At 33.4% G+C, this 61,107-nt stretch overlaps 5 protein-coding genes and 2 long non-coding RNA genes across 13 annotated transcripts in view; all 7 read left to right on the top strand.

Moving 5' to 3' along the window:
* LOC18605349 (probable aquaporin TIP5-1) lies at positions 2,905–4,648 on the top strand. Its single transcript, XM_007038311.2, has 3 exons — positions 2,905–3,111; positions 3,186–3,436; positions 4,117–4,648. The coding sequence occupies exons 1-3, from the start codon at positions 2,967–2,969 to the stop codon at positions 4,501–4,503; spliced, it is 783 nt and encodes a 260-aa protein (XP_007038373.1). The 5' UTR covers positions 2,905–2,966; the 3' UTR covers positions 4,504–4,648.
* On the top strand, positions 4,917–10,689 carry LOC18605348 (NO-associated protein 1, chloroplastic/mitochondrial). Of its 7 annotated transcripts, none has more exons than XM_018116793.1 (14): positions 4,917–5,402; positions 5,682–5,867; positions 6,228–6,293; positions 6,435–6,521; positions 6,619–6,698; positions 6,868–6,949; positions 7,323–7,343; positions 7,741–7,786; positions 8,795–8,913; positions 9,093–9,206; positions 9,284–9,391; positions 9,494–9,583; positions 9,902–10,011; positions 10,222–10,689. In XM_018116793.1, the coding sequence occupies exons 1-14, from the start codon at positions 4,986–4,988 to the stop codon at positions 10,469–10,471; spliced, it is 1,776 nt and encodes a 591-aa protein (XP_017972282.1). In that variant the 5' UTR covers positions 4,917–4,985; the 3' UTR covers positions 10,472–10,689. The 7 variants fall into 7 exon arrangements, with proteins under 7 accessions (XP_017972282.1, XP_017972283.1, XP_017972281.1 ...); XM_018116794.1 differs by having other exon boundaries at positions 7,317–7,343; positions 9,293–9,391; XM_018116792.1 differs by having other exon boundaries at positions 7,317–7,343.
* LOC18605347 (structural maintenance of chromosomes protein 2-1) lies at positions 12,237–22,868 on the top strand. Its single transcript, XM_007038306.2, has 20 exons — positions 12,237–12,959; positions 13,122–13,802; positions 13,933–14,076; positions 14,181–14,471; positions 14,564–14,749; positions 14,825–14,989; positions 15,095–15,154; positions 15,386–15,448; positions 15,604–15,695; positions 15,938–16,034; positions 17,331–17,447; positions 17,580–17,798; positions 19,206–19,346; positions 19,417–19,584; positions 19,663–19,847; positions 20,002–20,095; positions 20,171–20,259; positions 20,423–20,648; positions 21,248–21,322; positions 22,349–22,868. Exons 1-20 carry the CDS (start codon positions 12,642–12,644, stop codon positions 22,466–22,468), a joined length of 3,531 nt encoding a protein of 1,176 aa, XP_007038368.2. The 5' UTR covers positions 12,237–12,641; the 3' UTR covers positions 22,469–22,868.
* Positions 27,102–27,744, top strand: LOC18605345. The gene is made up of 2 exons (XR_001926996.1): positions 27,102–27,245; positions 27,379–27,744. It is a non-coding gene; the product is annotated as an uncharacterized LOC18605345 (long non-coding RNA).
* Positions 30,820–34,120, top strand: LOC18605344 (MDIS1-interacting receptor like kinase 2). Its single transcript, XM_018117103.1, has 2 exons — positions 30,820–33,349; positions 33,744–34,120. The coding sequence occupies exons 1-2, from the start codon at positions 30,820–30,822 to the stop codon at positions 34,043–34,045; spliced, it is 2,832 nt and encodes a 943-aa protein (XP_017972592.1). The 3' UTR covers positions 34,046–34,120.
* On the top strand, positions 42,370–42,950 carry LOC108661243. Its single transcript, XR_001926992.1, has 2 exons — positions 42,370–42,465; positions 42,732–42,950. It is a non-coding gene; the product is annotated as an uncharacterized LOC108661243 (long non-coding RNA).
* LOC18605343 (CCR4-NOT transcription complex subunit 1) overlaps positions 47,106–61,107 on the top strand; it is a 20,870-nt gene continuing 6,868 nt past the window's right edge. The window contains exons 1-33 of the mRNA XM_018117102.1: positions 47,106–47,204; positions 48,476–48,776; positions 48,867–49,095; positions 49,218–49,557; positions 49,655–49,768; positions 49,854–49,982; positions 50,099–50,290; positions 50,389–50,580; positions 51,435–51,572; positions 51,675–51,797; positions 51,871–52,124; positions 52,864–52,967; positions 53,845–53,939; positions 54,023–54,256; positions 55,288–55,425; positions 55,549–55,630; positions 55,786–55,853; positions 56,230–56,375; positions 56,527–56,635; positions 56,720–56,866; positions 56,980–57,027; positions 57,111–57,239; positions 57,336–57,563; positions 57,915–57,997; positions 58,076–58,181; positions 58,277–58,372; positions 58,515–58,667; positions 59,477–59,659; positions 59,750–60,013; positions 60,094–60,216; positions 60,509–60,553; positions 60,664–60,741; positions 60,816–60,932. Of these exons, the coding sequence (XP_017972591.1) occupies positions 47,106–47,204; positions 48,476–48,776; positions 48,867–49,095; positions 49,218–49,557; positions 49,655–49,768; positions 49,854–49,982; positions 50,099–50,290; positions 50,389–50,580; positions 51,435–51,572; positions 51,675–51,797; positions 51,871–52,124; positions 52,864–52,967; positions 53,845–53,939; positions 54,023–54,256; positions 55,288–55,425; positions 55,549–55,630; positions 55,786–55,853; positions 56,230–56,375; positions 56,527–56,635; positions 56,720–56,866; positions 56,980–57,027; positions 57,111–57,239; positions 57,336–57,563; positions 57,915–57,997; positions 58,076–58,181; positions 58,277–58,372; positions 58,515–58,667; positions 59,477–59,659; positions 59,750–60,013; positions 60,094–60,216; positions 60,509–60,553; positions 60,664–60,741; positions 60,816–60,932 (4,887 nt within the window). The remainder of the gene's footprint in view (positions 47,205–48,475; positions 48,777–48,866; positions 49,096–49,217; positions 49,558–49,654; positions 49,769–49,853; positions 49,983–50,098; positions 50,291–50,388; positions 50,581–51,434; positions 51,573–51,674; positions 51,798–51,870; positions 52,125–52,863; positions 52,968–53,844; positions 53,940–54,022; positions 54,257–55,287; positions 55,426–55,548; positions 55,631–55,785; positions 55,854–56,229; positions 56,376–56,526; positions 56,636–56,719; positions 56,867–56,979; positions 57,028–57,110; positions 57,240–57,335; positions 57,564–57,914; positions 57,998–58,075; positions 58,182–58,276; positions 58,373–58,514; positions 58,668–59,476; positions 59,660–59,749; positions 60,014–60,093; positions 60,217–60,508; positions 60,554–60,663; positions 60,742–60,815; positions 60,933–61,107) is intronic.

Genomic DNA, 61,107 nt, shown 5'->3' with positions numbered 1-61,107 from the left:
TAAAACATTAATGATTAAATTATAAATAAAATATTAATATTTAAATTATCAATTATTAATATTTAATAATAAAAAATAAAAATTGATCATAGTAATATTTAAATAAAATAAAATATTAATATTTTAAAATATTCATGATTAAATTATAAATAAAATATCAATATTTAAATGATCAATTATTAATATTTTAATTGACTTATAAATTATTAATATTTTAAAAATTGATTAAAAAATAATCATATATATAATAAAAGATATTTTTATCTTTTTATTTTTTATTCATTTCTTATTCCAAAGTTGTTGTTACCAATCAAATATTGCAATAAATCATAACAATTATTCCTGTCGTATCTCATTCATCATATTAAATTATATAATAATTATTCTATTCTATTCCCACTTCATTCTATTTTCACATAATAACTATTTTATTTCATTTTTATCTATTCGGTCAACCAAACGTAACCTTAGAGTTTAGTTAGAGATAAATAATGCTAACATATACCATGATTGATACATTAATAACACAATTAAAAATAACTAATTCTTACTAAATATAAACCAACTTGCTGTCCAAATTACTATTAAAATGCTAATCAATTATAGAAAAAATTAAACTTGATTCGATTATACTTTCTTTTAAATAAAAAAAATGGCTAATTAAATAGAAACATGGTATGTAAATGCAACTTTTGCATCATCTAAATAATCTGAAAGATAAAAAGAGAATATTGAAAAGGTAATAGGAACAATTATCTCAAAGCATAGTTTGTTTCAATACCAACATTACAGTAGCTATTTTTTTTAATGTTCTTTTATATTTTTTTCAAATCACAAACTTATGATATTAAATGAAAATAAAATTCTGGAAGGCCTTTGTTCTTATTGGTATATTTTAGAAAATATAAGGGAAGAAAGGGAGTTAAAAACTTAATAACATTGGAAAACCAAACTTGGATTGTTTTCCCCTTTTTAACTATACTTCTTAGGCTTGAGAAAATTCAGAATTGGAGTATCAGACATATTCCAAAGTCAGCCAAGAAGAAGTTGATAAGCGTGCTAAGCAAGGGCTCAAAGGACAAGTTATTTGTCGTGGATTCTAGGAGGTAACCACTCTTAACGCATATATAACTAACGTTGAACTTGAGATTCAAGGTAATGATTGATGAATTCATTGTGATGTTGTTTGTATTCGGGAATTGTGTGATAATGATGGTAGCCATTGCTACTTGCTTACATGATTTTTTGGTTTATTTCTGTTTCCGAGTAACCACTGATAGTGCGGATGGTGGAATTGTGAGTGGTGAGTCAATTGTCGCTAATGTTGATGTTGAATGGTTCGAATGTCAAATGCCCACTAATGGTCAGCCTATTGATTTATTTTTGAAAAATTGATAATTACACTGTTTCTCTCGGGGAATATTTGTTTATAGGTGCCATGTGTGAGGAATGTATAGAGCATATCCTCCATTTTTTGTTTCGGTTTTGTACAAAGGAAGTAGAGAATATTGGGTGCCGGCAAGGAAAGTCATGTTGACCCCCTTTATTTTGCATAGGCAGCAAACTGGTTGGCTTTTTTGTATATGTATGGGTATCATATATAATGAAATTCATATGCTTTATCAAACAAAGAAAAAATTATACTTCTTAGGCATGTTGTGAGTCCACATTGTTTCTTTCATTGGTACTCCATGCGTACAGGTTATAAAAAGCAAAGTAAATATTTTATAAAAATAAAATCACTTCATTTAGATTGATTGATCAAGTTTACTATTCATATATTGAACAAGTGAAATTGTATGACTATATTTTTTTATTTGATTAAAAAAGTCAAAAATTAAAATATTTTATAAAATATTCATTTATTTTCTTAGAGAATATTCTTTTACTGATAACTTTCGATAACTTTTAAATCAAATAAAATGGTATAGTGATAAAATTACACTAATTCAAAAATAAATGATAAATTTGATTTATTATCTTAAAATAGAATAATAACTTTAAACCTTATTTTACTTTCAATTATGATGAAAATTGATTGAAATGGAGTTCACATTGTAATTTGTAAGAAACCATAGAGGACTTGCTTTTCCATCAATTTAACCTTAGAACTAAAAGACAAAGATTAGGAATAAAATTTGAGTTTTAGGTAAGAGTACAATAAGTTGAATGATAAGTTAGTATATATATCACATGGTTACTACTTTCTCCCTACTAATCCATTAAGGTATGCATGTCCACATTTATAAGCTAATAAGGTGTGAGATTGAAACACCGTACCTCTGACATTCTCTCCCATATAATCCGGTAACAAGACATTGTCATCGACCACCTTATTTGCATATTCTTTGAAAATGCTTGACGTAAAACAAATTTAAATCAAATAAAATTCTAATATCATTTTATCACGAGACTATTATTTTCTCTTCAAAAAAGATCTTTACCTATTTGACATAGAATTGAAACATTATATCTATTTTTTAAAAAATATTTGACGTGACAAAATATCTCATCCTATTTTGTATAGGATATGGAAAATTATCATAAAATCATATAATACTTTTAAAGATCTAGACAGCTATCACAAATTCACAAAGTCTATTTTCCAAATGAGTTGATATGAATTATTACAGTAGAAAAGCATAAATGAATCAAAAATAAGAAAGAAAAATGGCACTAATCCAATATAAAAAAGTACTAGTACAAAAGTGTCATTAAAAACTAAAATACAGCAGTTTACATGTTTCAGCAAATTAGATGGGCACAACGGTTTAAACCGCAAAACACCCAGAAATTCGCAACCCAGCCTCCACGTGGCTAGTGGGCGGTTAATTTTTGAACTTCAACGGAGCAAAACTTTTTGCTTGTTATAAACTTCCTTGCCCTTCAATCCATCATGTCCTCTCTGCGCAAACGATTTCAAGTCTCTCTTCTACTTACAAAACAACGATAAAAATTCCATTTTCATGCTTCTTGGTGAAATGGCTCCAGCATTATTGACTGCCCGTTTCCAGGAATCTGTTACTGCCAATGCTCTCAGAGCCTATCTTGCAGAGTTCATTTCCACATTCTTTTATGTTTTTGCGGTTATTGGTTCTGCCATGGCTTCACGTTAGTGCTTTTAATTGTCTCCTTTTTTTTCCTGCGGTTTTTCAAAATGCTTAAAAATGATTGCTGTTTGCCAGGGAAATTGATATCAGATGCGGCAACAGATCCGTCTAGCCTGGTGTTAGTTGCCATTGCAAACACCTTTGCTCTGTCGTCGTCTGTGTATATTGCTGCAAACGTCTCTGGTGGACATGTGAACCCCGCCGTCACCTTTGGCATGGCAGTTGGAGGCCATATCAGTGTCCCAACGGCTATGTTTTACTGGGTTTCTCAAATGTTGGCCTCTGTCATGGCCTGCCTTTTGTTGAAGGTCACTACTGTTGGCCAGGTAAGAAACGACTCTGTTTCATCTGAAAGATTGAAAAAAAAAAATTACTGCAAACATTTATGGGAATCAACTTTTATCATGATGTTAACTTCATTTACATGCACAGAATGTTCTCTAGTTCTGTTTTTCCTTTCCTTGAGTGGCAGACTTTGCACCTGACTGAGAAAACTGCAATCCAATTTTGTTTTATGTATTAAACACTATGTTTGATTGGAGGGAACAGAAAAGGAGTTGAAACAGAGAAAATTTATTTTAATGATAAACAAGATGAGAAAATGTAAGAAGGAAAGAAGTCAAGTTTAAAATAAACAATTACTAGTTTAAATACAATGACAGTTCTTTCCATTTTCCTCCAATTCAAGGAAATTATTGGGTTTTTTTGGGATATGGAGATGTGAAAAACTATTAATTTTCCTTTCTTCTTTTTGTTCTTTCATGCCAAACTGGTAATGGTATTTCTCCTCACCTTTCATCCCATATTTCCTTTCTGCTGCTTTTCCCATCCTACCAAAAACGATGTATGACATAAATCATACTAAAAAATGATAATGAAGCTTTCTTAAAGAAGCTTTATAAGAACAATCAAATTTAAAGGCTAGTGCTAGAGGTTTTTGGGAGGTCAGATACTTCTGACCATGAGAAAAAGAAAATTTATGTAATATTGTCTGTAATTTTTGCAGCATGTCCCAACTTTTACAATTGCAAATGAAATGACTGGATTTGGAGCATCCATGGTGGAAGGTGTGCTCGCATTCGCTTTGGTGTACACCGTTTATGCTGCTGGTGACCCTAGAACCGGTCCACTGGGGGTCATTGGACCCTTGGCAATAGGGTTGATGGCAGGAGCCATGGTCTTGGCTGCAGGGCCGTTCTCTGGAGGGTCAATCAACCCTGCATTGGCCTTTGGCTCTGCTGTCGTTGCCGGTCGCTTCAAGAACCAAGCCGTTTACTGGGTTGGACCCCTGATTGGAGCAGCAGTTGCGGGGCTTCTCTATGACAATGTTGTGTTCCCCGGTCAAGCAGCATCAGTTTCTGGGAGAGGGAATTCAGAGGGAATTGGGCTTTAACTGCTTTTCACGTGTACTTAATTTGCTTTCATATTGCTCTTTTAGGCCATGTGTAATTCTTTTAAGATTTAGCTGTAGGAAACTTAACATGACTTCTGAATTGGTACCAACTAATTAATTTAGTCTTATGTTGACAGTTCAACAGTTTTACCCTGCTGTGAATCAATGCTTATACTTCTAATTCCACATCTACTTTTATTATCTTTTGCACCAGCCAAATCATTTGTAGTACCTACTAGGAACCTTTTCTATTTATTTTCCTTAATCCTATTGAATGGTTATAGTTCAATAAAACAGAGTTACACCCCTAGTAGTCGGCCGCCATCCAACGGTTCTTGATCATTAAAGCCATCAACGTTACGTTACATACGCATACACCAAATACTACCACGTTCGTCATCTTTTAGTGTCTTCCCAAACTAAAACCCCCCCTTCCCGTTTCTTCCACTCTAAAAACCTCAACAAAAACAAAACGGTCACTAATGGCGCTCAAAACCATTTCCACATTCCTCTCTCCCCTTTCTCTTCCAAACCACCACAATTTCTCGAACTTCAACACGAAATCTCTCAATATTTACAGAAAACCCACTCTCGTTTGCTGCAAATCCACTCAGTCACAGACCCAAAACCGGTTCCCACTCTCGGAAACTCAATTGCTGTCTTCCGAACCTGACGGGACCGGTGCGGCTGCTCCGACCCGGGGAGACCGGTTCCTCGAAAGGCAACACGCTGACGAGGCTGCTAAGCTTGTAATAAAAGAGATAAAGAAAAGTAAAAAGAAGAAAAAGAAGGTTTTGAAGGTTAACACGGCGGTCGCGAGTTGTTATGGTTGTGGAGCTCCATTGCAGACTTCGGAGCTTGATGCTCCGGGTTATGTGGATACGGATACTTATGAATTGGTATCTGAACTTCAACTTTTACGAATTAAAATTTAAAAGTTATTTTTTGTGAATGATGAAATTGCATTTTATTTTCGTTTAAACGGAACAATTATGTGTGAATGCAAATTCCGTTTTAATATTTTATTACTATTAGCAAATTTTGAGGAAACAAAAAGCACTTAGTTGTTGGAAAATTGATTAAATGTTTCTTGCTTGATGGAGCTTGGTTTTGGTTGAATAAGTTGACGTTTGTGGTCAAATTAGATAGTTAAGCCAATGCTGGCTTTGTGATTGCAGAAGAAAAAACATCACCAGCTAAGAACGGTTCTTTGTGGGAGATGTAGGCTTTTATCTCATGGGCAAATGATAACTGCTGTTGGTGGGAATGGAGGTTATCCTGGGGGGAAGCAGTTTGTTTCGGCTGATGAGCTTCGTGAAAAGCTCTCTAGCTTGCGCCATGAGAAGGCTTTGATTGTTAAATTGGTGAGCTCCATGGTTTTACTTTCTAACTAAATTTATGAAGTGATTTGAGAAATTTTATCATTTACTTGTGGATTGTGGTGATAAATCCTATAATGTAATGAAGTATAATAAATGCACGAAACTTACAGTGTCCTTGGTAGTTGTGATGAAGTACCTTGTGTAGGTAGATACCTCCCATTTATCAAAGTTTAAAAATTGAGTACCTAAAAGTGAGAAACTTGCCTATTCTGCATATGGAAACACTGTCCAACTAGTGTGCCCTCCAAATGACCTTGATTTTTTTATGAGAGTTTTCACCTGATTATGCCTTAGTTAATTTTGTTTAGGACTGCTTTTCCTATTTCACTCGTTCTATAACAGAGAGAAATGATTTTGGTGATAATGATAAGTCAAGAAGTTCAACTTACTAATCGAGACTATCTTCAAGTAAGTGATTACATATTTTTTAATCTCTTTAAGCGTGGATTTCTTCAAAAGGATCTAATTATGTTCTCAACTTATTGATGAATCAATGTGTCACAAATGATCAGGATGTTTTTCTGATTCTTTTTGGCTAATTACTTCTAGGTTGATATTGTGGACTTCAATGGCAGCTTTGTATCTCGTGTGCGTGATCTTACTGGTGCAAATCCTATAATACTAGTCGTGACGAAGGTACTAATATGCACTTGGGCTGTTCTCCAATTTATAATATTATGTTTTATGCTTTTGCAATAAAGCTGATTATATTGTGTGTGCTTTTCTCTGTCAGGTTGATCTCCTTCCAAAAGGGACTGATTTTAATTGTGTGGGTGATTGGGTTGTGGAGGCCACTACAAAGAAGAAGCTTAAGTAAGATGTGATTTCACTGGAAATTATTCATAAAAATATAATTGATGATTTTGGCCCCATTTGGATTAAGGCTTTATCAAGATTTTGCTCCTGTCAATGTTTGATCACTATAATGTCACTTGAAAGCTTGGGTTAGCATGTTTCTGAGACAATGTGCTCTGCTTTGCAGTGTTTTGAGTGTGCATCTTACTAGCTCAAAGTCCTTAGTAGGGATTGCTGGAGTTGCATCAGAAATCCAAAAGGAGAAGAAGGTTAGTTACTTGTCCATACAGCCATACATATGTCATTGACAAGATTCACAGCAGTGTGCTGATATTTTATGCTTAAGATTATATGCTTGAGAAAATGTGTTCAAATGGGAGTCTGCTGAACCAAATATATGAAATAAATGTTGATGTGTATCTGTGATTAAGTCTTGAAGTTTTCTTATAGTGGTCACCACTGCACAATTGCCATTAGTGGAAGCAATTGGCTTACAGAACTTCTATTAGCTTCTAAATAGTGTATGTTCTGAGGACTTTTATCTAAACTTGTAACTGTAGAAATATGCTTAGCTGTTTTATAATCTTGTTTCCTTTAATGTTTTCCTTAGATTAACTATTTTTTTTGACTCTTGAGATGCAGGGGCGGGATGTATACATTCTGGTGAGTCCTGAACTGGAAGCTTTATGTAGATGTACAGAGAGGGGTTGAAAAAACTCACTTTATTTTGCTAAAATTACCTTGTCAAAATCCTTTCTCCTTTATAACATCTCATCCAATGTTGTTTCCTTACTGATGTTTTCTTGATTGCATTGTTCATATTGCAAAATGGATTTCTAATCCTTCTAGGTGCCATGCATGTATTCTGCTGCTAGTACACATCTTTCCCGGGGAAAATGAATTAATATCTTTGTTTTGTTTTCCATTTGTCTGGCCTGTGGTCCTTTATCCGTTTTAATTAAAGAGTTAGTTATTGTTCTGCTTTGATTTAGTCAAAATTTAAATTGTATCCATTATAAGTTGGTATATATATATAATATTCATTTGATCATTCTTACAGGGATCAGCAAATGTGGGAAAATCTGCATTCATAAGTGCTTTACTAAGTAAGTTCCTATCATTTATCGCGAGTTGACAAGTTGAATTAACTTTGAATTTCCAAGAAAAGGAAAAAGGAAAAGGTTAAGTCACTTAGGTTGCATTTCGTGTGTAAAAAACTTAGATAGGAACACAAGATTGATGAGTAAGTTGTCTTTGTTTTATCTTAATTTCAGTGCATGACTAAATGTTCTTTTAATTTACATTTTACTGTCCATGTAGGATTCCCCAGTCATACCCCTTTGCAGAGGATTTATAATCCCATCTGAACATGATTACAATTCTTGTTAACTTTCCTATCCTTCTTTTAAAGGGTTATAGTCAATCACAAAACTAACATTTAATGATAAGTTATCTTATCAAATCCTATCCTATGCTTTAAATGAGCCTTTACATCCTATGATACTGATGTTCTCTTCAAGCTCAGATGTAATTTTGAGGTTTTATTATTAAGGACAGTAATGATCAAATTATACTTCTGCTGACTTTTTATCAGTATGGGAATGGGAAACTGGTAGGAGAAAAATGCTATGGCAAGTGAAAATGTTTTGGATAGCTGTAGTTGTGGAGGCTGGGGGGTTGTTCATTCTCATATCAATGATCTTTGATTCATAAATTATTACGAACCAGCTGAACGGGATCATAAACCAGCTCTGTGGACTTGTTATAACTGCAATCTCGTGGGAATGTAATTTGCAAAGGAATAAACTCCCCATTTGTTGGGAACATTAAACATGCAAATTGGGTGGAAATGATTTGTTTTTTGCATTCTCTGCTCCATATCCAGATTCCAACCAGCTTTAATATTGTGGCTTTAGCTATGCTAAATGTTGGAAAATCCTTTTAACACAAAGTTTTAGCGAAATCTTTTACATGGAGAATATGCAAATTTTGTGTTTGAATTCATATCAGTCCCTTTTCCTCAATCTTATGTGATAATTTATATCCTTTATCAATTTTTCATCAATGATAATGGGGTACTAAAATGTCTTGCCATTTGGCCCATGAAATGTCAGAAATGATGGCACAAAGGGATCCAGCAGCTGCGGCAGCTCAAAAGTACAAACCAATACAGTCTGCTGTACCTGGAACTACCTTAGGTCCAATTCAGATTGATGCATTCCTTGGAGGAGGGGTATGCATTATCAGTTCATTGCCTGGATTTTATACTATCTCCTTGGCACCATGTTTGTATATTTTGAGTATTTTATTTGGCTTACACCTGATTAGTTCGATAAAATTAATGTTAGTAGTACTTGTCTATTAATTTTTTTATAGTAGCAATCAATCTTTCATGGTAATGTCATCTTGCAGAAATTGTTTGATACACCCGGGGTTCATCTTCACCATAGGCAAGCTGCCGTAGTTCACTCAGAAGATTTACCTGTCCTTGCTCCTCAAAGTCGGCTCAGAGGTCAATCATTCCCTGTATGTTTCATTTGAAAATTCGTTGATAATTAAACTGTTAATTGTCTATATGCTTTCTTCTTACTAAGTTCCCCAAGGATTGCCAGGTGGGCTCCAAAAATGGGATGGCAGAGAAATTCAACTCCATTGGATTAAAAGGGTTCTCAATATTTTGGGGTGGGCTTGTCAGAATCGATGTCTTGAAGGTCCTGATCATTTAGTTTCATGTATATTGAAGTGTCAGATTGATTGTGATTGATCTGCATTGTCTTCTGAATCTAATAAATGGTCATTCTTGATGCTTTCAGGTTCTGCCAGAAACGTGTTTAACATTTTATGGACCAAAGAGGTTGCAGATTCATGTTGTACCCACTGATGAAGCAGATGAATTTTACAGGGTAATCAAGATACTGCTTTACCATCATGAGTTCTGCCTAATGCTTTCATATGGTACATTTTCCACTTAGACAAATAGGCTACAGTTACAAGAAAGATTGCGGTAATCAATTTTGTTTCTTAGATAACTGCATTGAATGTTGTGAACACTAATTGAGGTTGCAAATTCTCTCATAAGCTATACCATGAAAATGGTCATCTTGAACCTGATTGTTGCATTAGGTTCATTCGAGGCATCTAGCTGATAAAGTTTCATCTGAGCCACTTTTTATGAGGCATCTGTTAAAGTTATTAATAGAGGATTTACCTTATTGCTGCAGAAAGAACTTGGGGTTAAATTGACACCGCCAACTGGAAAAGACAAAGCAGATGAATGGAGAGGACTGGAGACAATGCAGCAATTGCAAATTAAATTTGAAGATCCAGAAAGGTGCAATTCTAGTTTATATTTAATGTTTACATTGCTTGACAGTTTGAATTGAGCTGCTGTTAGAAGCTCTTTGTTATGCATACAAGAAATTATGCGGTTTCACCTGTTTCAGCATCCTTTTTTTAATTTATTTTTGGGAGGGCAGTGCTACTTTTATTTATGTTTAGTTACACTGTTATTTGAAATCTCTCAAATTTCTTGCTTGGACAGACCTGCTAGTGATGTGGCTATTTCAGGCCTGGGTTGGATCGCCATTGAACCGAAACGCAAGTCTCTTGGAATTTCTGATAATAATTTTGCAGAAACCATCAAAGAACTGCATTTGGCAGTCGGTGTACCCAGGCCAGTTGAGATTTTTGTTCGGCCTCCAATTCCAGTCGGTAAGGCTGGAGCAGAATGGTACCAATATCGTGAGTTAACAGAAAAGGAAGAGGAAGTAAGACCAAAGTGGTATTTTTGACGGCTTCTTGTTTCCTGATTCTGTGTTCCATGAATGTGCATGGTTGTAAAGTGAGGAAAACTGTATACATATATAGTGAATTAGAGAATTTGGACAGTAGAAGTGTAAAACTGAGGGAGCTTGTTGCAGAAATTTTGTATGTAGAGATAGCGACAGAAGTTAAGAAAGTTGGACTTAATTTGATTTTTTTAATGTTTAATCATAATTGTGATTAATTATGAAATTGAACTGACCCTAAGAATCAAACTCAAATTGAATCTAAAAAAGAAATAAAATCAGAACGAACTATATACTGATCTTCAGAATCAAACTCAAATTAAATTTAAAGAAAAAATAAAATCAGAAGTAATTACATATTATTTATAAAAAAAATTAAATACATATAAAGGTGAATTTAATCTAAATAAAAAAACTTCAATCTCTTCAAACTGTTTTTTTTATTTTGTTGTGATCAGATAAAAAAATCTCTCAAGTCTGACGAACAATCTTGAAAGTACTTTTAGGTGAATCAATAGCATCACTTCTTTAAAATGTTTATTGATGGAAGCAGGATCAGTTATAGAAACAGAAGAACAATATTTGATAAAGAGAATCGAATAAAGAATTTTAGTATCGTCCATTTTCATCTTTTTACAAATACTTAATATGGATGAAAACTTGTGAATCAGATAGACAATAATGTATTTCTGAACTACTTTTAATTTGGGTTCAAGTCAAGCGTTGCAAACCCTTGTTGGATAGTTTTGTTTATGTTTTTTAATTTGAAGTATTTTTCTACAATAATTTTGGTTTTTTCAACTGTAATTTTCATGAGCTGAGATTGACAGAGATTTTGAAGACGAAAATCAATCATGATAACTCAATTTTTTTTTAAAAAAAAAAATAATATATATATATATATATATATATATGAGATTTGAGATTTAAGAATTTGTGAGCTACGGTACAGGTTTTTATATTGTTGGGCAATGTGGCGTTTAAAAGAAGCTAATTTTGTTTGGTTGACGTAAAAAACAAGCTAATTTTCTATGGTTAAGGGGAAGTGATTAGGAGTTGTGGCTCGAGAATGAAAGGTCGAGAGAGAAACCCAGGAACCATCGTGGTAGAGAGAGAGAGGTGGTGCGGCAGGGTTAGAGTCTTAGAGAAACTTAATTCGGTGTTAATAGAATTAGAACATTTACCAACTTAATTGAATCAATAGTGGACAATGTTTTGCCTCTTTATTTGCTGTCAACTATTCATTAAACTGACTTACCTTTTAGCAAAGTTTATAAGATTTAAAATTTCGTGGAACCTCCCAAAAACTTATAAGATTTAAGATTTTGTTGAAATGCTAAAATTTTACTATGATTTTATAGCAATGTATTTTTTAAATGTTTTTAACAGTGATAATTATCTTAACTTAAAAAATTGAATGTTTTGTTTATTTTAATTACCAATTTACCATGTTTGTAAAATAATTTGTCTTGTTTAACAAACATTATTTGCTAATATTAGCAATTTAGTCACCGAGTAAAATAATTTTTATATATTAGTAATGAATTTATGTAAAGAGAAATTACGGCTGGTATAATTTAGCAAGAACATAATGCGTGGTAATTTAACTTGTAAGCCAGCCGGAACCAAAACCTAATAACTAGGCTCAGCGCTAAGGCCTTCTAGTTGGGCCATGGTTTGGGCTCAAGGGATTCATTATTATGTGTCGTCCGTAAAATTTCGAAAACAAATCGTACATATTAGTTTCCCGCTACTGGGTTTTTCGTTTTTTCATCACCGCCAAACGTTAGCGTCTCTCAAACGCTCAAATTTTCAGACTTTCAAAAAACCGAAAAACCTCCAAAGTCTTACATTTTCTGGCTTAACGGTTTCGATCTCCGACACCGTTTCCGTTATCCGATTCCGGCGTGTCCGAACTCTGAAAACCCTTCTTTTAACTCACTCGCTCGCTTTTCTTCTAAATTGATAGCTCCCAATCTCTCACTCAACGGCTCAAGAACTCCAAAAGAATTGTCTATTTGGCAACTAAAGTAAAGCTAATTGTACCCTCTGCAGTTACTTTATCTACATTTCTATACGGTTTGTCTCCATTCTTAGGGATTCCTTTGATTTTGTACGGTTCATTCTTTCAAATTCTAGGGTTTTCCTTCTTGAGTTCTGCAATTACGGCGCGATGTACATTAAGGAGATATGTTTGGAAGGGTTCAAATCCTACGCGACAAGGACGGTGGTCCCTGGTTTCGATCCTTTCTTCAATGCCATAACGGGTTTGAACGGGTCGGGCAAATCGAACATTCTGGACTCGATTTGCTTTGTTTTAGGAATCACAAATTTGCAGCAAGTTCGCGCTGCCAATCTTCAGGAGCTCGTTTACAAGCAAGGCCAAGCCGGAATTACCAAGGCCACGGTGTCCATTATCTTCGATAATTCGGATAGATCCCGGAGTCCACTCGGTTACGAGGATCACTCAGAGATCACTGTAACTCGACAAGTAGGTGATAAATAAATAATTATCTTTATTTTTTTATTTGAGTTATGACTTTGTTTCGATTTGAATTATTGTTGCAAAATGTCACTTTTCTTTAATTTTAATTTATATGCTTTCATGGAATTCTATCTTTTTAAATTGAAAATGTATTCGAAACCTCTGCAGATTGTGGTTGGTGGAAGGAACAAATATTTGATCAATGGAAAACTCGCGCAGCCAAGTCAAGTACAGAACCTTTTCCATTCAGTTCAACTTAATGTTAATAATCCACATTTTCTCATAATGCAAGGTCGGATCACCAAGGTTCTAAATATGAAACCTCCCGAGATTTTATCTATGCTTGAAGAGGCCGCTGGGACAAGAATGTATGAAACAAAGAAAGAGTTTGCGTTGAAAACACTTGAGAAGAAGCAGAGTAAGGTTGATGAGATTAATAAGCTTCTTGATCAGGAAATACTGCCTGCTTTGGAGAAGTTAAGAAAAGAACGAATGCAGTATATGCAATGGGCTAATGGGAATGCTGAGCTGGATAGACTTAAAAGGTTTTGTGTTGCTTTTGAGTATGTTCAAGCAGAGAGGATTAGAGACAGTGCTGTTGGTGAAGTGGAAAGAGTGAAGGCAAAGATTACTGAAATTGATAATGGTGCAGAAAGGACGAAGGTGGAAATTCAGGATATGGAGACAAACATATCGAAGTTGACAGCTGACAAGGAAGCTACTATGGGTGGGGAAGTTAAAACCTTGTCAGATGAAGTAGACTTGCTATCTAAAAATCTTGTGCAGGAAGTGTCTGTGTTGAATAGTAAAGAGGATACTCTCAAGGGTGAGAAAGAGAATGCTGAAAAGGTTGTTGATATTTCCCTAAGCTCCGCTGTTTCTCTTCAATTTCTTTCCTCTGTATCCTCCTCTGCTTTCTAGTGTTTTGTTCTCGCTATTTTCACTTAGATGATTTGGATTTCACATTTTGGTGTTCTAGCTTATTCAAAATATTGAAGATTTGAGGCAGTCTATAGAAGAGAAGGCCATTGCAGTGCAAAAGTGTGAAGAAGGAGCAGCTGATCTTAAAAAGAGAGTTGAGGATCTTTCCAAGAGTTTGGAAGAGCATGAAAAGGAATACCAGGTAAATACCTGCACATGCCATCTTTGTTAATCATAAACTTTATATTTCTTGGATTCATTTGCAAACCAAATGCTATGAGGAAGTTGCTGTGATTAACGTGGCAGGCTGTCCTAGCTGGCAAGAGTAGTGGCAATGAGGACAAATGCCTAGAGGATCAACTAGGTGATGCTAAGGTTGCTGTTGGGGCTGCTGAAACAGAATTGAAACAACTGAAAACAAAAATTAGCCATTGCGAAAAGGAGCTGGGGGAGAAAACATGTCAATTAATGTCAAAGCGTGAAGAAGCAGTTGATGTGGAGAATGAGCTTAATTCCAGGCGAAAAGATGTAGGAAAAATTAAAATTGAGTTGGAATCTCTTCCATACAAAGAAGGCCAGATGGAAGCTTTGCAAAAGGTTCTAGTGCTCTCCCTTCTATGTTTCTTGTCCAATGTGGACTGTCTAAACTTTTCTTTTGGCTAAATTGTTTAAACTGACAAATTTTGTAGGACCGTGCATCTGAGTTGGAGCTCATCCAGAAGCTGAAAGATGGAGTACGGGATCTTTCAGCCCAGCTAGCAAATGTTCAGTTCACTTATCGTGATCCTGTTAAAAATTTTGATAGGTCAAAGGTGAAAGGAGTGGTTGCAAAACTAATAAAAGTGAAGGATAGCTCGACAATGACAGCCTTAGAGGTTGGCAGCGTGTAATAGATATTATATGTAGCATACCATCAAATTTATATGGTAACCCTTTAAATTAATTTGTAGGTTACTGCAGGTGGAAAGTTATTTAATGTGGTTGTTGACACTGAAAATACTGGAAAACAACTGCTTCAGAATGGTGATCTACGAAGAAGAGTAACAATTATACCTTTAAATAAAATCCAACCTAATACTGTTCCCCCTAGGGTTCAGCAGGCTGCTATTGGATTGGTTAGTTGTTGCTTTTGCCTTTAGTATTTTTCTTTACTCTATTGTTTTTGTTATCTTCTAATCTCTTTCCATTTGTGTTTCTTGATTTCATCATGAAATTTGCAGGTTGGGAAGGAGAATGCAAAGCTGGCACTTTCATTGGTTGGTTATGATAAGGAATTGGAGGTATGCTCTCATGAGGCTACTTTATTATTTAAACCTCATGCTGCATGATGCCTATTGGCAATCTCTGATGTATGGCTATTGCTATTTGTTTGTGGTGCTTGTAGTCATAGAAATTAGTTGAGTTGAGCTACATTAACAATTGAACCCTCTTAGGTAGTCGGAATGCAAATATTAGTAACTACTATTTTATATGATGCTGTCTTTTGCTGAAAGATTTGAATGATATTGCAGAGTGCTATGGAATATGTATTTGGTGCTACTTTTGTTTGTAAAACTACTGATGCTGCAAAGGAGGTATGTCAACAATGTAAAACACTTGGCTGTTCTGTTCTTGTTTTGGCTGCAGCTCATGTCAAAATTTTCTCTTTATCTTTTATCTCCTGCAAACTGCATGTACTGTGAAGTCATGTATAGTTTCTTTTGTTTTCAACCCAACAAATATTTAATAGGTTGCATTTAATCGGGAAATTCGCACTCCAAGTGTCACCCTTGAAGGTGACATATTTCAACCTAGTGGTCTTTTGACTGGTGGTAGCCGCAGGTAAATCACTAGCGTGTTAGCATTCCATCGTTGTTCATTCTTGTAGAATGTATGTGTTATTCTTTTCCCTTTTTTTTTTTTTGAATTTGAAGTTTTATTTTGCTTTGGATGGGGTTGGTGAGAGCAATTATTTCTCTTGGATGCTTAAAAAATTTTAACAAAATGAAATTAGAGGTGTTGTTTATTAAGCTGTTTTTTTTGTAATGTTAGAGATGTTAGAAAATTGATACCTCTATGCACAGGGGTGGTGGTGATCTGCTACGGCAACTTCATGATTTGGCAGAGTCTGAATCAAAACTTTCAGTGCATCAGAAGAGGTTATCTGAAATTGAAGCGAAGGTAATGCTTTAGCATCCTCTTCTATTTCCCAAATATGATTGTAAGGGTTAAATTAGAAAAATTTGCTTATTGAATCAAATATTATTTTGTATTTGGTTTGTTAGTGGTGCATTTATGTGTATATTCTTGCTAATCAGATTCATGCAAGAATTATCTACTTATCTAAATTGTTGTTGACATATGAATATAGTCACTACTATCTCAGTTAAATCTGATTTTAATTTTAATAAGAAAATATTTCGTTTTTCATTTTGCATTTTTTTTGTGAACAGCCTGATTGAATCTAAGATATATAGTTAGTTTATGTTATGTAAGATACAAATGTATGTGTGATATTAGATATTTACTAGTTATATGTGAACTAAAATATTTCTATTTCTATTCTCAAAACAGTGAATCAGCTTGGTAACCTCTTTTTGTCATTCTATCTAATGGCATTTTTGGTGATATCTTCATATAACAATTTAGAGAAAGCATTATATGATATAGTTTCTTCACATCAGCAAATATCACTTCCGTTCAAATTTAGATGCATAATATTACTTTAGCACACCAGCTTATATCTTAAACATCGTTAATGGGTCCTCGCTAAAGCATATTTCACCATTTAATGACCCTACTAGTGATGTTGAAAAATTACTTGATTTGCTGAAAAAGACTTTGTGTCGGAATTTGGACAGGGAGTGATATTTGCTGATGTGGAATAACTGTTTTTACAGTTGTTTTTTTGTCTTGTATCAACTCCTATATCTTTTTTTTTTTATTCCTGTCTTTTCGGTTTCCAGGAAATAAAGAAACCACTACTTTGTACCCTTGCTTTTATAGATAAACTAAATTGTGAAGTCATTGTCAAAATTTGTATTTCACATTTTCATGGAGACTTGTTTTTATAAAGTTTTGTTGAGTTAATGATATATTAACTTAAACTAAGTAGTTTCTGTTGTTTGAATCCGTTCTTGGAAATATTGTTGCAGTGTCATTAACTACAGAGGCTGGAAATTTATGATTTCCTAGTGCATAATCAATCCTTTGGTATCTTGATTATCTAATTGGACCTATGATTTAGTTATTGATGTAAAGGGTTCAGCGTTTATATTATTCCAATTTTCAAATATATATTTTTCTAATAATTTCTGTTTTCTACTTGTTTTCAGGTTCCATTGTATTATGTTTTTCTTGAATTTAGACTTGCTATTTAAGTGCTTGTTCCTATCTTTGTGGCTTTTAGGCACATGCAATAAATTGACTTTCCACTGTTTGCAATTGTTTATTATCTTCCTTTTTCTGCTCTTGTAGATGGCGGACCTTCTGCCTCTTCAAAAAAAGTTCATGGACCTTAAAGCACAGTTAGAACTTAAAGTTCATGACCTTTCCTTATTTCAGAACAGGGCCGAGAAAAATGAGCATCATAAGGTTTTGCAGTTCTGTCTTTTTGGTTTTGCATTTGACTAAAGGGTTTAACTCATTTAAGTCATCATGCTGCCTCTTTTTGTACCAACAAGTTTTTGATAAATTTCTACTTTTTTGTATGTTTGATGCGACTAGCTTGCAGAAATGGTAAAGAGCATTGAGCAAGAACTTCAAGAAGCAAAATCAGCTGTTCAAGAAAAAGAGATTTTGTATGAAAAGCATGTTAGTACAGTTTTGGAACTTGAGAAATCAATTAGGGAGCATGATAATAATAGAGAGGGCAGACTTAAAGACTTGGAGAGAAAGATTAAGGCTACAAAAGCTCGAATGCAGTCAGCCTCAAAGGATCTGAAGGTATATTCTAATACTGTTTATGGTGATGCCTGTAGTGTCTTTTATGAGCTCAGAGATTTAGAGGAAGCAAAGAGATAAGTTGTTTGAACTTATTATGCAGCATTTTGTTTTCACTTGATATCTGAGATAGAAAGCAGTTGTGGTGAGTTTGTGTTTATAGATATTTTTGGATTTTAGTTAATGTGGTTACAGGTATTGACACCATAGTTATCAGAAACAGACCGATCAGACGGTCGAACCAATTGATCCTGTGACTCGGGACATCACTTTGGTTGGTTTTGTTTTTGGACCGTTTATGTAATTAACGCACAAAGCACTGATTTGACCCTGCAGGTCAATAGGAAAACTGGTGTCTTGGGTGGGTTTTGATGACCCGGACAAGTTGAATATAAACTTATTAAAATGACCTAAAGACCATAATCAATTTAGTTTTTAAATATAAATCATGGATAGTAAAAATAAGTTACAATTACAAACTAAAAAATCTAAAAACTAGTAAAAACTAAAAGAAAGTTAAACATAAACACAGTATGCTTTCAAGAAAAACCAAAAAAAAAAAAAAAGACATGAAAGTTTGCTAAGCCCTAGTTCTTCCTATGTCTCAACGTCCCTTTTTGGGTCTTTAAAGTTAAGGGTAATACTAAGCTTTTCATTTTCAATATAAGTTTTTCTTTCAATTTTTTCTTTTTTGATCTTTTGATAACTATCATGCATCATATGTCTTCTGTTGGGAACCTTGACACTGAGCCCTCAACTTGAAACAATGCACCAGTGCCACATAATGGCACCAATTGAAGTTCTATGAGAAGTCATTGGCCATCTATGGATATTGACTGAATTTGGTGTGATGTGAACTTTTAAAACTGAAAAATTTTATTGTTGTTTACTTTAGATTTTAAATTTTGAAATTTGCATTTATGATGTAACTTATTAATTATAACTTTATAACTTTAGTTTGGTTATTTAAATTAATATTGTTGGGTATTTGAGAATTACTATGTTGAATTTGAATTTGAAGTTGATTATAAAATGAGAATGATGGCTAATTACAAATTAGTTTTTGTAATTTATTTTGTAATTTTTTACTATATTATGCCATAAGTTTCAATTATGAAATTATCTAAGTTTTTGAGTTATTTTCACCTAATTTATGAATTTATTTAGAATATGAATTATTTTTATAACCTGATGATTGACCCAATTGACTTGACAGTTGAATTGGTGACTTGAAACTTGGCACTTTGAATGGGTCATTGTCCGGTCCAGTCCTAATAACTATTGTTTTTGTGATTGATAAATGTTTTTCCTCTCGAAAGCTTCACTATTTTGGTTTACTTTTGTGTCCAGATGTAGAACAAGTTTATTTTGGCTAATTCACTTCTTGGGACTGCTGTTGCATATTTTTAGGGGCATGAAAATGAAAGAGAGAGAATTGTTATGGAACGGGAAGCATTCATACAAGAACAAGCATCTTTAGAGAGTCAATTGGCCTCTTTGAGAACGCAAATTAACAATGTCAATTTGGAAGTAGAAGAACAAATGGCCAAGGTACTGGCAGATTTCCTGTCTTGTTTAACTCTGTGGTATAAACTTCATTTCTGCATGCTCTCTGGTGCAGGTTGGTTCTGTAAAAAAAAATCGTGATCAATTGCAATCTGAGTTGGATTCTATTCGTTTAAAGATGAAGGAGTGTGATTCTCAAATTAGCAGCATTCTTAAGGAGCAGCAAAAACTTCAGCAGAAGCTTAGTGAAATAAAGCTTGAGAGGAAAAAGTTGGAAAATGAGGTAAGTTTATTTATTCAGCTGCGTAGGTGTCCTATAACTTGAGGCAGCGAAATACAACTTTTAATTTTTTTCTTTTAGGTAAAGCAAATGGAGATGGAACAGAAAGATTGCTCTACGAAAGTAGACAAACTGATTGAGAAGCATGCCTGGATTGCTACTGAAAGGCAACTTTTTGGCAGAGGTGGGACGGATTATGATTTTGCATCCCGTGATCCTCATAAAGCCAGGGAAGAACTTGACAAACTTCAAGCTGAACAATCAGGGTATGCAGAGTTAAATAATTTTTGTTTGCAATATTTTCACATTCATATACTCAAGAACAATGCCATAATAATCATGTTCTACTAATATGAGAGGTGATTGCTCACTTTTCCTTTGTTTGATCTGAATATCTTTTTGGCTCCCCTTCTCATGAAGCCTTGAAAAAAGAGTGAACAAAAAAGTGATGGCAATGTTCGAGAAAGCAGAAGATGAGTATAATGATTTGATGTCCAAGAAAAACACTGTGGAGGTTGGCTACTCTCAATCTGTCTTAACATTTTATTTTTCATTTGACTCTTCCTTATCCTATATTGTCTATGCCTAGAATGACAAATCTAAAATTAAGAAGACAATTGAAGAGCTAGATGAGAAGAAGAAAGAAACACTAAAGGTCACTTGGGTCAAAGTTAACAAGTAAGGGTTGTTTTCTGTTACGTTCTTTGGTTTTTCTTCAATTTACTTAGTGTTTGAATCTCATTCTTTTAGATGATATGTTCCATCTCTCTGATGGTTCTTCTGGTTTTGGGGTTTCTGAAAGTTAATTTTGCTTTCTCTTTATAATTCCCTCTTTCTTCAGTGACTTTGGGTCCATCTTTTCTACCTTGTTGCCTGGAACCATGGCAAAGCTAGAACCACCAGAAGGAAGCAGCGTCTTAGATGGTCTTGAGGTCTGTGTTGCATTCGGAGGTGTTTGGAAACAGTCCTTGTCTGAACTGAGTGGAGGTCAAAGGTCTCTACTGGCACTTTCTCTAATCTTGGCTCTGCTGCTGTTTAAGCCAGCTCCACTTTACATACTTGATGAGGTATGCTTGGTTTTTTTTTTTTTCCCACTTGACTCTACTGTCCACTCAACCAACTGCACACATACCAAACCAATAGGGTTCATTGTTTGATTTTCTTTTTTGGCTGGTAAGGTTCATTTTTTGAAGAAATGATTCCATTGAAATACTTGAGTTTGATTGCTTCTAATATAGTTTAAAAGTTAGATATTTTTCTGTCCTCCTTTTAGTTGGTCTTGCTGATATGTTTAGTTAAGCCTGCTTTGGTTAGTTTTATTGTGATTTCCAAGTGGCATCTTCATAATTAACCCTCTGCAAGTCCATAGAAGGTTTTTGGAGTTATTATGCTATATTTTTTGAAAATTATAAAGACATTGTAACAACATGAAACTAGAAAATAGGCAGTTGTAGCCTGATATAGAAAGATGATTTAGACAAGCTGGACTTCAAAATACTTTCTGAATATTTTATGTTTGATCAATGTATTCTATTTTTAAGGTCTTTAGTTCCTGGAAAGTTGACTTCACAGTTACATTTTAATATTGTACTTTTATTGTTTTCGGTAAATTATTTTCATGAAATGACTGCCAAAGTGATTAATTTCTTTATGATGTATGCAACAGGTTGATGCAGCTCTTGATCTAAGCCACACTCAGAACATAGGGAGAATGATTAAAGCCCACTTTCCACACTCTCAGGTTTGATAATTCTTTGGCCCCTGCCATGCCTTTTTTTTCCTTCCTGAAATTCCCGCTTTCTGGAGTCATAGGTTTCGCCAAAAGAATATCAACATTTTCAAGGATTTGTCTCAGGCATATTGCAGATAATATTGTACATAACTATGCCATTTAGAACCTCAATGGAAATATTTAGTTGCGTAGGCATGGAATTAACACAGCTTGTCAACTCCTCCGCTGCCTTCAAATATAGCTGCAGTTGGGTCTGTTGGTATGAACTCTGAAAAGTTCAATAGTGAGAACATGGGATATATTTATCTTTTTTTTTTTTTTTGGAAGTTAGATAATTCATTAAAAGGAGTAACCAATGGTTAAACTACTTTGAAAAAACAAAAGAACTGTAATTTTAAGACCTATGCTCCATCCTAGAGATGGCATAACTCTGAAAATTACACGATGAACAGAACCAAAGCCCCTAACACCAAATTCCTAAACAAACATTCCCCATTCCAAACCTATAGGGGAAACAAACAGCTCAACTAGGTCATCAGATCAATTGATAATTAGTATATTTCATTGATAGGGGATATATTTATCTTTTAAAGTATATTTCATTGATAATTAGTTTTCTCTCGGGAATGCAATCATTTTTTGAGGTGTTGGCTGGTAATTACTCTGTTTTTCTGCTGGTAGATTACCGTGACTGAACCTACATAATAAATCTAGAAGCTGACAATGGTTAGTTTCTATTTATTATGAAATTATATCAACATTGGTGTCTGATGAAAGATGCTTAGAGGTTTTCATTAGGGACCACGGGATACATAAATGTGGTAAGTTATAGGTACTGCATGTAATCACAATGTCCTGTAATTGTCCAATGGTGATGCACAATGCTCTACAGTGCATGTAATGCTGGAAGAACATGCCTAGTTTCCATAAAGTAATAAGAGATGTTCAAAATATATAAATCTTACATAAAATTTAATCTATTATGGCCCAATTTGGTATAGGTCTCATGTTGAGCTTTGTTTTTGTGTCTTGCAGTTTATTGTTGTTTCACTGAAAGAGGGCATGTTTAATAATGCCAATGTTCTTTTCCGGACAAAATTTGTCGATGGTGTTTCCACTGTCCAGAGGACTGTTGCATCTAAGCCTAGCAGGTGATTGCCAGTGTGTCCAGCCACAAATGAAAAAACAAGTGAAACCACTTTCCAGGAGGTTGTGGTGAGCACATTGGAGTCAACTCATCTGTTAACCATGATTACTGAGGTTAACGATGAAAATTTTATGAACTGAATCCCTGTGTCATAGTGTTCTTTGTCTCATGCCTTAATTGTGTAAATTATTGTGCTAGTGATGGTCTAGAAATTGTTGACCAGGATAGTTTCTTAAACTTAAGGTACAATACTTTATATCTGTAATTACCTAGTGTAAGATCTAGCTTTGTAGACCACATGCTTCTAAATCACATTCGAGTGGAGCTGGATTGATATATTATTTGTATGGTAAATTGCTAATGCAGCTTCATAATGTGATCCGTAAAACTGATCATGTTTTAGTGTGATTCTGAAGTGAGCTCTTGGAGTGGGTGCCTTAATATTAAGAGCTTGGGACTCAGGGCCTAAGCATATAGTCAAGAACCGTTTCTGGTTTAAATTGCTTGCACTTAAGTGACTTGGCTTAGAATCGCGGTTAGTAGCCATATATTGGAACAACTATTGGGATATTGTTGCAGGATTATGTTTGGGAGATTGGTTGCGAACAGCGGGTTCTGGCTTCAGGCTCTGGATTCAATGCTCATATAACCCATAAATTTGTGCAAAATAATTTCAAGTTAGCCTGCAAAATGAAGTACATGCATACGTGTATATATATATATATATATATGTTTAATGTGAACACAAAATTGAAATAGGGTTTTGGTTGAAAAAAATTCCGAAGTGGAGACGCTAATTCATTCATGGCCATGGATTCTGAGAGGCACTAATAAATATGTTGTTTCCAAATTTATGGAAAAAATTGGAGTAATAGTGTATTGCTGTAATAGTCAGCGAGGGAAAATTCTTTTGAGACAATAGATAAAACTTTTTTAAAATTAATTGGTAGTGTTTTTATCTCTTCGTAATTGATCGGGAAAGCTACTAGGTAGTTTCTTTCTTAGCAAGTTTATTTTCCTTACTTTTTTGGATAAATTAAATTGCACATTTAAAATAAAAAAAACGTGATGTTCTTAATTTGAAGCAGTGTCTATCATCATTAACATATATTGATTATTGTGTTAAACAATTATGGTCAAATCGGTCATTATTGATGCAAAGGTTTTTGTGTGTCCTTGTTTTCATTGGAGCAAAAATCTTACAAGTTATTGAATTTGACTCTCAGAATCTTTTTATATATAAAACAAGACCTTAAATTAATTATGTTAATGATAATAAAGGAAAACTACAAGGTAGTTTCCATTTTAGTAGGTTTATTTCCCTTTTTTTTAATTTTTTTATAAAGTTGCAATTGATCATTTTTCAAAGAGAAAAAAAAGTGAGTTTCTTAATTTGAAGTGGTTGTTATGATCATTAACATATACTGGTTATTGCAGAAAATAGTTTATGCTCAATTGATCGTTATTGATGCAAAGTTCTTTATATTTCTCATTTTTCATAGGAACAAAAGTCTTACAAGTTATTGAATATTTGTTAAAGAACTCAAATTAATTGTGTTAAGAAAACGAAGGAAAACTACTAGGTAGTTCTTTTAGCATGTTTATTCTTCTTATTTGTTTGGATAAATTAAATTGTTTATTTTTTTAAAAAAAAATGTGATGTTTTTAATTTGAAGTAGTTTTTATTATCATTAAATGATATTGATTATCACATTAAACAGTTATGCTCAATTGGTCATTAGTGATGCAGAGGTCTTCGTGTTCCCTTTTTTTCTTGGAGCAAAATTTTTACAATTTATTAAATTTTTGCTCCCAAAATCTTCTCATCGAAAAAGACCTCAAATTAATTGTTTAGAAAATGAAGGAAAACTACTAGGTAATTAGGTCTATGTGTAGTATGATTTGGTGTAAACACAGTCTGTCTGAATCAAGAAAAATGGCTTCTAAGACGTGTTTATCACAATGGGAGGTTCTCTTCATTGTAATGCTCCTCCTCTTATCCTCGGCGATGGCATCAAGGGATATCGTCACAAGGTCTTCCAACCTTCTTTCATCTTGTAAGTGTAGTTGTCTTCTTGGTCTGTTGCTTTGGAGACTTCCAGTACTTACTCGGCAAACGTTATGATGAAGTCGTAAAAGTTTCCTGATTTTAAGACACTTGTTTTTGCTCTTGTTCTTACAGATGCAAAGGATGGGCGTCTCATGTCTGAATCTGACACAGCGGGTGGTCCCTGGGGACACAATTATTGTACACCTCCGAAAATTAGACCGATGTTCGTATAGGACACAACTATGCAAAAAATCAAACAAAGTTGCATGTAATCACTTCTAAATGATGGAAAATGTTGTGGTTAATATATGTAGTCTATGAAATTAAAATTACGTAGATTTTTCTGTTTTAATTTAAAAATTGATGACAATTTTTTATTTTGGTCAATAAATCAAGATCAATAAATAAATTGATTTTTTTTTTAAGTATTGATGTATAGTTAGAGCAACGTCTGTCTAGTAAGAATGTTTTTTGAGATTTTTTGTAAATTAGTTAACTTTGTATGAAGATTGATGCGTTTTAAAAAAATATTATTTTAAATTTTAATTATTCTTGTTGATAGATTATTAAATTTTAAATATATTCTGTTTGATTATATGTAATTTTTTATATTAAAAATATGTCTTAAATGTTTTTATTTTAATATTATCAAAATGAAATATCTTTTTATATACATCTATTAAATACTAAAATTTCATCAAATACTTTTCCAAAAAATTACTTATAGAAGCATAAGGCAAGTAGCATTTCAAATTAACGTGATCACTTCACTTCGGACTAAGTCAAGCTTCTTTTTTGGGAAGCTAGGCTGTCGAGGGTTTGCCATCTATCAGTAGGGGAGGAACGTAACTTTTTTGGACTGAGTCAAGCCGCTCTTTTGGAAGCTAGTATACATATCCTCTCAGGAACGTAATAGTGGCGTGCTGCCAAGAAAATTAAAAGTTAGAATATCTCAATAGTTTCTATTTGTATGAATTTTTTTATTTTAAATTATAATAATTTAATTTTTAATTTTAAAAATTATTTTAATTTAATCTTTTTAATATTTTTCTTTTAAAATTATTTTATATAAAGTTGATGTCATTATTGACGTCACGTTAACATGACATCACTTGCTGACATGACATACCAAGGAAGACACCACGTATCACATTCCCATCCATGTCATGCCACATGGTATGTTTAGAGAGTGACATGTGGCATGACAAGCTCTTTCTTGTTTCCTTTAAAAAAAATTAAGAATTATTTCAATTTAATTCTTTTAATATTTTTCTTTCAAAACTACTTTGTATAGAGCTGATGCCATTATTGACGTGATGCTGACATGGCACTACTTGCTGATGTGAAATGTGAGGTCAATTGAAAATGCTGATGTGATAATATCATATCAATTTGACATTGACATGATAAAAGAGTGACACGTGTTTTTTTCTTATTTTTTCTAAAAATGTTATGTGCTTGTTAAATTTCGAACCTAAAATTTCATATAAAAACAACAAACTATTTACCACATATTCTAAACCCTTAGTTTTATTGCTTTTGTTTTGTTTCTTCTTTTGTTTCTTTTTTTTTCTTCTTTTTTTCTTTCGCTCGCCTTTCACCTTCTCCCTTAAAGATTGGCCGCCAGTCATTGAATGTCACCGCTGGTGGTCAGTTGATGGTCACTAGTCACGGTCATGGCATGGTATGTGAGGTGATTGTCAACTGATGATCGATGTTCGGTAATTGATGACTAGTGACCGATGGCGGTGTTCAGTGATCGGCAGTTGATCCTTAAGGGAGAAGGTGAGAGGAGGGAGAAAGAAAAAAAAGAAAAAAGAGAAAGAAAGAAAAAAGAAGAAGAAAAGAAACAAAAGTAATATATAAACAAAGGTAAGGGTTTAGAGTAAATGTTCAAAAAGCTTATGGTCCTTACATGAGGTTTTGGATTTGAAACTTAACAAGCACATAATATTTTTAGAGAAAACAAGAATAAGAAAGAGATATATGGCACCCTCTTATCATGCCACGTCAGTAAACGGTGTCATATCAACGCCACTTCAGTAATGACATTCAGCTCTGTAAAGAATAATGTTGGAAGAAAAATATTAGAGGGATTAAATTAAAATAATTTTTAAAATTAAAAAATTAAATTATTACGATTTTGAGTTGAGAGATTAAAATAAAATAAATGCATGAATACAAAGATTGTTGAGATATTTTGACCAAAGTTAAAGCCAATTCCCTCCCTTCTTTTCTCATCCATTTGTTATTTGGTCTTTCTTCAACTGAGCTGAATTTTCAACTTTTGCTGCTCCGGTTCCCACTTTCCAACTTAAATTGCCAATCACTATGGGCATTACCTTGAAGAAACTATACTTATTGGAACGTAACCTTGTTAACCTTGAACAATTATGATCAACTGTTCATTTTTGATGGAAAAGTCTGTTGTGTTTCCTTTTTTTCTTTGAAGCAAAAGTCGCACAAGTTATTGAATTTTTACCATCAAAATCTTCTAATTGAAAAGACCTCAAATTAATAAAGAAAATAAAGGAAAACTTCTAGGTAATTAGGCCTATATATATATATATATATATTATGATTTGGTGTAAACATATCTGTGTGAATCAGAAAAATGGCTTCTAAGACGTGTTTATCACAATGGGCGGTTCTCTTCATTGTAATATTGCTCCTCTTATCTTCGGCGATGGCATCAAGGGATGTCGTCACAAGGTCTTCCACGCTTCATTCATCTTGTAAGTCTACCTGTCTTCTTGGTCTTTTACTTCGAAGAACTTCCATACGTATATATTCAGCAGATATATATTATGATGAAGTTGTAAAAGGTTATGGATTTTTTGACACTTGTTTTTACTCTTGTTCTTACAGATGAAAAGGGTAGGGGTCTCGCATCTAAACCTGCCAGAGATGATCCCTGGGACCACAATTATCGTTCAGGTCTGGGCAGTAGACGGATGTTCCTGTAGGACACAATTATGCCAAAAATAAACCAGGTTGCATGTAATCGCTTCTAAATGATGGAAAATGTTATTTTAGTGTATGAAATTAAAATTATGTAGTTACTTTGCTCTGGCAGTTCCTGTGTTTCAATGCTTAAGCCTTGAGGCCTTTTAGCTCAACATGTGGATGTTCGGGGCATTTGTTGCGACGTTCCGAAATCGAGATATAATACGATAATATTATCTTGATGTAATGTTTCAAAGTGATACGAAATTTTTCTATCTATTATTCATATAAAAGTTCTCTATTAAAGTTATATTGATAATTTTTTAAATCATATTCACCTATATAAACGATTATATTCCATTTACAATCTCCAACACATGAAATTAAATAAAATAAAAACTTAAATATCAATTGTACATAATAAGAGTCTCGACATAGTTAATAATGTCTTAATACTAAAATAATCTTTCCAATTTAATTTCCTATCTCCCAAAAATTTTAAAGTTTTTATTTCTAGTTATTGCAAAATATAAATAAGTATAATCACGCACATCTTGCCAAATCAAGTATTGGTTTTAATATATCATATAAATCATTGAAGAATAGTTAAATAAATTAATAATGCTTTCAAAACGGTTAAAGAATCATTATATTCAAACAAATAATTTTTTAAATTTATAAATTATTGACAAATAAATATTGTTCTTCAAATATTACATCAAGCAAATCACATATTCAATCTTTAAAATTCATAAAGTTTCATCATCTTTAACTACAATAACTACTGTAACTCGTGACAAGGACAATATTCTTTTAGTGATAGTTATTAGCTATTATAACTTGTTAATAAAGTCGTATGCTAACTATTACAACCTGTTTATAGGATTATATGTTAACTACTATGTATAACTCGTTAGTAGGATTGTAGAACTAATTTTAATAAAATTTATCCACTTTATAGAAATCACTTCATAGCTCTTAAAATATTCTTTAAAAAATAACAAAAAAATTTCATATCTTATTGATAACCAATATTGATCATATGAATAAATAAAAATCGAAAATAATCATCTACTTATTCTTATTTTCATATATAAAAAATAATGGAACAAAACATGTAATTCATTAAAGAAACATGCATATACGCTAATGTCAAAACAAGTAAAGTAAGTGAGGTTTTGTTTAGCTTCTTTCACTCTAACAACTTTCCTTTATCTCGAAACTAATTAAAAACTCAATTACAATTATTTAAACATATAAAAAAAAACAATCTCACTTTCTAAAGTCTATTTGTAACTTTGAAACTGTACAAAATAACTCAAAATCTCCTAAACAACAATTTGAACAACTTACAGACTACTCACCAAAATGCCTACATCTTAAACTATAAAAATCGAAATCTTAATCCGTTTCTTGCATTGAAAACTATAGTTGATAAACTTTCCATCCATACAAAGCCCAAGACTAAATCAGCAAGAAAAGTGTAGAAAATTTCTGAAATTGCCCCTGGCATTACTGCTAGACAACTTCTGCAATCTGTACAAAAAAAAAAAAAAAAAAATTCATAACTTTATTTAAGAAACTCGGAATCACTTCTATTTGATTTCTTAGAAAATATACTCATGTAATTTTCCAAACATATAAAATTCAAGAAATAAAACTTTGTAAACCAGTACAAAATTAAAACTAAAGTCATGGATACATGAGACTTGATTTTTACAAGACAGATTTTCCTACTAACCTATCCAATTTTTGAATCTTCTCCTATCAGCCACTAAACTAAGCATATACTTAGGCTTAAATCTTAAACGAAGGATAACAACAAAATGAAAACTAACTTAAGTACGGAATGGAAGTTTAATCATTGTTAAACGTTGCGCGGATTTTAAAGCATCGCTTTTGTGAGAGAAAAACACTGTTTAAGGAATAATGAATAATAGCTCCCCTAGCTGTTTGAATTTATGTGATTTTTTTAAGACAATCGTTCTAATTAGTTGCGGGGAACTTCAGGAAGCATTAGGCTGTCTTTGGTTTGTCATCTATGGGGCAGGAGACAAGCAAAACTTTTTTGGACTGAGTCAAGCCGCTTTTCAGGAAGCTCGTATGTATACCCTGTCCGGAACGTTATAATCACGTGTTGTGAAGAAACTCAACGAATAAAAATCTTCTACCCTAAAGTCTCTACCGTCTCTTTGCCCCACTAATAAAATGTTACGACGCAGCATAATTAAAGAAAAATAAACCTTTTACGTTTAACGGCAAGCTCTTCTTTCTTACCAGTAATCTTAGAAACAAGTTTGGCTTTGAGAACAATGAAAACAGGACCGCACTATTGGTCTATATGCCCTCCCCTTTTAATGAAACGTATCCCTCCAAAACTCTTTTTAAAATAACAAAAAAGAAAACCCTATCCCGGTCATTGAACAAAAGATGATGGAAAATAAAACTTGTATTCCCTACCCTTTCCATCAACTTAGATAAAAATAATCCAAAATATCTGTACATTGCCATACAAAATAGAACATGCACAAATCTATTTATGCACAACATGACAACAATCATCAACAAAACAAACCTACCGACTAACCATCAAACTCAACCAAAAATTGAGTTTCTCTCATCAAACCAAAAAAGCCAGCATCGGTTATCACGGCGAAAACAGAAAGATAAAATCATCCCAAAAATAACCTAAACACCAAATAGCTGCTGCAAACAAAAACAATGCAGCGATGCCGACTTCCGCATTAAAATTCAGTAAAAAAGAAGACAAATCAAGATAGTAGAAATCAACATGGCAATCGTAGGAGAACCAAAGAGGCAGAAAACAAGCAAGCAAACAAAAAATCAAAAGATCCAATCTGAAACTGTAAAAGTGCGGTAACTTCCCACCTGGATTTGAAGCAACCAAACTCTAAAAACACACCATCAACCAGACAAGAGAAGACAAAAAAATCAAGTATTGAGTTGGGAGAAATTTTCTAAGGGAAGGTTAACGTCAACGTTAATTATGCAACGTGGCAAAATCTAATATGCGGGGCTGAGAGAGGGGCACAAACTGGGGACAGAAGATGTCCATTCGAAGCAACCGATACCCTTCCTTCTTGTATCATTCATTTGTTTTTAGGCCTTTCTTCAACTGGGCTGGATTTTCAACTTTGGCTGTTCCTGTTCCCACTTTCCATCTTCAATTGTCAATCACTATGGGCATTACCTTGAAGAAGATATACGTATCGGAACGTAACTTTGTCAACGTGAAGGGTTGGTAAGAAGCCAAGAGTTAAAATGTTAATCCACTTATAAGCCATAAGCAAATCATGCCATTGAGTAGCAGCACCAGAGAAAAAAAAAAAACCCTCGTGAACTATGGCTAATTACCAAGAAAAGTATCTATCTCTTACTCTCTTCATAGCTTTGTTGGCATTGCCCTGCAATGCCATTTCAGTGCCGAATAGAGAAGCTGAGGCCCTTCTCAAATGGAAAGAAAGTCTCGGTAATCAATCTATTCTGCAGTCATGGGTCACTCCAGCTTCTGCCAATGCTTCTACTCAAAGTCCATGCAGATGGCGTGGAATAACCTGCAATAATGCAGGAAATGTTATTGCAATAAATCTAGCATACACAGGTTTGAAGGGTACCGTTGAAAACTTGGATTTTTCTTCCTTCCCAAACCTTCTTCGGCTTGATCTCAAGGTAAACCAGCTCTCCGGAAAAATACCGTCCAACATAGGCTTACTTTCGAAACTCCAGTTCCTTGATCTTTCCACAAATTCTTTAAACAGCGAGCTTCCGGTCTCTCTTGCCAATCTCACTCAAGTTTACGAGCTTGACATTTCACGAAACAACATAACGGGTGAACTAGACCCGCGTTTATTCCCGGATGGAACTAGTCGATCAAAAACTGGCCTCATTAGTCTCAAACGTTTTCTCCTTCAAGATACTCTGCTTAGTGGCAGAATTCCTGATGAGATAGGGAATTTGCAGCATCTGTCTCTACTAGCTTTGGATGGGAGTCATTTCTATGGGCCTATCCCTCCATCTTTGGGTAATTTGAGCAGTTTAACTGTTCTACGGCTTTCCAGTCTTCAACTTTCAGGTAACATTCCTGTTAGTTTTGGAACTTTAAGCAAGTTAACTGTCCTGTATTTGCACATAAACCACTTATCTGGTTTTGTACCGGAAGAGTTGGGAAATATTTCCTCATTAGTAGTTCTCCATCTGGCTGAGAACAACTTCAGTGGTCACTTGCCCCCAGAAGTTTGTGGAGGTGGAAAGCTTGTCAATTTCAGTGCATCCTTCAACAACTTCTCCGGTCCTATCCCAAAGAGCCTGAAGAATTGCAAGACCTTGTATAGAGTTCGGCTCGAATATAATCAACTTACAGGAAACATAGCCCAAGATTTTGGTGTGTACCCGAACCTCACATATATTGACTTAAGTTACAACAAACTGAGTGGTGAACTCTCGCCAAATTGGGGAGAATGTCTGAACTTGACACTGCTGAATGCTGCCGGAAATATGATACGTGGAAAGATCCCAGATGAGATTACTCAGTTGAACCAATTAATGGAGCTTGACCTTTCTTCCAACCAAATTTCAGGAATCATTCCTGCACAAGTTGGAAAATTATCGAAATTGTTGTCCTTAAGCCTGAAAGATAACAAGCTTTCCGGCCCGATACCTGCAGGAATTGGAGGACTGCCAAATTTACAGTCTCTAGACCTCTCAACGAATATGCTCAGAGGGCCCATTCCATATCAGTTGGGGGATTGCTTCAAGCTGCAGAATTTACGTTTGAACGAAAACCACTTGAATGGAACAATTCCATATCAAATTGGTAATCTTGTTGCCTTACAAGATATACTAGATTTCAGTTATAACTCACTCTCTGGAGAGATACCCTCACAACTTGGGAAGCTTACAACTTTGGAAAACTTAAACCTCTCCCACAACAATCTCACTGGTAAAATTCCTTCTTCACTGAGCAACTTGAGGAGCTTGGTGGCTGTTAATCTCTCATACAACAACTTGGAGGGTCCACTTCCCAACAGCAACATTTTTCGGTCAGCTCAACCAGAGGCTTTTAGCAAGAACAAAGATCTATGCGGTGAAAGAGAAGGTTTAAAACCTTGCAGTCCCACATCGACAGAGAAGAAAAGTGGAAATGATAAACAAAAGGTTGTTGTTATTGTTGTTGCTTCTTTGGCAAGTATATCAATCTTTTTAATTGTTTGCATATGGATTTTAGCATTTCGCCATCGGAGATCAGTAAATCAGTCCCAAATTGAGGGCAGAGAAAAGCGGGAAAATCTTTTCTCACGAGGGCATTTTAATGGGAAATTCACGTACAAAGACATTCTTGAAGCTACAAAGAACTTTGATGAGACGTGCTGCATTGGAGTGGGAGGATTTGGAAAAGTCTATAAAGCAGAAATGCCAGATGGTCAAGTATTTGCTGTTAAGAAGTTGAGTTCCCATGATGAGATGGAGATTGGGGAGGTGAAAAGTTTCAAGAATGAGGTTGCAGCTCTGACAGAGATAAGGCATCGAAACATCGTAAAGCTCTACGGGTTTTGTTCTGAAAAAAGACAATTTTTTTTGGTGTACGGGTTTATGGAAAGGGGAAGCTTGGCTAAGATCTTGAGCAATGATGTCGGAGCCAAGGAATTAGACTGGACGAAAAGGATTCGAGTTATTAAAGGGGTAGCTCATGCTCTATCTTATATGCATCATGATTGTGTTCCACCAATAATTCATCGAGACATATCGAGCAAGAATATCTTACTGAGCTCTGAATTTGAGGCCTGTGTATCGGATTTTGGCACTGCAAGGTTGTTGACTCATGATTCATCCAACTGGACAGCAGTTGCAGGAACGTATGGCTATGTTGCCCCAGGTAACCTGCATGCACTATCCCTTTCTCTTTTAGTCTCTCTGAATTTGACTATTGATGATCTAGGAATTCTGAGCCATGTACACTTAATCTCTACTGATTTGGGGAAACCCATTTTTAAAACTTCCATGCTCATAATAGCAGTATGTTTTCTAATAATTTTTAGTGGCATATTTATGTGGCAATGAACTGTTGTTAAAATTAAGGAGAAACTCTTGATCATTGTGTTTTGGCTTGGAAGGAAACTGCAAGCAGGCCTTAGCAGCAGCATCGTTATAACTTAGAGGATCATTTTCTATACCTATTGATGAATCTTGTTTTATTTACTAAATCTGTATTCAATGCAAAATATAATTGGAAATTCCCATCCTCATTCAAAGAATGTTTGTTGCTGCAGAGCTTGCTTACTCTATGGCAGTCACCGAAAAATGCGATGCATACAGCTTTGGTGTTTTGGCACTAGAAGTTCTGATGGGAAAGCATCCTGGGGAACTTATATCCTATCTACATTCATTCTCTGATCCAAGAATCGGCTTGGCAGATGTCTTAGATCCTCGTCTCTCTCCTCCTATAGGCCGAAAACTTGAAGATGAATTATCGTTCATGTTAAACCTTGCTATCTTATGTTCACATGCCAATCCCCAATCTCGACCAACCATGCGTAGTGTGTCTCAGCAGCTTGAAGCAGGCTGTTTCTAATAGAGATAGGAATTCCATTGCATGTATCTAAGCTACAAACAAGTGAATAACACTTCCTCATGTTTGGCTTTATTATTATTTTTGATTATTTGCACTCTTGCCTCCCAAGTGAATGGCAGCAGTAAAAAAATATTTTGGCTTTTAACTTGGCCCATCTTGCTATTTTTTGCTGCCCTCAAAGAGTTACATTGAAATCCTTGATTGTGTCAAGTATTTAACATAATTGGTTGGCACCTAGGTTATATACTTCGAAAGGGTCGGACTATTTGCTGTATTTCTAATCCCATAGATAGGAGAGAAGGAAAAAGGAAAAGAAGATGACAAAGGGAGCAGAAAATCCTTTCTTCTCATCAGCTGCTTTTTGATAGTGTTGAAAAAAGGTGGACGCGATCCCCCATTAATAATGAAGAATTATTTCCCTTCTATAGCTCTGTCTCCAATACAGAGACCTCGTCTCCTCCTTCGCACTATTTCAATAGCAGAAATTGCTTCCGAGAGTGGAAATGGTGGAGCAAAGCAATTTGAAATATTAGTTGTCTTGCAACTATTTTCAACTGGTATAAACAATCTCATAGAGTGAGCCTCTCTACTGAGTTGCCATGCACATGAAGCTTCATCCCATATTTCATTTTGCGGCAGGGAGAAATTAACATTGGTTCTGGTTGTTGACAACCCTCTTCCCTCCTTTAATTACCCCTTTATGTTCGACGGCCACCATAATTAATGAAATCATATGTCTGACTCTTAAGGCATCAGAACAAATACTAAGCTAAAATAAAGGTAAAAGGGAAGCCGTTGGTTTATCATTTTTTATTTCTTTTTCAGAGTTACAAAATCTTAGATGTGTATAATTTTGATTATGATCATTAAGGGAGGAGGCTGTCCTTTGACTGCATCGGGGTATCCTCACAGTTCATAACCTTTTTCTGCCATCACTGCATCAAATACTGATGAGGCTTACTGATAATCCCCTCTTACATTTTGAAGTTTAGGCTTATTGATTGTATAGTTCAATTCTGTTTGTTTGTTGCTGTACAGTATTCTTTTTCCCAGTTTTCCTTGGATAAATTAAATAGCTCATTTATCCAAAAAGAAAAGAAAAAAGGTGATGTTCTTAATTTGAAGTAGTTTGTTATCATCACTAACATATATTGATTATTCTTTTTAAACAGTTATGATCAATTGGTCATATATTGATGCGAAAGTCTTTATACGTCACCTCCGGTGGAGCAAAAGTCTTCCAATAGTCGTTGACTTTTGCTCTCAAAGTCTTCTCATCAAAAAAGACCTCGAAATAATTGCAGAGACAATGGAGGGAAACTACTAGTTAATTAGGCATATATGTGTGTGTGTGTGTGTGTGTGTGTGTGTATAGTGATGTATGCGTGAATCAAGAAAAATGGCTTCCAAGAGGTGTTTATTACAATGGGGAGGTTCTGTTGATTGTAATGCTCCTCCTATCTTCAGCAATGACCTCAAGGGATGTCGGCACAAGGTCTTCCAAGCTTCATTCATCTTGTAAGTCTACCTGTGTTCTTGGTCTTTTACTTTGAAAACTTGAACTACTTATTCATTCAGCTACTTTTGTTCTTGCAGATGATGAAAAGGGGAGGGAACTCATTTCTGAACCTGAAAAAGAGGATCTTCTTCAACAAAACAATTTTCAATCTCCAGGTCCTCCTCCAATACATAGCAAGGATGATCCTATAGGACACAATTATAAAAAAAAATAACGGGTTGCATGTAATCGCTTCTAAATGTAAGAACATGTTACGGTTAATTATATGTAGTGTTAATGATATTAAAATTGTGTAAGTTACTATCGTATGACTGTTCCTGTGGTTCAACGCTTGAGCCCTGTGGCCTTTTATCTCAACATATGCATTCCTGGAAGCTTATCAAAGACTGCAGAATTCAAGATTTCGATCTGAAGTTATATGGAAAACATGGATGCTTTTCATAGCTTATCATGTGTTCAATGTTGTAACATGCCACTCTCTCTCTCTCTCTCTCTATATATATATATATATATATATATATATATATGTATATGAATAAAAGCAGATTACTAGTGACATGATATATGTCGCAGCAGTCTGTTCATAAAACCTCTTTCTTTTTTTTTTCTCTCTCTCTCTTATTACTAGTATCATTCATTTATATAATTTTAGTGCCTCAATTGTTATCACTTGCTGACTAATTTCAACAACTTTTTTACTTGAGGTTATATATTATAACATGTCTGATAAAGAAATACTAATTAATGAAACGACTAGCTTTTCATGTTATATCAGTTGATCAAACCTATTTTCAAATTAATAAAAATGTATGTATCAATCAATAAAAGAGAAGCTTCACATATTTTGAGCTATGCATGAGACGGAGCAAGAGTAAACACAGTCGCACTTGCACCTCGGCAGTCCTTAATCTTCAAAATTGAAACCAATCAAAGAGTTTTATTTCAAAATAAAATAAAGCAAACATAAAGACAATATTCTTTTATAAAGTTTAAACCAATGACCCCTTCCGCTATTGAACTGAAGCTATTTTGTTTCTTTGACGTTCTTGATGTAACTAGAAAATGCTCGATTTATGGGTTCAAACCCGAATTTTTTATGGATTAAATTTTAAAATGTATTATATCTAATTACATTATTTATTAAATCATCACTTGTATTTTTATATATAATTTAGATTATATAATAAAAAATCATTCTTTTTCATTATGTAGAACGAGAAAAATTATGAGCCAATTACGTACCGCTACATGAACTTGATGTTGTCATAACAATATAATTAATTATAAAATAATTAATTTATTGATTAGATTATTTCAAAGACTTATAGTTGAACCAATTCACTTATGTATCATATATTTATCCATTGAGATAATTTGAAGAAAATATTTAATTTAGATCAATTAAAATTTAATTATTGATCATTCAATTTATCTTTAAATAAAGCAAGATAATTTAGAGATAATATTCAAATTTTTGACCAATCAAAATTTAATTATTAGTCATTTAATTTATTTATAATAATTATATTAATTTAGAGATAAAAGTCAAATTGGATTATTTAATTTATCTCTAAATAAATTAAAATAATTTAGAGATAACACCTAACTTTGGCCAATCAAAATTCAATGACTCAAAGTCTGGCCAATCAAAAAACTTTCAATGAATCATCATAATTTATCTCTAAATAAATTAAAATAATTTAGAGATAATTCAAAGAGACTACGTTCTCATCAAAACCTCCCATTTAGCATTATAAATAGGGGCCCCTCCAAGCCATTTTCATTCATTTGGAAGCATTCAAGGATTGGGAGGCATTCAAAGATTGAGAGCGTTTCAGAGATCAAGAAGAGTAGAAAATTTTTGAAGTGAAGATAAAGTGGCAGCAAAGTTCATGATCAAGATCGAGTTTTTTTGGAGATGCTGTTCCAGTTGTCATGACAACCATCATTCCAAAATTTACTTTTGACGAAGAACTTTACTGAGGAGATGATGAAACAGAGCTACTGCTTGAATAGCCATCTTGTTCCTTGAGTTGATTGGTACTTGATCCTTTAGAGGGATCAAGTTGTATGGAAGAAATTCTTCAGAACTTGGGGAGCAAGCATCATATAAAGGATTTTGGTTAAGGATTGGAAAAGTCTGGTTATACAATTTAGTAAGAGTTTCTGTCTTTCTCCGAGTACCATATGGATGTGTTGGAACATTCGTGCTTGATGATGAAGTTGGAAAAATTGCAGGACTCACTCGAGCAAGCTTGGCAGTCGGTTTGCTAGAGAGATTTTTCTTCGGAGACATTTCAATTTGGCGACATTTGGAGATGTGTTTGAAGAAAGGAGATGAGAGGCTGAGATGGTCCCACTGGGCGTGCCAAAAATTTGTGTGTACAAATTTCTCGTCAAAATTTCTTAACTTGAAAATTATGAGACAAATACGAATATTTGATATGAGTTATAATCTCTGAAAATTCCTCTGATTAATTTCTTCACTTCGTCTTCAAGAGTCACGAACTCGAACTTAGTCTTGATCGCAAACTTTGCTTGATCTTCGCTTCAAGGGTCTGCACGACTTAATCTTGATCACGAACACTTGATATCTTCTCTTCAAGGATCTTAATGACTTAATCTTGTTCATGAACACTTGATATCTTTGCTTTAAGGATTTTTACGACTTAATCTTGATTACGAACATTTGATATCTTCGTTTTAAGGGTCTTTACGACCTAATTTTGATCACGAACACATAATATCTTCGCTTCAAGTATTTGTGATTAAAATTAAATCGTAAAGACTGTGAAGATATTAAAAGTTCGTGATCAAGATTAAGTCATAAAGATCCTTGAAGCGAAAGTGGTCGTGATCAAGAAGCGAAGATATCAAGTGTTCGTGATCAAGATTAAGTCGTAAAGACCCTTGAAGCGAAGATATCAAGTGTTCTTGATCAAGATTAAGTCGTGTAGTTCAAGATCAAGCAAAGCTCGCGATCAAGACTATGTCCAAGTTTGTGACTCTTGAAGATAAAGTGAAGAAATTAATCAGAGGAATTTTCAAAGATTATAACTCACATCAAATACTTGAATTTGTCTCATAATTTTCAAGTCAAGAAATTTAGACAAGAAATTTGTGTGTACAAATTTCTATTGGTCCAATTTGAATTTTATCTTCAAATTATCTCAAAGGATAAATATATGACACATAATTGAATTTGTTCAACTATGTGTTTCTGAAATAATCCAACTAATAAATTAATTATTTCATAATTAATTACATGGTTATGACGTTATCAAGTCCATGTGGCGGCACGTAGTTAGCTCATAATTTTTCTCCTTCTACATCAAGCAAAGTTCGTGATTAAGACTAAGTCCGAGTTAGTGACTCTTGAAGACGATGTGAAGAAATTAATAAGAGAAATTTTTAGAAATTATCACTCACATCATCAAATATTTATATTTGTCTCATAATTTTCAAGTCAAGAAATTTTGACGAGAAATTTGTGTGTACACATACTTTTAAAGTTTATTATTCTTATCTCAAATTTTGAATTAAAAACTTTTAAGTAATTTTAAATTTTAATTACGAGAGTGATTCCTTAAGAATAGATTTTATTATTTATTTATTAAATGGTAACTTGTAAATGTAACGCGGTTTTCGTAGAATAAAAAGGTCAAATTCCATAGATGAGAATGTTAATTTGTTTAGTTGGGAGGGATAGAGACGTCTGCAAGTATACATAACCCCATCCTCTGTAACTGCGAAGTTATTTGGCTTTTATAAGTTTCCATGGCTTAGTCCCATCTATAGCTGCAAGGAAACTAGAGTCGCATGCAAATCAGACTTGGTTTATTAGGCAAAATTTGTTCTTCTCAATTGTAGCCTTAGTTTCTTCTTGGTTGATTTAACTGGAGAAAATTGTAAAAACCAACCAATCTCATATACTCATTTAAAAAAATGTTTAATATAAAGTTAATTATTTTTATCAACTTTTGTCACTCGACAAAAATCTCTTTTAAACCATTTAGTCCAATTAAATGTTGCCGATTTCTCTCTCGGCATCTAAGCAAATTAAATGTTGTTTGTCTTTTTCGTTATTTATCTATCTCTAATTTTACCACCATCGTAATCTGTGTCTATTTTTCGTCATCTCGTCATATTATCATCAATCTACAGATCAAAAAATAGAGATGACATCAATATATATTTTTGAATTTATTAATTTACATTCACAAAACTCTAAAATTGATAGATTGAAATTATAAATAAAATCTATAAATTAGAATAGTGTCCATAGTTGTTACATGAATCGTTACACGTCATGTTTGCATATAACAACTCTAATGCACTTGTTGTGTAACAAATATATTGAAAGTGTGTAATACTTTATTTTTTCAAAATGACGTGTAGTAAAAACATGTTGTGTAACAACAACAATTTTTTAACACGTACGTAACAAAAATTTTTTTTCAACATCACGGATAGCAAAATTTTTTTATATATGACATGTAACAATATGTTTTTTTTTCAAAATAACGTATAACGATAAAATTTTTTCAATATAGCATGTAATAATTTTTTTTCACTATAATGTGTAATAATTTTTTTTAAAATAACGTTTGATAATTTTTTTTTTCACGTGTACTTAAATATGAGAAGGTTTCAATAAGGATAATTTTATTCAAAAATTTTCTCTCTTAATTAAAAACAGTTAAAATTATAAAAAATTATTTTCAAAAAATCTTATTTTTTAAAACTATTTTAAAAACGTGCTATTTAATTATCTACCATTTCGCGTAGCTGTGAGGCTCTGACTTCCTGTTGGAATTTCATTTTTGTCGGTAAGGTATTGCAAGCTGAGCTTTGCTATCTAATAAAGGGATTGGAAGGTTCGATTGGATCCCATATTTATAGACGTACTCTATTTTCTGGGGTACAGAGTGACTTTTGCGGAAGTTGCCCACCTGCTGAATTTGGATTATGTGAATTTGGCAATTTTGCCAAAAGTTCAACTTGTTTGACCATCTGCAGTGAGTTAGTGGCCTTGATTTCTGATTTTTGTCAACGAGGGAGCAAAAGTCAGCAATTGAAGCTGATGTAGTGGACCAGAGAATCATGGCTCCCAGCGTCCCACTGACTTTTCCAAATAGCTAGCTAGTACAAGATGTTGATTTATTGTCATCTAATTGGGACGAAATCAGTCTGGTGGCAATGTGACAGTGTTATCTCCAATCTTTCGAGGTAATCGCATTACAAACATTAGAGTGGTGCACCGCTTTTCACGTGGGTGTTAAATTTTTTATTAAAAATAATTTAAAATTACATAATATTATAAATAATAATAATAATAATTAAAGAGAAATAATTTGAAATTTAAACATAATATAAATAATAGTTGTAATGATAATTTAAAGATAATTATTTAAAAAAAATTAAATATTTTCACTTCTCTTATTAAGCAAAATTTTTTATTTAAATAATTTTTTTTAAAACATTTGATTTTTTAGATCTTAATAAATGCTAATGTTGATATAATCATATTTTAGTAATTACATGATTCTAATAGTGAAATCAAATTCATACTAAGAAAATATAATATTTTAAAAGTAATTATTGATAAGCTACATAATTGTACAATAAAATTATTAAAATAAAATGAATATTTTTTGAAAGTCAAAATAAAATGAATGTTAATTATACTTATTAATTTTTTTTTTAGTTTTGATGATGAAATTTTCTAAATGATCTTCGATTTTAATTAAAACTTTTTAATTTGATGCATTTAAAATTATTTAAAATTAATCTACCTTATGATTCCTATCATGTTTCATTAAAAATTAAAATTTTGTTTCATGTCAAATTTGGATGAAATCCACAAATATCCACCAAAAAAATTTTATTTTTATATTATATTTTATAAAAAATATATATTCCTTAATACATGGAAGCATTGTTAGCTTCAATTTCCTATGAACCAATGTGAGAACCAAAACACCATCACTCAATGTGGAAAATCCTCTTCTGAAGCTAAAGAGAAAAAAATCTCTTATTTACAATCCTAATGCAACGGACCCTACAAAAATCATCTCAAAATTCTTTTTTAATTAACTATTTTAAATTAACCACATGTTGATAGTAAAAGCCACAAACATGATCAAGTGCGGAAGCCCCTTTGGGGCTTCTTTTTACTTATGTTATAGATGGGTTCAGTTAAGTCCACATATTGTACGTGATGAAGGGTTGTCTTCCGAGTCAAAAAAGATCTCGAGAACCCCATGGAATTAGGTTACAACAACTTGAGGATTGTAACCATGTATATTAGGAAATGCTTGCAATTTGAGCAAGTTGAGTATTAACTCAATTGTATATTTTGAAGATCCATTACAACCTGTGCACTTCGCAAGAATCGTCGGGAAGCAAAAGGTTAACTAGTATTATATTCTTTCAAAAAAAAAAATCACACCGCTTAAAATCATTATATAATATATATATATATATATTTTGTCTTTTCTTTTTCGATCTGGCAGATAATAACATAAACTCTCTTGAATAATAGATGCCAAATATACGAAAAAAAGGGAGTAGGGAGCAAGTTGATGATCATGATTATAACCCACACCAGCAAAGGCAATGAAAGTCACCTAAAAAGAACAATTTGGACTTGTAAATTGTCAAATTTAATTAGGTATCCATGTCTTCTTGTATGCCGGCCCCCTAAATTTGGTAGGAAAATGAGAGGAAACTTGGTCGGCATTGGGTGGGCCTATATATATACTGCGGTGCAAACATTCCCCCACTACCAAGAAAATGGCTCCTAAGAAGCTTTTATTTCTCTTCCAGGTTCTCTTGGTTATTTTTTTCCTTCTAGTCTCAGCCATGGCTGCAAGGAACGTGGAAAGGACTGCCAATACTTGTAAGCATATATGCTAGCCTTTTTCTTTAGTTCATTACTCGTCCTAACTAGATGGAGACTTAAAGAGTATAAAATGTTTAATTAATTGTGCTCACACGCATGAATCAGCTAGTTTTTCTTTATGTCCTAGTATTAATCAACCCAAAAGCATGCTCATTAATTCATGCTACCTATGAAATAAACAGGCAAACCTCTAAATCATATATGGAATTCTACAAGGTTATATGATTAATCGACAATTTTTAATCATCTTGCTGATCTTACAGATGAGAAAGCTGCAAGGGAGCTCATTTATAAACCTCAAAAGGAGGATGATCCTTGGGGGCATGGTTATATCCCTCCAGTTACTAAACCAGATCGAACATAATCTACTGCTAGCTAGTCAGCCTGCTGATCATACGTATTGATGTATCAAATAATGTCATTGTCTAGTACCGAGTGAATAAAACAAAAGCTAATGCTTCAGCATTTAGCTTCTTGGTCCAGTTTCGTCCTCCGGTATGTATAATACTAGTATTTTGCTAGATATTGTACTACATAGCCTGGACAATGTTAATATGTGTTAGATATTGTAAACCTGTCATTTCATGAATAAAAGTTATGTTAAATGCACAATTTAATTCTACACAAAACAAAACATGCATAAAATTATATACATGATAATATATGGCGAATCAGATGTATGTTTTTGTTGAAGCACTGTCTAATAAAGAAGAATCACCATGCCACATTAACTCAATTGTTTTACACTATCAATCTGAAATTTCTTATAATCTAATATAAATATATATAAAAAAAACAAAATTTCAGGTAAAAAAGGGAAGTTGTCCTAATTGGATGCCCTACTTCTTCGACATGTGGATGGCCTAAATTAAAACAATGTCTTCTCTAATTAATATGATTGCAATTTGCTTGATACAATTTTAATTTAAAGTATAATTTATTTTGATTAAAATAACTACGTTCACTTTCTTTTAAAAATCCAATATTTTTCCTTTTTATGAACAAATAATAGGAGTCTGTTTTGATGCATTAATTAATAAAATTATTCTTCGAAGATAACCAAAATTTTCTTTTATATATTTTCTTTCTGATATTAAAATATTACGTTAAATGGAGGCTTTTTTGTTCTGACACGCAACGAAAAAATTTTAAATACTTCCAATCTCATTAATTCATTAAAAAAAGAAAAAAACTATTACTCATTAACTATTTGGCTCTCAAACAATAGCTTTTAAAAATTTGAAAACTATATAATTATTAATATAATCAAAAATAATTTCAAAAGAAAATTTCAATAATTTCATTGCCTTATTTAAACAAATTTCACATAGCATTAAAGTATTACTGCTCTTGATTTCTTTTCTTGTCAACCGTTTATTTTTAAAATTAATAGTTAATGTGTGCAATCTATCATTTTATATCCTACCATAGCAATATATATATGGGCTACTAACACTATATCATCTTTTCTTATTCTACGATGTATTGTATTGGGGTTATAAAATAAAAGAATCCCTCTACACCAAGTTTACGAAACATAGTTTATGTCTATTGTAAACTTCTAACGATTAATGTAAGGAAATTTCGAAGTACCAAAGAAATAACATTACTAATTAAAAGTATATCTTAAATAGAGAAAGGAATTGACGATACAAGGAATCTTACTCGCCTGCTTGAGGGGACTGGCTAATAAGTCATATTTCCCCTCTATTCCTAGGTGACTAGCTATTATTCTTTTGTTTAGTTTGTTTTTATAGTATGAAATAGTCATTCTTAAGAATGGTTGTTTCTCAAAATTACAGAATAAGTATTATATATCGTCTTCTTTGCTATTAAGTATCTTGTCTCATATGGAATAGAGTCCAAAAAGTTTTAAATAAAAATACCTCAACTCACGTTAAGAAAGTTCAGTTTCCCTTCATTTTCCTCTTGTTCTTTTTCTCTCTCCGTGACTTGCCTTTCTCTTTCTTTTTCTAAATGTCCTCCGCCATTGAAGAAGGCGAGGTGGCACCTCTTTTATGGTCAGATCCGACAGAGGAAGCATGTTAGATCTCATTGTGAAACTATCATATTGACGTTTTATTACACCGGCCACATCTTCGGTGATTGACCAATCGAGAAAAAAGAAAAGAAAATAAAATCAAAAAGAATTGCGAATAAATAAGTTTAAAATTTAATAATAAATTATATTAAATTAATATTTTAAATTTAAAAATTAAATTAAAATGTTATTTATAAATTATTAATATTTTAAAAATAAAATAAAAAATATAATCATATTAAAGTTTTAAATAAAAATTTATTAATATTTTTAATAAATTATAAAAATAAATATTTTAAATTAAAAAACATATGTTATATTCCTAGTAAGAAAAAAAAATTATAATAATAGATATTTTTATCTTTTTAATACTTTTTTATATTCTAAAATTATTTTTACTAATCAAAAATTAGAATGGGTCATAATAACAATTCTTACTCTATTTATTTCATGAATCAAACAATATAATAAATAGGGTAAACTTCATATACACCTCTTGTAGTATGATATTTTCTCTTTTTTTACATAAAATTTTATGTTTTATTTTTATTTATAAAAGGAGTAACAGTGTTAAATTTTCATTTAGTTTTTTTGTAAAACGAAATAAAAACCTTTATTTTATTATCCTTTTATTTTTTATTTTTTAATTAAAGAAAAAAATTTAATTTTTTTTTTATTTTATGATTTTTATCTCACTTTCTCTCCTCACTCTTTTTTTTTTAACTTTTGGGTCGTTGCATGTGTATTAATATAGAAATCACTTAGAGAAGCATTTGCAGCAAGTGAACTGAGAGTAGTGTTTACATTTTGCCCATAAATTCTCCTGGTAGTGTGATTACCGGTGCTGTCTCCGAAGAAATACCTATCTTGATTAGCTACGGAGGCATAGATAGAATAGTAGATTATTACTTGCTTAATATCTAAGTTCAAAAGAGTCTATTTAATTGTCAATTTGTTATTGTTAAAATCGAACTTTGAGCCCAACTACTGTTATATGATGTAAAGAGCTTAAAAGCTCACTTTTAAGGCAAACACAAAGCATTACAATGAGAAGAAAATTGTTCCAAGAGTTGCTCTGATGTAACATGCCTCGTAAGAATTTTCTTTGCGAGCATATTTGCTGTAGTGCTCGTACTATCACCGAATTTGCACGGCTATTTTACAAAAAATGTTAGCATTAAAGCAAACTGTTTGTGCTTTAGACGATGATTTGGGCTAAAAGTCCAAAAAGTTACGAGCTTCACACAAACATTAAGCAGTATTCTACAGGGCATTAGATGTAGACTAAAGATTAAAGTTACAAATAAAAAAAAAACCTACATTAATATACATGCAATGACTTAAAAAAAATTTTGAGTGAAAAGAGAAAGTGAGATCAAAGTCATAAAAGAAACCAAAATACATTCGAATCTTTTTGTCAGATTAAACAAACAAAAATAAAAAAATTATAAAAGAAAGGTCCTTATCATCTTTGTATAAAAAATTAATTGAAAATTTAACTCCGTTAATTCTTTAGAAACAAAAGTAAAACATAATGTTTTATGTGAAAAAATAACAACCTCAGCATGATATGTGAGAAATGTCATATTACAAAGAGTTTATGTGAAATTTATCCTAATAAATATTCTTATTCTATTTCTACCTGAATTTATTATCACATAATATTTATTTCATTTTCTTTTACTCCATTTCGTGAAGCAAATATGCTGTAATGAATCAAATTGTAAGTTCTATATGAATTTTCTTATACATCTAAGGGTTAATTGATTGGATACGAGAAAGAAGGAAAAATATATAGAGTGCTTTTAATTGAGAGCAAAGCATAAATAGAAAAAAATATGAACAAATATAATTAAACTGTCACTGTGCTTGCTTGATAAAATAAATGTACATATAAACTAGAAACAATAGGCCAATTGACTAATAAAAATTATAAAATTTTAGAAATTGATTACTTAATCCTTAATTGACATGAATAAAATATCAATAGGGTGGTTGCAATCAAATTATTAGATTTTTTGAATATATAAAAATAAAATTTTAAAATTTATTGTAACACATAATTTTTAGATTATAAATTTTCTTAATGTCTTCTTTCGATTGAATTTGTAAAATGCTAAAATTAACTACAATTTGGTAACAAAGAAACATCATGAGGTACAGATTAAATATTTATTTTGATTCATCACTCTTTACTTTTTCATTTTAATGAACACCTTTTTTTTTGGGTTAATATCTAGTTAACACTCTTTACTCTTAAAAAAAAAAGGAAAATTTTGAAAAATATATACACAATAAATGAAATGAAGTATTCAGCGGTAAGCCGAAGTGACGTGAATACCAAGCTACCAAAAAAACCCGGTTGGGACTTCCGAGTCCAATAGAATATATGCCTCTCGTCTCTCGTCTCTCGTCTCTTCAGAGTCTTAACCAAGCACGACTCGGCGAAAACGCCACTCAGTTTCTACTACCTCCTGCAATTCTTCTGCTCCTAACACACTCTCACTTCCCATTTCCGAAAAAGAACCTAGAAATCTAACAAAAGAAAAACCCTAATTCTCGTGATTAATTATCACTGGAAACGATCCTTGAAGAAATGCTACCATTTTCGTCGCTGCTTTCTAGCCATATTCGGTTCTTGCTACAGAGTCTAGACGACTCCAATTTCAGTCAGGTTCTTCGCAAGCTCCGTCAGGTATGCCTCCACATCTCTCTCTATTTCTTTTCTTTTGTTCGCGTTTCTTCTAGAGCTATTCGTTATGGCTTGATACGAAAATGATCTCGTTCGATACGTAATAAGTTTGATCTATATGCTTGGTTTCCGTTTGTTTTTTTTTTTTTACGTATACATACGTGCTTATCGGCTTTGTTTGGTTGATTAGAAAATGGAAAAGAAGTGAGGAATAGAGTATGTTTCAATGTATTATACATATTATATTCCACGGAAAACCTAGTTTCCTCAAGATTACGTTCTTTTCCCCTATAATTTCATGTTTCTTTTGTTTTTCTTTTTCCCCCCCTTTTCTGCTTTTGTTTAGGGTTTGATACAATATAACGTGTCCATGTTGTAAAATCTTGATTTAATCATGACTTCCGCGGTTTTAGTTTGTTTACGTGCATGTGCATATTGTTGTTAATGGCTCTGTTTGGTTGTGGAGAAAATGAAAGAAGGCAAGAGCAATGCAACAAATTTAAATATCCGGATGGTTTTGTCTCAAATGCAACAATGTTGCTGGTTGGTGTGCGAGTCTTTTAAGTCATTGATCTGAATCTGAATCTGAATAGCTTTTATCTTTTTCTTTTTTCTCTATTTGAAATCTCTTACATATTGCCAAAAGGTTGACTAATTGTTAGTTGGTTGAAGGAGATTTCGAAAGCATAGAAAGTTAGAAACTGTAAGGACATTTGATCACATTTTAAGCGGATCTTTGGAATAATTAATTGTATCCTTGATTGGGCAAGAAAGGACAGAAAAGGATTGGCCATGAAATTTAAGATACTTATGTTGTGGTGTCATATATGTAGATCTTTATAAGTTTTCAAATGAAATCTATTAGAGGTCATTTTCATTTCAAAAAAAAGCTAATTGGTTTATGTAGTTTCTGGGAAATATTCAAGCATCCTACAAAAACAAATGAAAAGAGAAAAAATATTTGCATGCGCAATACAAGCTTTGCACCTCAAAAAAGAGGGAAAAACAATTACTTAATTTTCTATTTTTCTTAAGAGAGGGGGACTTGATGTGTCTACACTCTGCTACTTTAAGTTATTAATAACGGGGATTTATTTCTTATATTCATACAGTTGATTTTGTCAATTTATGTGATCCCTATGTTTAATTAGTAGAATGATGTAATTTTTTTTTTATCAATTTATGGTTGTTTATCTTTTTGAAATAAGGAACTTTGTTACTTGTTTATTGCATATCTTTATTGGTTACTTATGTGGCCTTTACGTTCTGGGAAGACTGTTGAATATGGGATCGAGGGAAGCATCTTGCTGGTACAGACATGCTTGGATCACATGAATCTTCTAGGGGAAGATATGCAAAAAAAGCAATATATGTTGGACCTATTTTCTGCAGTATTCAGTTGTCTATTAGACCAACCAAATTTTAGCACTGTGTTTTGTGAAGCATTCAGAAACTTGATTATCAGCAAAAAATTCCTTAGGGATTTTTGCAATGAATTGCAATTGTCAGTCTTTGAGAAAGTTGCCCTTGGTCTTGCTTTGGCAGACTCAGAGAATGCTGAGGTCAGAACTACTGGTAAGTTCATCCCTTCTCTAAGTATCCACTCCAAATATTCTTCCAAGAATGCTGCTTTTAGTATGTGATTCATTTATTTTTTTTTTTCAGGTCAGGACTTTAGCATTGGATTGATAGAGGAGTTATGCGGAAATCCTGCCTCTGTTGATTCTGTTGAGGAGATTCAGAATGTAAGTCTGTTCTTGTATCAGTCAGAGGGCCTAATCAAGTATGTGGACTCCCTTATGCAAATGGTGGCTCTGAAGTATCCAAAAGAGAGGACCCCTCTTATATTAGTTCCGTGGCTCAAAGATGATGTAAAGGAGGATAGGCTTCCAAGGTATTCATAACTCCTTGAGTCTTGGTTTAGTTTTTATTCGGTAACTGATCATGTGCCTGCTATGCTAAAATTATGGAGTCAATTTCCTTGTCCCACGTTCATTTTTTGTTTTTGCTTTGAAGGAATTTGGATATGTTTCAAAGTTGCAATGAAAATGACTTTGATTTCCTTCTGGTGGAGATGGAGAGTGAGACTAGCATGGCTGATATAATGAGAGAAGTTGGATATAGATGTACAACTGATTCTACACATTGCAAAGAGGTTTTGTCAAATTTCTTACCTTTGAATGAAGTTACTCTCTCTAGAATACTTAGCACTGTTGCCCGTACGTATACTGGCCTTAAGGACAGTCAACTTTCACATTCAATTTTCTGCTCTGCAATTGGTAGCAGTGCTGCATTTGATAAATCATGCCCAGGCTCTTGGAATGTGGACGTTTTGGTGGATTCAATTAAGCAACTTGTAAGTCCCGTTCAATCTTGATTTATCTTTGTTACCTTGTTCCACTATTGATTAAAAGTGAAACTATTGATTTGAAGAGTGTTATTTTGAGTTGCAGGCTCCTGGAACCAACTGGAATAGTGTCATGGAACATCTGGATCATGAGGGATTTTACATTCCTAACAGCCAAGCATTTTCAATTTTCATGTCAATTTATGCATGTGCATGTCAGGTACCATAGTTTAGCATAGTTGTTCAGTTTAAATTTATATAATGTTCTGTGCAGTTATATTGAATTATTGCAAATAAACATGCAGGATCCTTTCCCTCTTCATGCTGTATGCGGCTCTGCCTGGAAGAATGTTGATGGTCAATTATCTTTTCTAAGATATGCTGTATCAGCCCCACTTGAGATTTTTACCTTTGAACATTCTGTCAGGAAGCTAGTATGGCACATTGCTCATAAATGTCTGATCTGTTTTCTTTCCATTTCCCCTCTTACTTCATTTTTTTTTTATTTTTGTTTTCTGTTTGGCTTAAATGTATATTCGCTTACCTGAAGGCATATGTTGAAGCGTGTGATCACCATAAGCTTCAAGCCATACAAGGAAACCATGCATGGTTATCCCTTGACCTGTTTGACGTGTTGTGTCAATTAGCTGAGAGGGGCTGTGCCAATTCCGTTCAAGCAATTATTGAGTACCCTCTCAAACACTGCCCTGAAGTATTACTCCTTGGAATTGCTCAAATTAATGTATGGTGCTTGTACTTATCTAACTAAAGTTACACATATTTTGCAATGTAGCAATTTTTGACCTTAGTGCTGATGATATAATTATGTTATTCTTGCAGACTGCTTACAACCTCCTCCAGCATGATGTTTCTTCCACCATTTTCCCCATAGTTGTTGAAAAATCTATGGGTAGCTTGATTCTTCATCTTTGGCATTCTAATTCCAAGTTTGTGGCACGTGGTTTCATGGACATGATTAAAGCTGATGAAAGCATCATAATTGGAATGTTGGCCATTTGCCATGAACAGAAGGTAATAAAAACTCAATCTGAAGAAGGATCAATTGCTGTTAGTAATGCAACTATTGCTGTATTTTTTTTTTCATCTATGGTTAGGATTATGTTTATGTTTCTTGTCTTTTATGGAACTTTTACTATCTTCTTCATTGTTTCCTCTTTCTAGTCTATCTAGTACTTTACCTTTGTTTTCTCTTAATATCATTTCTCTTTTGTGAATCGTTTTGATTGCTGTTTTATTAAAATCCATGGGGTAGCCATGCAATAAGTCAATGCATGGCACAAAGTGGTATGCATCAAAGGATTTTTGCTATCTCTTGAAAGGAGCCTTTCTTCATTGTGGTCTGCGGTAACTTATTAAAGAAAAGAGAAGGGACAAATCATCTAATCCATGGGGATATGAAGGGCATTGAAGTCTCAGAGAAAAAAAATAAAAACTATGAGTTCTTTGTAATAGGTTCAGCCAAGGATAAGAAAAAGAAAGTCCAAAAGGAGAGATTAAAAAGTGGTTTTATTTAAGCTTTCAGATTAATTTTTAGTTGTTGCAGCAATTTTTACTTCCCATATACCTCATAAAAGATGCAAGGACTCATCATCTCAAACAGAGGATTAGTTTTATATAGGTTTTCATTTAGTTTCTCCTTTTCATTTTAAGCATATTAATCGTTTTTAGCTAAGTTGCTAACACAAGAGAAGTTTAACAGCTTTGAAAGAATCCATGACTTATCTGTATGATTTCAGGATGTGAAATCTTATTTTCATTATGATCAGAAGTATGGTTGTATTTCTTCTTTTTGGTATTGGCTCTTCTTCTACTTTGCTATAATATGGTTTATCTATTTCTGGTGAATTTGCTGTTATGCAATGCAGATTTTATCAACTTTCTTGGAGCAAATTCCATTTTCTTTCAGTATTCGACTGGCTGCGTTTGCTTCCCAAAAAGAATACTTGTGTCTGGAGAAGTGGTTGAATGATAATCTGATTGCTAATAAAGACATTTTTGTTGAGGTTGGTCTTCTTTGTGGCGATGACAAAAGTGAAAACCATTTCTGCTGATTCAATTGAAATGCGAAGAACATAACACTCCTATTTTCGTACTGCTAATTTCAGGAATGCCTAAAGTTTTGGAAGGAGATTTCTTTAGATGCAGCAGAAGATATGTCCCCTGATTTGTTTCATTATCCTAGCACTGTTGAGAATATATATTCCAAGACAAGTTCAACCTTTCTAAAGGTTCTACAGCCTCAAAATTATATTCCTCTGTTATCTTTGGTTAATTCAACTTGTAGTGTTCTATGTGTTGCAGGTTTTTCAAGCTAATATTGAACAGATCACTTCTGACCACCTTGCTAAAGAATTGAAAAGATTGAATAGAGCTTCTATGCATTTCAAGCCTCAACTTCAGAATGTTGGAACTTCTGATTCATCAATTTCTTGTGGATATGCTAATGATATAGAGGCTGAAGCAGGTTCTTATTTGTATCAGATGTTTTCTGGTCAGATGCCTATCACTGTTATGATTCAAATGCTTTCACAATTCAAGAAATCTTCAAAGAAAAGGTTCATTATTAATTTAAGCACTAGAAACTTAATGATATTATGTCATATTGAGTATATATTAGCCTCTAGTATACTTGTTGTCAGTGCTGATAGCGTACATTGGCTTTAGTGGTGGTTTATAACTTATCATGATGTGTTTGCAAGGGTTTGTTTATTATCTTTTTCCTTTTCCTTATAAGTGGATAGGTGTTTTAGCTTTATTTTGCATAATGTTATTGTTCAGCTCTCTTTTCAATGTTTAGAATCTGTTTTGTCTCATAATGGCTGGATTCTTTTGAAATGGTTTTGACAATTTGCTTTGTCATTTGTTTGTGTTTAAAGCTGCTTGTTGATGGATTAATTCCAGTTTATTGGATTTTTTCAGTCTAATTCGAGGTTGACTAATACTTCTTTCGATCTGCTTGATACTGGTTACCCCAGCTAATTTGAACTAATGAAAATATATACTTTTAAAACTTATGCTTTTGCCTCGCTGATTGAAACATGTTTCAAGAACTGACTGAAAGTTTTGCTTGTTGGAATTATGCTAGTCTGAGTTGTTTTCCATATTAGTACTAGGTGTGCCTAATTTGGCATGATAGTAGAGGAAATTTCATAGAGTAAGTTATATTATTGCACACTTCATACACCTGAATAGGAAAGATAATGACTTTTGTTATTCATGGTGCATTTTGCATTACTTTAACATAACTTTTTAATTTGGAAAAATATTCAAAATAGCTCTTGCTTCAATTGACAGGGAACAATTGATTTTTGAGCATGTGATACAAAATTTGTTGGATGAGTACAGGTTCTTCCCTAGGTATCCAGAAAAGCAGCTTAATATTGTCGCTATCCTTTTTGGTAAGCCTACTTTTGTTCTCATTTATATTTTACAGTCATTGTGGTTATAAGCCAACCTATTACATCTGCTAAACTAGCCTGTCTTTGTTGGCTTAGGATATTTGTGCCAATTTCCTTAAAAGGGTATCTAATGCCATTGCCTTTTGGTTTCCATGTGAAAGGCTGTGTGCTTATCAAGCGCAATTTGATTATTTGATAATAATTGAACTTCATAGTGTAGTCTCGCGTGTAGCCTGAGCTGTTGTAAAAAAGGCCTGATATCTAGTTTGTTTAGTGTAGCTTTGCTAGCAATTTCTGATATTAAAACAAATTGTAAATGCCCTATTTTATCTGAAGGTATCTTTTTTGTCATGTGTTGAGCATACAATGAGGTCTTTTTTCCTTTTTAGAAAATTTACATTGGCAGGGAAGGAGTTGGTTATCAGTAAAGTCAGTTCTTTTTTCTATTAGACATAGTGCACCTCTTGGAAAAAGCTTAGGCACTTCCATAGACTTAGTGGTAGGAGTTGTAAGAGGCATTGCTGTTCTGAATAACGTAGCAGAATAGGTGAAATATGCCTCATGCATTTACTTCAGCTTCATTATTGCAGGCACTGGGAAATAACACATTTTCATGTGAAGAGACAGTCTTAGAACATGTCAGTTGGTTAGAATTTATGAAATTGTTATTCACATGAAATTATTCTATGGGATTCTCCTGCTGATCGGCACACTGCAGCGTGCTTTAATTCTGACAAATTTGTGCCCCCGCTCCTTTATCACTTTGTGTTTTTATGCAGATTCTTGAACATCATCTTATGGCTGGCATTGTTTAGTTTGTTCACGAATGCTTGTAATTTCATTTCCATATATTGAATGCTTATATCCTCTGTTGCAGGTTCTTTAATAAAACATCGGCTTGTAACTAAACTCAGACTTGTTGTTGGTTTGAATAGTGTGCTAGATGCATTGTGTAAGCCCACAGACTCAAAGGTTAGTAGTACACTTTGCTATTCTGTTTCATCCGCAATGATTCTTTTTTTTTGTTTGACATTATAATTGGTTTTTTCTTGTAGATATTTTTGTTTGGAACCAAAGCTTTAGAGCAGTTTCTGGACCGTTTGGTTGAGTTGCCACAGTATTGCAGTCATATTTTGCAAATATCTCATTTGCATGGAACTCATCCGGAGCTTGTTGATTTTGTTGAACTTGCACTTGCTAGGATTTCGTCAAGTTCCTTGGGAAAAGATGAAGAGAACACTTACGTTCCCCATGATGGTTTTACTGCAGCTACTTCAGAAAGTTCAGAGGTGAATTCGGTTAAATTTTTTCCTTTAGTAATTCCTTGTCTTTCAGTTTTGTCAAACACCAGCTGCCCTTCTAGACTGTTTACATTAAACAATGTGTGATTGCCAAATTAACACAGAAAGTATTGTCTTTGCTTGTGTGTTTTATTTTCCCCTTTTTTGGGGCCGATTTACTTCAATGCACCCTAAAACTAAACCTTATACCAGATCCAATCAAATATAGGAATAATATGAATTACAGATTCTATGTTGAATGGCATGAGGATGTTAGAATACATTTTGCATCTTTCAGGGAACCAGTTTGTACTTAATTCTTTATTTTGTTCTTTCTGTAACCCAAAATTTTGGGTTGTTGGGTTAATTTATTAGCGAGGTTAACAGTTACCATCATCCCTGCCTCCTTTCTCCGTGTTATCAAGAGGGTTGGTTACTAGTGCAAACTTGAAGTTGTAAATTGAACCTCCCTCCTTAAATTATCCTTTTTTTAGTATACCTTTCCAAAAAGTTACATAGCACCACTGTTTCCTGATATTTAACTTTTGAAAGAGGCTGGGCTTTCTTTCTAGTTATCTTCTGGAACAGGGTATCCTCATGCATTTTGGTAACAGTGATTATATTAATCTCTTGATTGTGTATTGTTAAGTATCCAACCTAAAACCAATTGGAATTAGGTGGAGAAATGCCAATTGGCTATAGGTAGAGGCTAGAGAGGCCTAACTTGTGAATGTAAGGACATAACAAACCCCAAAGATAGTTGATGTTAACGCATATGAATTTAGATAAATAAGCAACACTAATATCTACCTATCCTGATATCTTTTTATCATGTTATACCTCTCCTTGTGCCTCATAATATTTTAATTTTTTCTTGAAATTGCTTAACAGTGATGTGTTTCTGTAGCCTTTCAATGAAAACATGTCATTATTGACCAATTCCATTGGTAAAGTAATTGAAAACTAGGTTGGAGAGCTTAAGTTCTTTAGGACATCTGAATACTTGTCTTGTGGGAACAGTTTACTCACCTTCACTGCAGATGCAACAGAGATATGAAGAAGTTCTAGGTGATAGAATCAAGACATCTATGACTTCAAGCATTTGCATGAAACCAGATTTACCTCAATCTGTCCACCCTTCAAGTGGCTTCGTGAATGATGTAGCTAGCTGTCAGAATGTATTTTCTTTTCCAATATCAATCTGCTAGTCTTTATAGTAATATAAAATCCATCTCCTTCATCAATCTTCAAATTTCTTCAAACTGTTCTTTTCTGTGGCTGATTACTTCTGGTCCATGCAGACTGTGTCATCACAAAAGGCAATGGCAGTTACACCCAATGCTTCTGATTTTCTTAATTCTTCTAGGAGAGTTACTTCAACTAGTAAGTATATCTACCTTATTTAACATCTGATTGCTTTAAGTTCATGGGTGAAAAATCATCCTCTGGATGAATCCACTTTACTGCATTGTAATTTTTTTTTTAAACCATTACATATCTGTTAGCTTTCTTTAAACAACAACATTCATATGGTACAGGGTTTGGTTCTGCTCTAAATATTGAAACACTTATTGCAGCAGATGAGAAGAGGAATACTCCTCTCAAGGTATCTTTCTCTCTATACATGTACATGTTCATGTATACCTACTTTCACATTGAACGTTATTACCCATCTCTATATATATTTACATGATCATTTTTCCTTTTTGTGGGACAAGAGAAAATTTTGTTTATATTTATTTCAATAAAAGGGATCTTTTTCCAGTCAGATTGCAAACTATGACTTTTTTTTTGGTTTTAAATTTACTTTTTATGTTATAAATTTTGCATTAGGGAATCTTTTCATCTATCCTCTCCCTTTACTGGAGTCATTTTTATGTGCAAAAAGAGCATGCTATTTTATTTATTTTTCTGTTACATATTACTCTACAGGTTCCATGGATTTTGGAATTTTTAATATTTTATTATTTTGTTTTTGACAGACTCCTGCATCCAATGTTCAGGATAAGATATTTTTCATGATTAATAATATTTCCTCATCAAATGTTGATGCTAAAGTGAAGAAATTTACTGAGATTCTTAATGAGCAATATTATCCATGGTTTGCCCAGTACATGGTGATGAGAAGGTAAGATTGAGTTCTGCCTGAGAGCTTCTGGCACATTATAATTTATATATATTTGGTGTGGATGTACCAACTGCTGTTTGAGTTTTCGCTAAATAATTAACTATTTATTTACTTCCTATCATCCTATATCTTGTCGTCAAACTCTCGTCAGAGCAAGCATCGAGCCGAATTTTCATGACTTGTACTTGGAGTTTCTGAAGAAAGTCAATTCAAAAATATTGAATGAAGAGATTGTCAAGGCTGCATATGATAATTGCAAGGTTATGTGCAAGAAATCTTTAATTTTCTGGATTTAGTTGCGATCTTGAGTTGTACTGGTTGTAATACAAAGAAACATATCTCAGGTTATTTTGAGATCTGAGCATATAAGGTCAAGCTCAGAAGAGCGTTCCTTGCTGAAAAATTTAGGTAGTTGGCTTGGGAAGTTCACTGTTGGCAGAAATCAAGTACTAAGGGCCCGAGAAATAGATCCCAAAGCTTTAATAATAGAGGTAACCATTCAAATGAATTCTTCTGTTGTCATCCTGTATGATTAACTTTTCTGTCCAATATTAAGTTTCTTTTATCATTCAGCTTCATCATTATCTTGCTTGGCTTTGTCCAGGCATATGAGAGGGGCTTGATGATAGCTGTGATTCCATTTACCTCAAAGGTATTAGTTTTTCAGTTACATAATGTGATTTCCACTATCTTAATTTGCTACTTTGATATTTTACCAGCTCAGTTTTGCTGCAGATATTGGAACCATGCCGAAGTAGTCGTGCTTACAAGCCTCCAAATCCTTGGACTATGGCAATTCTTGGTTTACTTGCAGAGATCTATGCATTGCCAAATCTAAAAATGAATCTCAAATTCGATATTGAGGTCTACTATTGATGTTCTTCTTTGAAATATTTACCTAGTCTGAACCTGTGAATATGATTTTCTCACTTTTTCTTACTATATCCCTGCCATTTGTAGGTTCTATTTAAGAACCTTGGTGTAGATATGAAGAAAGCTAACCCAACATCTCTTCTGAAAAATCGTCTTCGTAAAGTAGAAGGAAATCCTGATTTTTCCAACAAAGATGTTGGGGCATCTCAGCCGCCAGTGGTTACTGAAATTAACTCTGAAATCAAGTCTACACTGAATAAAGTTTATCTACAGCATGAGATATTCAATACATCTCATTCTGACGACCAATTAGAGGTATTGTCCCTTTTGTTAGGTTTAATACTTTATTATTAGCTGATTACTCATGATCAGTAATGTTTGTCTCTATTGTTTGATATTGAACTTGTCTTGTAGCATTGGTATCCTGCTTGGCTTCTTTTTGCATTTGGTCCAATAGCAGAAGATGAAAATTTGTGGCTTTAGTGTTTGATGCTGCACTTGTTTTTTGGCATTAGTATCGTGATCAGCTTCCTTCTAGCCAAGGCCTTTCCCAAGTTGTTTCATCCCAGTCTCTAGATTTTGTATTGCTACATTCAAATGTAACATATTGGAAGAATTTCAGTTCATTTTGCTTTACTAATAATATACTGTCCATGGTTTGTGCAGCTGGCTTCACGAATCGCAGATATTGGAAGTCAAATTATTTTCAATGAAGAACTCAGCACTTTGGGCTTGCATCATTTGCTAAGGTTAATCTTTTTCAACATTTTCATATTTATAATTTAATTAAAGTGTCCAGTGTGCTTAACTCCACATATGTATTTTAGAGTTGTCCCTATTGCTATGGAGAGGGCTATCAAAGAACTCCTGTCTCTGGTGGTTCAACGCATTGTTCTCATAGCAATCCAGACAACAAAGGAAGTTGTTCTAAAGGTTAGGACTGTTCTTTTTTCTTGTATGCACTGACTTCTTCTCTGGCTACTATTTTATAGTAACTTTTTGCTTCCTTTATGTGTAATCAACCTTAGGACTATGCTATGGAATCAGATGAAACCTGCATATATGAGGCTGCGCATTCAATGGTAGCTAGTCTGGCTGGAAGTCTAGCTCATGTGACATGCAAGGTTTTATATTTGATCTTCAAATTTCTTGGCTTCGTTGACATGCACTTTAAGCTTGACTATCTCGCTGTTAATAGGCAAATTTAATTTTTTTTTTCTTTTAATGCTCAAACCTTAATGGTCAAACCTTGGTTCCTATTGCTAGGAAACTCTTCGTACTTCAATATCACGTCAACTAAGGGATTCATTTCAGGGTTTGAATGCTCCCAATGAACATCTTGAACAAGCTGTTGCTCTTGTTATCAATGATAACCTTGATTTGGGGTGTGCAGTAATTGAACATGCTGCAGTTCAGAAGGTATGTTTGCTTCCAACTTTCTCAATTATGCATATATAATTAAGTTGTGCTCTACATACTAATTGTTATTTGAACCATCATTCTTAAGTTATATCTGTTATTAAATGCTGCCCTACCTATCTCTTCAACACAGATGCAGTCGCAAACAATTCTGTTTGTATTGATTATCAATTTATTGCTTCAGCAATTTCAGTGAGGATCCATGTTACATAGTTTGTTATAAATATATTTGTTTTTTATTATTATGGACAGAAAACATGAGAATCAAAGATTGTGGGGTATGAAAGATGTAGAATATGTATGCTTGACTGGTTAATCAATGAGCAAAAATATGGGGGAAACTCTGAAAATTTATTATTAGATAGGTTATCAGAAAATGAAGGTTTTCTATTTGGGTCTTTGTTTTGCCTCTCACAGTGGGTGATGACAAGCCCTTGGCTGAAATTAGAAGGGGATTCTTGAAGTTTTGATGATGTTATTCCTGCTGATTCTTGAGTATTTAGTTTCCAAACCCTTCTTCAATATTGTTATTATTGCATTTTTTCTTCATTTTATGGTTTTAAGTTCCTCCTGTATGCTTCTTGCACCTCTGGGTTGTTCTTGGGTTTGGCACTTTTCTTTCAATTTAATTCTTGTACCTTTTGTATTTCCACTTCCACCCAAAAATCAGTATAATTGTTCTTTGCTGAATACATTGCTAAGCAACAGGTTTTGGAAAGTCGATATTTCATTTGGATGATCATTCTAAAAGGAAATCAAATAGCATATAGCATTGGTGATTTCTTATTGTGTATTTGGTGCCATATCAGGCATTACAAACCATCGACTGTGAAATTACTCAGCAACTTTCTGTAAGAAGGAAGCCTAGAGAGGGTATTGATCCTTCATATTATGATGCAAACATTAATGCACAAGGTCCTATGACTGTTACAACAGAGTCCCCACTCCTCAGACCAGGGCACATATCGCACTCACAACAGCAAGTATATGAGGTAGTGATTTCTGGATTCGTGGATGATGAGTGATTGGGATTATGTTCAATCATGTCAGATTTGTATTATCTTATTCTTTCTCTCCTATAGGAGTTTGTTCATGTCTTCCGGAAAAATCAAGCTGGTCAGAACTCAAATGTGGTGCATGCTTCATCTGCTGCTCCAGGACAGCTTAACCGAGGCTCGTGCTTATCTGGGATGGATGGAGTTAATTATCCCTTGGATCTCATTTCTGAGGAGATTGACGCTAACCGGCCTGTTGCAAACCAAAGTTCCCTCAGTTCTTTGTCCCCAACTGCTGCTGCCTCTGAAGTGCATTCTGAGGAGGTGTCCTATGCCAGAAAATTTAGAACTGTTTGTTATATATAGATATTTACTAGCCTCTTTTACAAGTAATGATGATAACAGTGATAACTATACTTGATTTGTTAAAGGAATTGAGAGCTACTGCAGAATCATTGCCTACAACTCCCATTGATCAACTGGGAAGTGGAATCTTGGAACCCTCATTATCTATGTCAGATGTACTGGAAAAATATCAAATAATTTCCCAGAAGGTAATTAATGTCTTTACAAATTATATCTCCCCTCTAATGTAGCTCTTTAATTAATTATATGCACAGGAATGTTTTGCATCAAACTAAGCTTCTGCAATTTCTGAGTAATTATCTTCCATCTATATTTTGGAGTTTTGTTCATCATAATGACTCGCTTCTATTCTTAATATGCATTATTTTTCTTCCTTCACACTATTTTTTCTGGGCTTCATTTAATGGTTCCTTTATTACTTCTTGTTTGGTTCTTGATTTCCTAAGAATTTAATAATTATATGAAGCTTGTGTATAGCAGTTGGAGATTTTGTTGACTAAAGAGTCTGTAGAGGAAGAGATTGATGTTAGTTTTTCTAACCTTCCCACTTGTATTTGAACATGTTTTTCAAAAGAATAACCTTTACAGGATTGTTTTCTAACTTCATGTTAATTTGGATGAATATGCATGTTCAGAGAGTTGTTTTCCAGATTCCAAAGATCATACTTAAATGTGTTAGTCGAGATGAGGCAGCCCTTGCAATTGCTCAGAAGGTGTGTCATGTTTATTTCTTGGAATTCTTTTATTTTTCTTCTCCTGTTCATTCCATGATATATTCTTGTGACAGGTTTTCAAAAGTTTATATGAGAAAGCTTCAAGCAGTTCGCATGTCGGTTTTCATATTTCAATTCTGGCTGCTATTCGTGATGTTTGCAAGCTTGTTGTCAAGGAGGTTACTAGTTGGGTATGTTGCTGTAGATTATTTTCCCAGGTCATGTGTTGAAATTTTCGTTTATCATGCATGGTATTGATGTATTTTTGTTGTTTTTTAGCTGTTTGATTGCTTTGAGTATTGTAAATAGATTACTTTTTCATGTTTGAGTTAAAGGCATAAAAGGGCAGGACTCTTGACTGGGGCT

Source organism: Theobroma cacao, chromosome 3 (genome assembly GCF_000208745.1).
Source record: "Theobroma cacao cultivar B97-61/B2 chromosome 3, Criollo_cocoa_genome_V2, whole genome shotgun sequence".
NCBI classification, from domain to species: domain Eukaryota; kingdom Viridiplantae; phylum Streptophyta; class Magnoliopsida; order Malvales; family Malvaceae; genus Theobroma; species Theobroma cacao.
The sequence above is the reverse complement of the archived record's forward strand: the minus strand, read 5'-3'. Positions and strand labels throughout refer to the sequence as shown.

Bases quoted from the DNA above. Each gene is read 5' to 3' on its own strand.
- LOC18605347 (XM_007038306.2), top strand. From the start codon at position 12,642: ATGTACATTAAGGAGATATGTTTGGAAGGGTTCAAATCCTACGCGACA. The intron at 12,960-13,121 runs GTAGGTGATAAA...AAACCTCTGCAG, and splicing joins AGATCACTGTAACTCGACAA to ATTGTGGTTGGTGGAAGGAA. The intron at 14,990-15,094 runs GTTAGTTGTTGC...TGAAATTTGCAG, and splicing joins AGCAGGCTGCTATTGGATTG to GTTGGGAAGGAGAATGCAAA.
- LOC18605348 (XM_018116792.1), top strand. From the start codon at position 4,986: ATGGCGCTCAAAACCATTTCCACATTCCTCTCTCCCCTTTCTCTTCCA. The intron at 6,950-7,316 runs GTTAGTTACTTG...TTGACTCTTGAG, and splicing joins AAATCCAAAAGGAGAAGAAG to ATGCAGGGGCGGGATGTATA. The intron at 7,787-8,794 runs GTAAGTTCCTAT...ATGAAATGTCAG, and splicing joins ATTCATAAGTGCTTTACTAA to AAATGATGGCACAAAGGGAT.
- LOC18605344 (XM_018117103.1), top strand. From the start codon at position 30,820: ATGGCTAATTACCAAGAAAAGTATCTATCTCTTACTCTCTTCATAGCT. The intron at 33,350-33,743 runs GTAACCTGCATG...TTGTTGCTGCAG, and splicing joins GTATGGCTATGTTGCCCCAG to AGCTTGCTTACTCTATGGCA.
- LOC18605349 (XM_007038311.2), top strand. From the start codon at position 2,967: ATGCTTCTTGGTGAAATGGCTCCAGCATTATTGACTGCCCGTTTCCAG. The intron at 3,112-3,185 runs GTTAGTGCTTTT...GCTGTTTGCCAG, and splicing joins TGGTTCTGCCATGGCTTCAC to GGAAATTGATATCAGATGCG. The intron at 3,437-4,116 runs GTAAGAAACGAC...TAATTTTTGCAG, and splicing joins AGGTCACTACTGTTGGCCAG to CATGTCCCAACTTTTACAAT.